General features: G+C 42.0%; 1 long non-coding RNA gene across 1 annotated transcript; it reads left to right on the forward strand.

Moving 5' to 3' along the window:
- Positions 1-6396: 6396 nt before the first annotated feature.
- Positions 6397-58494, forward strand: LOC137646823 (uncharacterized). The gene is made up of 3 exons (XR_011045466.1): positions 6397-6502; positions 29129-29203; positions 58300-58494. It is a non-coding gene; the product is annotated as an uncharacterized lncRNA (long non-coding RNA).
- Positions 58495-72089: the final 13595 nt, after the last annotated feature.

Raw genomic sequence — 72089 nt, forward strand, 5'->3', positions numbered from 1 at the left:
ACGATATTTATCACCATATCAAGACGATGTGGCCCACAGTGTTCGCCAGATTCAGACGTCTGGCACCAGATCATTTGGCAACCGCTAAACAAACGTTCAACGAAATGGAAGAAAGGGGTCTTTGCCAAGGCCTCAAGCCCATGGTCGTCACCCTTACACATTTTCCTGATATAAGATGGCTCCCTCCGTCCGTGTGGGGATTACAGGCGCCTGAACATGCAGACAGAACTAGATCACTAACCCCTCCCAAACATCACTGACGTGACCTCCTACTTGTACAAAGCGAAGGTTTTCTTCACGCTGGGCCTCCTGAAGGGGTATTATCAGGTTCACATTAACCCAGAAGTCATACCCAAGACTGCCATAACCACCCTCCTTCGGTACATACACCTTCAATTACTCCTGTTTTGGTCTTCAAAATGCTAGGGCTACTTTTCAAAGTCTTATGAACAGCCTTCTAGAGGACCTCCCCTTCTGTGCATGTTTCGTGGACGACATACTTGTGTTCTCTTCCTCCAAAGAGGAACACCTCCATCACCTATGCATCGTTCTCGACCGCCTGCAAGAGATTGGCCTTGTAGTCCAGTACAACAAGAGTACCTTTGGCACCAACGAAGTATCGTTCTTAGGGCACCGCATTACTCCTGAAGTATTCCACCCTCTCCTTGAAAAGGTAACAGCTTTTCAGAACTTCCCATGCCCTCGACTGTCAAAGCACTGCAAGAATTCTTGTGCATGATCTACTATTATTACCGTTTCCTGCCAGCCATCGCTACCACTCTTGCCCCCCTCTATGCCTCCCTCAAGGGCAAGCCAAAAGACCTGATGTGGGGTCCCATTTAAGAAGCAGCCTTCTGCAATGCAAAGAATGCCCTATCAACCTCTGCTGCTCTTACTTTTTCCATGCCACAAGCACCTCTCCTTCTCTCCACCGATGTCAGCATTGTCGCTATTGGGGCAGTCCTCGAGCCTGTGGTCAACAGCTTGGCCAGCCTATTTGACTTCTTCAGTAGAAAACTGTCCAAGGCGGAATCCGGCTACTCTACCCTCTACCACGAATTGCTGGCGGTGCACTTGGCTGTCCATCACATTTGCCACTTCTTGGAGGTACGCCATTCGGCATTCGCGCGGACCACATGCCTGTGATATACGCCTTCACTCGACAGTCCGACGCCTGGTCAGACCGTTAATGCCGACATCTCACCACCGTGGCTGAATACAATTGTACCCTTCAGCACGTCCCTGAGAAAATGAATCCCGTTGCCGATGCCCTGTCAAGAAACACATTGACTGCAATTCACCTGGGATTGGATCACAAAGTTTTGGCAGAAGACCAACAAAAAGATCTAGAGTACCAAGCATGTAGGATATCCTGCACATCCCTCCGTTGGGAGGACGTCCCTCTCGACAACTCCTATGCCACCCTTCTCTGTGACGTCAGTACTGGTAGACCTAGACCGTAGATACTTTCTCCCATGCCCTGACAGGTGTTAGATTTCATTCATGGCCTTTCATATCCCTTGTGTCATTCTGTTGCACAGCTACTGAAGACAAAGTTCATTTGGTATGGCATCGCAAGAGATCCTAAGGATTGGGTCCACGCCTGTACTTCATGCCAAACCTCAAAGAAACATCGACACACTAATTCAGGAGTGGGCACCTTTCAAACTCAGCCGTGCTTTACCCATATAAACGTTGCCGTTGTAGATCCCCTACCCACATCACAAGGACATTGTTACCTGTTTACTGCCAATGACTGCTCCATTCATTGGCCTGAAGCTATTCCCATGAAAACTGAATTGTCCGCCTCGTGTACATCTGCCTTACTCTTAGGATGGATAGAGAGATATTGTATCCCTAGGCATATAATTTCCGACAGGGGTACCACTTTCACCTCTCAATTGTGAACATCATTAGCAAATGTCCTGGGTATCACCCTTGATCAGACAACCGTATACAACCCTGCTGCCATCAGTATTGTTGAACATTTTCACAGTACCATCAAAGTAGCTTTGATGTCCCGTTGCAAGGACTCATCTGGTTTACCCAGCTTCCCTGGGTCCTCCTTAGACTAAGGATCACTCTTAAAGATGCCCTGGATGCCTTGGCAGCTGAAATGGTTTATGGCGACCTGTTAGTCATCCCTGCCAAATTTTTTACATGTCTGCAACCTCCTCCGACAATCTCCAGCACCTATGTCACGTTGTGGGAAAGTTTACTCCATGCCATAGAACTTACAAGCCCCCAGCTAAGCAACACATACCGACAGATCTGCACCCGATAACGTACGTTTGACTATGTAATGACACTAGCAAGCCACCATTAACGCCCCCTTACACGGGCCCTTTCCTCGGGATCTGTCGAACGCCAAAAGCGTTCCTCCTCAACATGAGTGGCAAAGAAGACTGGATCTCCATTGATCGCCTAAAATCTGCATATATCCTGCCAGATGACCTGCCTACAGTACACCTCTCAAGAGCAGAGTGCCCTATTTCAAATCTATGTCTTTTTAGGGGGGAGGCATGCACCACACATGTATCACACACTCTACACTGTAACGGTATTTCTGTTTTTTTTATATATTGTCGTTATCGCTCTCCCCTCGCACTGATAGCCTGTTTATGCCTGTATCTTCTTGCATTGATGTTTGAGATTTTTTTCCCTTCTTTCACTGAAACTGTTGTTATAAAAGCTCTCTGTCTGTTGAAATAATGGTAGTTGCATTTACACCATCTCTCTGTTAAAACCTGACACCTCGCCTGTACTTTATTTTGTAGAATGTGATGTGAAGAGGCAAAATTTGATGAATGCGAGCTAGGAGTGTTGGTGAAAATGACAAGAAAAGCTCTTGCTGATTGCAATAATTACATAGGCATCACACCTACGTCAGTTGTCATGAAAATATATAGTATGCTCATTCTAAAGAGACCAGTGAGAAAGATTGATGAAAAGCTGAGAGATGAACAAGCAGGATTTAGAAAAGGTAGAAGTTGTACTGACCAAATTTTAATTCTAAGACGTGGTATAGCAATGTATAGAATATAAAAAATCCACTTTTGATGTCATTTGTGGACTATGAAAAAGACTTTGACAGTGTGCATCGGCCAATTTTGTTGAGAGTCCTGCGTTATTATGGAGTTTCTCTTAAATATGTAAACTTGATTATTAAGTCTGTTTATGAGCATAGCAAGTGTAAAGTTGATGTTAGTGGAGTCCTATCAAATGAATTTTCAGTGAACATTGGTCTACTCCAAGGGAATGTGTTGTCACCTATGTTGTTTATCCTCCTCAGGGAATTTGTAATGCACAGATCAGTTGAGGATGGTGAAGAAGGATTGGACTGGATTGGTAACAAGAAATTATCTGACCTTGAGTATGGTGATGACGTTGTCCTTATTAGCAGAACATCACAAGACATGCAAAGCTTACATTCTAGAATGCATGAAATAGCTCATGAGGTTGGGCTCTAGATAAATAGAAGAAATCCAGAGATGATGAGAATGGAATTTGCAATGGAAGATGAAATATCATTGGAAGGAGAAAGGATTAATGAGTTGGAATCATTTAAATATTCAGTAGGTACGATATCTAATACAGGATCTTTAAAATTAGTTCAATAGACAATTGAAAAAAGCAAATCAGACAATGGCTAGGTTAGGTAAAATTTGGAAATCAAATCGCCTGAAATTACATATAAAAATCAGGCTATATATCAGTTTAGTGAGATCGGTGTTACTGTAAGGACATGAGTCGTGGTGTAACAATGAATCAATATCCAACAGATTTTGCAGATTTGAGAACAAAGCCCTCAGAAAAATATTGGGAGTTAAATGGCAGGACAGGATAGTATATTAAACTATAAGAGATATTACTCGAGTACCATATGTGGATGAGATCACGATGAGGGGTAGATGGAGATGGTTTGGGCATGCTCTTCGCACTCCCCAAGAGAGATTAGTACACCAACTTTTAATTGAGCTCCAAAAGGCACCAGAAGAGTTGGAAGACCCAGTCCTACATGGCTGAGGACTATAAAACGTGAAGTAGGAGAGGTTGACTGAAGAAGTATTGACTTAAAAGGTCAAGATAGAGACGACAGGCGAAATCTAACCGATGCCCTTCGCGTCAATAGACGTGGGAGGAGATGATGATGATATTATTCGGGCACGGCAGTAATGAACATAACAGAAAGTGAAATAAAACGATTACAGCAGATTGAAAAAGGAGTAGGAAGAAAAATTTTGGGAGCACCATCTTATGCAGCAGTAGCAACACTACGGGGAGAGATAGGAATGTCCGAAATGACAACTAGGATAGCAGGAGGAAGGCCAAGGTTTGTGAAAGGGATAGAAGAGGGGAGAAATGATTTGCTGAAGACAATTCTGGAAGAAATGAAAGAAAATGAAAATAACAGGTGGATGAAAGAGACTAAGAAATGGATTAAAGATATGGAAATGAACAATAGAACCTTTAGGAGAATGGGAAGAGAAGAGCTTAAGGCCAAAATTAGAGAAGTAGATGGTAAAAAGTGGAGGGATGAGATAAAAGAGAAAACTAGTTTAGAAATATGCGAACAAGAAAAAGGGCAAATAGGAGAAGAAATGTTTTATGACAACAAACCTAATTCTATTATTATGTATAGAGCTAGGGCCAACTGTTTGAAATTAAACGACAGGAAAAGACATGAAGCGGGAGGTAGGGTAGAATGCAAACTATGTGTGGCAGTTAATGAAGACCTCGCCCACTTCATTCTTGAGTGTCCAGACCTCAGCGACGAAAGAAGAAAAATAGTGGAATTGCAACAGCCGTATGAAGAAGAGAAGAAGAAGATAATAGGAAACGTGCTGTTCAAGAAAGAAGGAATAGAGAAAAGAAAAGAATATATCTATCAAATGTGGAAAAAAGAGAGAAGAAAATAAAAGAATTAGAATAAAGAAGAAACCCAAGGAGGTGCCGATGGAAAGGCGAATCCCTCCGCCCAACAACAAGAACAAGAACAAGCGAGCCCGGTCCCATACACTATTATTCTTTGACCTGGGTAACTATATTTTTTAGTATTCTATATACAGTAATTCCCCTTTTTTTATTTGGCGATTTTCTTCTGAGTAGTTTTTAATTTTGTTATATTCGATAGGGCATTTAAAAAAAAAAAGAAGAAAAAAAAAAAAAAGAGACGACGACTGAATAAACCAAAACTGTAAAATTTGCCCAGAAAAATGCACAGACGAGGATACATTAAATTAATCACGTCTTCGTGTGTGGCATTGCTTACATGTAGCGTATATTATACACTGTTTAGAGGAACTCTATAGTATGATGAGTAGGCGTATGTAGGGAGGAAAATTATCGCTAACCCCATAATCATACATACAAAGTCTATTCAATTAATTTCTACAATAAATACGTTGAAGCCCGTTTTCTTAAAACTAGATTTTATGTAAAATGCATCTACTCTTTACAATCACTGACCAGATTTTGTCTTAAAACATAAACAAAAAAAAAATTTAAATTTGTAGTCTACAATTAAGAAAATCACTTTTCGAAAAGAGACTAAAAGCTTCCATATGAAATATTGTCACATATTAGTGACTTGTATATATTAAGTAAAATTAATGCATGTAAAATACATAAAATAATTAAAATTTCCTATTTCCCAAATTTTTACGTAGAAACTTATCTATTAAATGCCATTCAATGACAGAAATCAGTCGTGAAACAAAAACGTAAGTCGGCCCCCCGCTAATTCCATCAAATTAATTAATTACTGATAAATTAATTTAATACAAATATTACTCTCCAGTCTTCTAGAAAAAAAAAGTAACTGAAAATAAAAATGATAGCCTATAACCAATCTGAATCATTTTACGATTTTTTTTTCATAAGGTAATTCTAACAAACAAATCAGTTACTGGTGACCTCACTTCTAGAAAATTGTCACGAAATAAAAATCATATAACCAAGCTGAATTATAATATGAAATCCCCCCCCCCCTTTTTTTCAAGTAATTTCATCAAATGGATCAGTTGCTGATAATTCTCAAGTTCATAAAAATATTTACATTCAATACACTTCATGAAAAATGGTGGATATTTGCAGTATTTTTACCTTCAATGGGCAGGTAAAAAATTTGTGTGTGTGTGTGAATTCTTTATGGGATTGTCAATACATTTCTTTGTTTCCATAGAAATCCAGAAAGTCTGGTAAAAATAAGAAAAGTAGTTCATAGTATTTTTTCCTCTTATCGTAAAACCAGCCGAGTTAAGTATACATTTAATATAGTATATTTTGCTCTATCCTTATATCATGGTATTCAAAAGAAAGACATGAATGAATAATGATTTATTAAGAAAAATTCCTTCCACGTTCCAATATTCCTGCTAAATGTATTCTTCCGCAGTCGTGTGTGTCATTACACTCTCGGTTATTGTGGAAATAGAGTCTAAGCCCGGAAAACCTCTCCTTGCTTCCGATATTTTCTGCAAGTTTTTAGACTTCCCCAAAGGTTGGTACCGTTAATTTGGATACGAATTCAGGTATATTAAAGTGTCACTGGAGTTATTTTCAAGTAATGAATGATAAATATGTAATGTCAGTCGGCAATCAAAGGTCATGGAATATTACCAATGACAACCACGTGGGTCCAAATACTACTTACTGCCAAGTCAAAGTCTGGTGTGTAATAAATATTGGTTTTATTAGGCTATAGAACTTTAAAACAATGTAGAGGCATCTGATGTAGATAATTGTTCAACAATGTTTTTCCTTTTGTGTGAAATTATATTTTTATAAAGAAATATTAAACAAAATTATAAATGCTTAGATACCAAATTATTGACATTCTCAATTGATTATAATCAATAGGTCATCACACGGCCACATTCTTGTTTGTTAAAATAGTAGAACAACAATGGACAACTTTTTTAATAGGAAAAACAGCGTTTCCTTCATTAAGGCGTGTGCTTTCAATTTGACCATTTCCACTGCAAATAAGCTGTTCTACTGTAATGATCTAACCCGCCTTTCCGATGGACACAGGTGGGAACCTAGAACTTTGGGTGTGCGGAAAAAGGACAAAACATGATTATTTAACTTTCAAGATTTTTAAAAGACCATAGAACCTAACAAACCCACCTAACCTAACCTATTAGTTCTCGGGTAACGGTAATAGTTTACAACACCACGCTCTCAATTTACTCCAAAATAATGCAATCCTGCAGTTTTCATCTTCTTGCACAGTAATTAGGTGGTTATTTAAATTCTGGGAAAGCAATAATTAGCAAGATATGTTGAAGGGGTTATAAAAAGAAAATAGCTCTGTTTCCTCACCAAACGACTTGGAACTGACATGTCAACAAAGTCAACGAAACAGGATTCGTGATGCCAGCGTACATAAACAGAAGTTCGTGATGCCAGCTTACATTTGATATACTGCATATTCAAAATATACTTAATCAAAAATTGAGTGATTACTCAAAAGTGTCACTATTTGTAAATTGCATATTTTATGGACACTTTTGAGTAATTAATCCATTTTTAACTAAGCATATTTTGAATATACAGTATATCAAATGTACGCTGGCATCACGGACTTCTGTTTATGTACGCTGGCATCACAAATAAAGTTTCATTGACTGTGTTGACATGTCAGTTCCGAGTCGTTTAGTGAGGAAACAGAGTTATTTTCTTTTTATAACCCCTTCCCCCTTCCTCAACATATCTTGCTAATTATTGCTTTCCCAGAATTTAAATAACCACCTAATTACTGTGCATGAAGATGAAAACTGCAGGATTGCATTATTTTGGAGTAAATGGAGAGCATGGTGTTGTAAACTATTACCCAGATAACGGACCTAGCCGGGGAGAAAGTCCCCAGACACCCCTTCCTAGGTCATAAACCTTCCCAGATCACAGACCTAGAAGGGGGCACCACACCCCTCAACCCATTCCCAGATCACAGACCTAGGTATTATTACAGTTTCAACCATTATGGGAAATCTATTATATTAATATTTTTCCCGAGTAAAGCAAGTCTTTTGTAGTATTTCTGTATAATATTATCTGTCGCAAATGCCTAGTTCTTTATATATCGACGATCAAACTCACGCTACTCATGTCTTCCTCCCAGATTTTTTCTAAGTCTGTTGTTATTGTTGACTGTGTCTTGTTTTTGCTCAAATGAGCCCTGTAACCACTATAATCTGCAGACAAACTAGTCCACTATGAAGTCTTACACGTTTGGCCAAACACAGCGCCTATCCACTATGACGTCTTACAGGTTTGGCCAATCACAGCGCGACAATACATTATCTTACCCAGGCATTTCATTTTGTTCTTAGCACGTCATCTCGTGTTACACAAGAAGTTGAAATTCCATCTTCTTGTCCTGACAGTTTTCTAACTTATAATGAATTTGTTTTAACTTATTCGGGGAATATTGAAAAACTAGTGGATTTGTGCAAGAGACACAATATAATTTTACAAAATAAAAATTGTCCTGCATGTCAAGGAACCTTCGCAACGGCTTCACGTTTTCCTCAAAGCAGCAGCACATCTTTATGAACCAACAGTTTAAAGTAAGCTTCATTTATTTATAGAGTATATTATAATGGTGATAGTATAACGATGTATACAGCAGTACCATCACTTTGGATTTGGTTTGATGGATGTGTTAGGTAGTGGCCGTAAGGGGGGGGGGGGGTCGCAGGGGCTAGGTCTAGGTAGGGGTACAGGGCCCTAGGTTAGGTGGTTGCCTTAAGGGGGGGTCGCAGGGGGCCAGAGCCCCCCCCCCCCGGTAGGCCTAGGTAGGGGTACAGGGCCCCTAGGCTAGGTTAGGTTGGTTTACTAGGTTCGGTAGTGCCCTGAAAATCACTGTGGCTTTGGGGGGGTCGCAGGGGTCGCAGCCCCCCCCCCGGTAGGGCTAGGTAGGGGTATAGGGGGAGGGGTAGTGGAAGGATAAGTATTCATTTATTGCAAATATCATTTGACCTCCCCCCCGGAAAAAACCCCGGTTCCCACCTGGTGTCCCCCATAATTGTTGGGATGAAGTAGGGTCTTTCTGCATTACAACATATGAAACAAAAACAATAAAAATACGGTTACAAACACTGATTTTTAAATATTAAACTTAGCCGGTGAATATATAATAGCTGACGTCTCGGACGGCTCGACAGAAACACAAAAACTCGCGAGCGATCGCCATGAAGGTTGCGGGTGTGCCCACCAGCGCCGACTATCGGCCAGATACCGCATATACATGTAAACAGCCTCAGTTCTTCTCTGTCGGTCTTGTCGACAAGTTGATTCCGTTACTCGCTGTTGACCTGGAGTTTTTTCGTCATTCTTGGTGAAGTACTTCTTTTTGGTTTTGAGCTTTCGCAGTGCAGGTGTTTTTATCTTCAATTAAAACTCTTGAACCCTTTTTTGTATAGCGTTTATTGTTGATGACTTTGGATTGTTTTTGGATTTTCTTTGACTTTTCAAAATGGCTGACCCTTCTCCGATTCCTAAATTTCGTAAATGTAATGCTAGGGATTGTAACAAACGTCTTCCAAAGGCCTCTCTCGACCCACATACCGTGTGTTCTAATTGCCGGGGTAAAACCTGTCAATAAGGAGATCGGTGTGATGAGTGCGTGGTACTTTCGGAATTCGACTGGCTAGAGTTTGATAAGTATTCTCGTAAGCTTGAGAGAGATAGGGTGAGGAGAAGCTCCTCTAGGTCATTGGATTTTTCCTCCTCCCATGCCCCTGAACCTAATCCTTCCCCTGTAATAGTTGTTCCTGAACCCTCTACTAGCACTCATGAACCATCCATGCGGGATATGTTGCTTGCCATTCAAGCTTTGGGCGAGAGAGTTGAGTCTTTAGCATCGGACCGTAATCAACTCATGGCGGATGTGAATGTGTTAGTGTCAGAGTGCCACATTAGAAAATCGTGGGGATAAAGTGATTAGTGCGCAAAGTGTTTTTAGTGTTGCGACCGAGGGTTCGTCTGTTCGTGCTTGTCGTTCTCCTAGTCCGAGACCTCTTTCAGGCTCCCATGCACCAGGGAGAAGTAATGTCGTAGGACTTATGGGGACGAGAGGCTTTAACCAACGAACAGACGTTCCCTCTATGGTATCGGGCGTGTCTCGTCAAGACCGCCCCTACCATAAGACGAGCGAGGCTGTTTTCTCCTCGTCATCCGAAGGCTTCTCGCGAAAGAAACCGTGGAGCAAAGTTTCTAGACCCTTAAAGCGGAAGTCAGTCCCTTCAGAACAGGTCCAGCGTCCTGGCTGTAGCCATTGGGACAGCTCTGACCCTGTGCAGTCATCGGAAGACTGCTCGCCGCTTAAACGAAAGCGTAACACGGGCTCTGAGAGTCTCAGTAAAGGCAATGTTTTGCCGTCACAGACGTTACCATCGTCTCGGCCCGTACCGACTCCCGTTGATCCTAAATGGGTTGTCCTGCAGGATATGCAGAATAAGCTTGCCTCCCTTATGGAGGAGTATACCGTTGAGCAGGTTCACGATGATCCTCGCCGTTACGCTGATCGAGATCCTGGCCATCAGCCGCCCAAACGAGCCTTTACTCGTCCTGTTGACGTTACGAAACGTGATGTCAGTAGTTTGTCACGTCAGACACGTGACTTGGAGCCTCACTCGATGCAGTCCCGTGTTGACTTTCAGCCGCTGCCGCAGTCTCGTGTTGACGTTCAGCCGCTGCCGCATGCTCGTGTTGACGTTCAGGACGTTCGCCAACCAGCTCAGTTGCCTTGTTTTGACGTTGAGCGTCAAGCACCGCAGTCTAGGGTTGTTTTAACTGCTCAATCTAGGCAGTCAAGGCAGTCTCGACTTGACGTCGAGCGTCCTCCCGCTCCTGTTGTTGTTGCTGGTCAGTCCTTTAAGCAGTTACATGACGTAGCTTCCTTGACTGCTACTGATGCTCCTTTGCGTGTGGACTTTGCTTGTCAAGCATTGCCACCACGGCAGGTCTCTCCCTTGCTTGACTCATCAATTGTCGGACGAGGTTCCTTCAGCTGAGGATGTTGCTGATCCTCCGCCTACTGATAATCCTTTGGATGTTTTATCAGACGTGGAAGAGCCTAAGGCTGCGCAACCTTCTATGGATTTTAAGAAAATCATGGTGATTTTTAAGGATCTTTTCCCAGACCATTTTGTTACTGCTGCTCCTCGTTCGCCTCCGTCTGAGTTTGCGCTAGGCTTAGCTGCTGCCAAGCCTTCTTTTACTAAGCTAGTGCTCTCTCGCTCTTCTAAGAGGGCTTTACGTCTACTAGGCGACTATTTGGTTACCAGGAGGAGTTTGGGGAAGACGGCCTTTGCCTTCCCTCCTTTTAAACTAGCTTCTAGAGCGAGCGTCTGGTATTACACGGGAGAAGTTCTCGGCTTGGTAGTCCCTGCCTCTGCCCAGGGTGACTTCTCAAGCCTCGTAGACTCTCCCCGTCGCCTGGCCATGAGACGCTCTAAAATTTGTTGGTCCTCCCCGGACCTTGACCATCTCCTTAAAGGGGTTTACAGGGCCTTCGAAGTTTTTAACTTTTTAGATTGGTCTCTTGGAGCATTAAGCAGGAAGATCTCGTCTGCCGACCAGGATGTTTCCTTGCTTATTATGTCTTGTATGGACAAAGCCATCCGCGATGGCTCCAATGAGCTCGCCTCCACCTTTACGTCTGGAGTCCTGAAGAAGAGGGAAACCCTTTGCTCTTTCCTTTCAGCAGGAGTTACTCCCTGTCAAAGATCGGAGCTTCTCTTTGCTCCCTTATCGGCTGCCTTGTTTCCTCAACAGCTGATCAAGGACATTGCTGCTTCTCTTGTTCAGAAGGATACACATGACCTGATGGCTTCTTCTGCTCACAAGGGAGCTCCTTCTTCATCCTTTGTTGTGAGACCCAGAATCGAGACTCCTGCGTCTAGGTTTATCCCGCCCTTTCGTGGCAGAGCTCCCAGCAGGGGAGGCGCTCGTGCCGACGGAAAGAGAGGCAAGAGGAGAGGATCCAAGTTCTCCCGTGGCAGAGTCTGACTGCCCACGTCCTCAGACAGCAGTAGGGGCCAGACTGAACAACTTCTGGCAGGCCTGGGAGAAGAGGGGTGCAGACCAAGAGTCTGTGTTGTTGCTCAAGGAGGGGTACAAAATACCTTTTGTACGCAGACCTCCTCTAGTAACAGTTCCTCTAGACCTCTCTCCCAGGTATCGAGAGGAGTCAAAGAAACAAGCTCTACATCACGAAGTGTGTCTGTTGCTAGAGAAGGGAGCGGTGGTGAAAGTCTCAGACCTTCAATCACCGGGATTTTACAACCGTCTCTTCCTAGTCCCAAAGCATACGGGAGGTTGGAGGCCAGTGCTGGACGTCAGTGCTCTCAACGTTTTTGTTACGAAAACAAAATTTACGATAGAGACCACGAAGTCCGTCCTAGCAGCGGTCAGAGAGGGAGACTGGATGGTCTCTCTCGACCTGCAAGATGCGTATTTCCACATTCCTATACATCCGGATTCCCAACCGTTTCTGAGGTTTGTTTACAGGAATGTGGTGTACCAGTTTCGAGCACTGTGCTTCGGCCTCAGCCCTGCTCCTCTCGTGTTTACGAGGCTCATGAGGAATGTGGCAAAATGCCTTCATTTATCGGGAATTCGAGCCTCCCTGTACTTGGACGACTGGCTTCTCAGAGCATCGTCCAGTCATCGCTGTCTGCAGGACCTTTACTGGACGTTGGGTCTGGCAAAGGAGTTGGGACTTTTGGTCAACTTAGAAAAGTCTCAACTGATTCCATCCCAGACGATTCTCTATTTGGGGATGGAGATTCGCAGTCTAGTTTTTCGGGCTTTTCCGTCTGCCACCCGAATAGAACAAGCCCTGCTCAAAGTCCGACTCATGCTGAAAAGAGAACGTTGTTCAGTAAGAAGTTGGATGAGTCTCGTAGGGACTCTGTCATCCCTGGAGCAGTTTGTCTCGCTAGGGAGACTTCACCTTCGCCCTCTCCAGTTCCATCTAGACTCACTGGAACAAGAGCAAGACTTTAGAAGCTGTATCAATCCCGATCTCCGAGCCAGTCAAAGCATGCCTGAACTGGTGGGACAGCAACATAAGTCTGAGAGAGGGTCTGTCCCTGGCAGTCAAGAACCCAAACCACGTGTTGTTCTCAGACGCGTCGGATTTGGGTTGGGGTGCGACTCTGGACGGTCGGGAATGTTCGGGTCTGTGGACGTCGGTCCAGAAGAGCATGCACATCAACGGCAAGGAGCTATTAGCAGTCCACTTGGCCTTGATGAGTTTCGAGAGCATTCTTCGAAACAAAGTGGTAGAGGTCAATTCAGACAACACCACAGCTTTGGCGTACATCTCCAAGCAAGGAGGCACTCACTCCCACACACTGTACGTGATCGCAAGGGACCTCCTCATCTGGTCAAAAAATCGAGGCATCTTCCTGTTGACAAGATTCATCCAGGGGGACTTGAACGTCTTGGCAGACTGTCTCAGTCGGAGAGGTCAGGTGATCCCCATGGAATGGACCCTCCACAAGAACGTGTGCAAGAGTCTTTGGGCGACTTGGGGTCAACCCTCCATAGACCTCTTTGCCACCTCGTTGACCAAAAGGCTCCCGATCTATTGCTCGCCAGTCCCAGATCCAGAGGCGACCCACATAGACGCGTTTCTACTGGACTGGTCTCACCTGGACTTGTACGCATTCCCACCGTTCAAGATAGTCAACAAGGTACTGCAGAAGTTCGCCTCTCACGAAGGGACAAGGTTGACGTTGGTTGCTCCCCTCTGGCCCGCGAGAGAGTGGTTCACAGAGGTACTTCAATGGCTGGTAGACGTTCCAAGGAGTCTTCCTCTAAGGATAGATCTCTTACGGCAGCCCCACGTAAGGGATCTTCATCAAAGCCTCCCCGCGCTTCGTCTGACTGCCTTCAGACTATCGAAAGACTCTCAAGAGCTCGAGGCTTTTCGAAGGAGGCAGCCAGAGCGATTGCGAGAGCTAGGAGAGCTTCTACCATCAAAGTATACCAGTCGAAGTGGGAAGTCTTTCGAGACTGGTGCAAGTCAGCATCTATTTCCTCTTCCAGTACCTCTGTAGCCCAAATCGCAGATTTTCTCTTACATCTGAGAAATGTTCGCTCCCTCTCAGCACCCACTATTAAGGGCTACAGGAGCATGTTGGCGTCTGTCTTTAGACATAGAGGCTTAGATCTTTCCAATAATAAAGATCTCCAAGATCTCCTTAAGTCTTTCGAGACCTCTAAGGAGCGTTGTATGGCAACCCCTGGATGGAACTTAGACGTGGTCCTAAGGTTCCTATCGTATGGCAACCCCTGGATGGAACTTAGACGTGGTCCTAAGGTTCCTAATGTCAGACAGGTTTGAGCCATTACATTCAGCCTCCCTGAAGGATCTCACCCTCAAGACACTTTTCTTAGTGTGCTTGGCTTCGGCTAAAAGGGTCAGTGAGATCCATGCCTTCAGTAGGAACATCGGCTTTTCCACGAATAAAGCCACATGTTCACTTCAGCTTGGTTTCTTGGCCAAAAATGAACTGCCTTCTCGTCCTTGGCCTAAGTCATTTGATATACCTTGCCTGTCAGAGATCGTAGGCAACGAACTTGAAAGAGTACTGTGTCCAGTTAGAGCTCTTAAGTTCTATTTAGCTCGTACCAAATCCTTACGAGGTGGATCTGAGGCCTTGTGGTGCTCAGTTAAGAAGCCATCATTACCTATGTCAAAGAATGCTTTGTCATATTTTATTAGATTTTTAATCCGAGAGTCTCATTCTCACTTGAGTGAAAAAGACCGTTGCTTGCTTAAGGTTAAGACGCACGAAGTAAGAGCTATAGCAACTTCCGTGGCCTTTAAGCAAAATAGATCTCTGCGAAGTATTATGCACGCGACCTTTTGGAGAAGCAAGTCGGTGTTCGCGTCATTTTACTTAAAAGATGTCCAGACTCTTTATGAGGACTGCTACACACTGGGTCCATTCGTTGCAGCGAGTGCAGTAGTGGGTGAGGGTTCTACCACTACATTCCCTTAATTCCAATATCCTTTTAATCTGTCTCTTGAAATGTTTTTAATCTTGTTTTGGGTTGTACGGAAGGCTAAGAAGCCTTTCGCATCCTGGTTGATTTGGCGGGTGGTCAAATGTCATTTCTTGAGAGCGCCCAGATTGAGGGTTTTGATGAGGTCCTGTTGTATGGATTGCCGCCCTGGATACTTCAGCTCCTGGGAGTCTTTCAGCATCCTAAGAGGATGGTTGGGCTTCGTGAGGAAAGCAGACTAACAAGGCAGAGTAATCGTCAGAGTCAGCTTCCTTACCAGGTACCTATATTTATTTGGGTTTTGTTATGATATAACTGTCAAAAACTCTAAGCATATACGCCGTAAACTGCGTTAATACTGGTCTCTACCCACCACCATGGGTGTGAATCAGCTATTATATATTCACCGGCTAAGTTTAATATTTAAAAATGATATTTTGATTATAAAATAAATTTTTGAATATACTTACCCGGTGAATATATAAATTAAAGGCCCCCCCTTCCTCCCCGATAGAGACCCAGCGGGATGAGAAGAACTGGAGCTGTTTACATGTATATGCGGTATCTGGCCGATAGTTGGCGCTGGTGGGCACACCCGCAACCTTCATGGCGATCGCTCGCGAGTTTTTGTGTTTCTGTCGAGCCGTCCGAGACGTCAGCTATTATATATTCACCGGGTAAGTATATTAAAAAATTTATTTTATAATCAAAATATCATATTATAGGCCCTCCCTTCCTCCCCGATAGAGACCCAGCGGAATGAGAAGAACTGAGGCTGTTTACATGTATATGTGGTATCTGGCCGATAGTCGGCGCTGGTGGGCACACCCGCAACCTTAATGGCGATCGCTCGCGAGTTTTTGTGTTTCTGTCGAGCCGTCCGAGACGTCAGCTATTATATATTCACCGGGTAAGTATATTCAAAAATTTATTTTATTATCAAAATATCATTTTTCCGGAAAAACTTGTTGTTTTAACTCCAATTACATAGTAAATCTCTAAGTCGGATGGTTTGCGGTCAAAATAAACGTTAAATCCGTTGGAACTACAATATTTCTGATGCAACAAATATATTTTTATTCCAGTTTCCCCATAATGGTTGAAACTGTAATTGTTCCGTAACGGAAATACAAACCACGCTATTTACATTGGGTTTACCTTTTAGCGCAGCTGAAATGGCGAGCCATTAGAATTTAACAACGAGGGTGTATTACCCCCGCACTAGTTAGCGGGGGGTTAGGGGAGTGGTAGCCAGCTACCCCTCCCCCCCCTCACACACAGGTGAATGCTCACTTTCACTTTTGGCTCGGACTGGGACAGACGTCTCTGTCTTGGTCCTCGCTTGGCAGCCATTGTTTTGTCTTTACTTAATCACTTACTTTTCTTTTACTCAATATATATGTAAACATGTTTTCATGTTTGTATATATACTGTATTTGAGTATAGAAATCAGTAAGTTTATTTTCAGAGTTGTGTGTGTAGTGTACGATATCTCCGTGGAGTCCTCGGCAGTTAGGCCACCACGGCGTAATTTTATGGATTGCGATCGAGTTTGACTTCGGTCTTTCTCTCTCTCTCTCTCTCTCTCTTGAGGTCGTTCACCCTTTTACTATGTTTTACTACGCCCCTTGTAGCTTCCTTCCCGTGTGGGGGGGTTGATACGCCGTACGTTTTGTTTCAATTAGTTTATGAATCTAATTGTAGTTGTTAATTTTTCAGCTTGTAGAAAGATTCCTTTCGGGGTTTTCGTTCTTTCTTTAGTGTTCATTCATTTTTAAATTACATAATTACATAGTTTCATAATTATAATGGTTTTAATTCTGTTTTGGTTACAGCTCCCCTTCCGTGAGTGTAAGTGGTTGTGAGGGCACGTGCCTGTTGTGTAATTCTTGTTTCCTTTCCCTCGGGATTCCTCTTCGGAGCCTTCCCGGGGGAATGAATGTGTACTAATGATTTTTGTTTTATTTTTTTACAGTTACCGATCTAGTTCGTTTCTGTAATATTGCAACGGTGTGAGCTGTCTTGTTGAGGCCTGGGGATTCGGCTGTTGCTGCCTCCCCTTTGGATTTTCGTCAGGGGCGTGTCTCCTTCTACTGGAAGTACTCCCGTGACGATTGACAGCTCTCCAGTTCATTTTAGAACTCTCGGTAGGCTTGCCTCCTTGGGTGGGTAACTTTCCTTCCGAGGGAAGTTTTTCCTGTCCAGGCTTGAGTTTTTCTCCTTTTGGGGGGTTCTTCTCTTTCCTTTTTTTCGTGCGACTATGCTCTTGGTGCTGAGCGGTCACACCTGCAGTTTCGCTCAAGGGGCTGGGCAACTGCAGGAGCCCCTCTTCGGAGGATTGCTCCTTTTGGTCACTGGCTGACCAGTCTCTTCTACGAAGTGTTTCTCTTTCGTTCGTGAGAGAGTACACTCGTAGAGACTCCTCTTCGGAGGATTCTTCTGCTGCTGTTGCTGTCGGCCTCCTTCGTCGTAAGGGCCTCTCATCTCTCTATAAGGGTGCTAAGAGGCGCCTTTTTGAATCTCCGTTTGCAGCCTACAACTCTTCTTCTTGATCTACAGCAGTCTGACCTCGTCTTCCGACGGGCAACGGTCTTCCCGACGGACAACGGTCTTCCCAACGGACAACGGTCTTCCGACGGACATCAGTCTCCCTGCGGACGGGCAACAGTCTTCCGACGGACATCTGTCTCCCAACGGTCAACGATCCCTTCGGGGCAAAGGGTGGCCTTCCACGGGGGTTATTCCCTTGCGTGTCAGGGTTCCCCTGCGGGCCCTTCTGCTGTGTTCTCTCCTGCTCCTGCTCAGTGTTAGCGCACAGGCGCTCTCCTGCTCATCAGCGCTTCCTGATCGCCAGCGCTCTCCTGTTCGCCAGCGCTCTCCTGTTCGTCAGCGCTCTCATGATGATCATCTCTGCTGTTCCTGTTGGTTCCTGTTACGCGCCCTGTGCGCCCACGTTCGCCCTCGCAATCTAGAACTTCGGTTCAGGTCTGGGTCAAGGACTCTTCTTCTATGCGCAGGCTTCCACGCATTGCCTTCTGCTCGTCAGCGATCATCAGCTCGCCAGCGACCTTAGACTCGTCAACGTTCACCTGCTCGCCAGCGATCTCCTACGCGTCAACGATCGCCATCGATCTGCCACGCATGTCAGTTCCCCTGACCTCCATCAGTAGCGATCTAGCGCTCGCCAGCTGTGGACCACGATCTCCGGTAGCTGAGTCTTGCCGTAGATCTTCCTCCTGCTCGCCAGCGCTCACCCTATCTTCTGTCCTTCTGTGCGCCAGCTTTCTTCATTTGCCAGCGCACATCTGCGCGCCCTTCTTTGCCACGCACCAATAGGCGCCAACGGTTTTCTGACCGTCTAGGATCGCCTGATTAACAGCTAGCTTCAGCGCTCACCTTCCTGATGCACCTGCGCGCCTTCTGTTAGCGCGATGCGCGCGAACCATCACTAGTCTCTCTCGCGTTGGCAATCGCCTATGCACCCGTGCGATTCTTCATCTGCTCGCTAGCGTTTTGTTAACGCACCACCGCTCGCCAACGCGCCGATGCTCCGTCACTCTCCTGCGGGCTATCGCCTCGCCAGAACGCGCCATCGCTCGTCAACGCGCCATCGGTCTCCCGACCGCCTGTGCTCACCCGCGCGCCCACGTGCCTGCGCGGCCACACACCCACGTTCCTGCGCGACCGCACGCCCACGTGCCTGCACGTCTACGCTCATGCGCGACCGCGCACATGCTCTCCAATGTTCGCCCGCGCGCGAACCAACGGTATTCCATCGCGCGGACAGGCGGGGTTCCGTCGCGCGGACGGGCGGGGTTCCGTCGCGCGGACGGGCGGGGTTCCGTCGCGCGGACGGGCGGGGTTCCGTCGCGCGGACGGGCGGGGTTCCGTCGCGCGGACGGGCGGGGTTCCGTCGCGCGGACGGGCGGGGTTCCGTCGCGCGGACGGGCGGGGTTCCGTCGCGCGGACGGGCGGGGTTCCGTCGCGCGGACGGGCGGGGTTCCGTCGCGCGGACGGGCGGGGTTCCGTCGCGCGGACGGGCGGGGTTCCGTCGCGCGGACGGGCGGGGTTCCGTCGCGCGAACCTACAGTGTTTCTTCGCACGAACCTCGGCTTAATTCTTGCAGTATCCATTACTCGCCTATGGGTTATCGCTCGCCGACCACCAGCTCTCGCCCTTCCTACCACGCTCGCCCTCCTCCTGCGCTCCTTCGCTCACCTTCGTTTGCGTTCCTGCGTGACCGCGCATGGCCGCTCCCACGTTCGCCCACGCGCAAATCATTGATTACCATCGCGCGAGCTCCAGGGCAATTGCGACCACGATTCCCATTGGGGTTTTCGCAGCATGGCCAGCCTGGCGAGTTCTCCTGGAGCGTATTTCCAGAACACGGCCTCACCCCGTAAACGCAGAGCATGGCACATGCAAGAATAAGAAGAATCTTCAGGGAGGTCTGAGCAACACTCCTCTTTCGGACGCACTTCAAGACATCCATCTAGACGATGACAGGATGTCGAAGGTGTTGGACATCACTGAGAGGACCCTGATGGCCGAGGGTCAAGATGAGGAACCTATGACGGCTCCTGACTCCGAAGAAGAAGGCGCCGCTGCGCCCTCTGTGCCCTCTGTAGCTTCCGTAGTCATATCGGAACCAGTCCCTTCTACATCGTCCACTCCTATGCCCACAAGAACGGACGATCCCATGGACAACTTTCAGGCCATGGTGATCCTCGAGGAGAGGTTTTGCAAGAGGGATGAGGATTTCAAGTAGGAAATCCTTCGCTTGACGAAGCAACGAGAGCCTCAGAGGAGGCTTAACGTCGAGGACCTTCCTACCTGCTGTGATCAACCCGTGGAGGCATGCTGAGCACATGCCCATCACAAGCGGTAGGATTGTCGTCCCCCTTGAAGAGATGGAATTTTGGCCTAGCCTTGAGGCGTACCCAGACTGCTTTATCCACCTCAAGTCAGAACCCGTTTCGAAGGAAGAAACTGAGCCGAAGGAGGTCATCGTGTTTGACCATGCAAAGGCTCAATCCCTGCTAGCCAGTTGTTTGATGGACAAGGGCTACACCAACTCTAAGGTGCCGGCCCTTAGCAAGAAACACCCGTCCTTTCTTGTTCCAAACACCATGGTCTTTCCCTTCGCGAAGAAGTCTCTCCTGGCAGTGCTTAAGGCAGTGGAGAAACCCTGCCCTACATTGGAGGAATGTAGGCCCCTCTCCCTCGCCTTACCCCCCGACGACAAGAACTGGAAGGACATCCAGTTAATTTTCTCCGTGGGAAAGTTGGAGGCCGACATCGCTGGATGACAGTTCAGTGAGAACCTCCCCAAGCTCTCTGAGTATCTCCTTCGCTGGGAGCAGGATACGAAAGAGAGGCTGGCCGCCTCCCTTTCCCTCCAAGTGATACTGGAGACAATGGCTGGGGAACATAGGACCCCAGGCATCTTCATGGTCTTAGCCAAGACCCACCTAGCGACTCTGACGGACTTCTATAGCTTCGTCAGAGCACGGAGTGCCTGCAGAGAATTCGTGTTTGCGTCAGCCACGGTCAAACACGAACCAAGGAAGCTGATTTCCTCCAACATTTGGGGAAAAGATCTCTTCCCCAATGACTTGGTTAAGGAGATTGTTGAGAAGGCAGCCACGGGAAACAGGAACCTTCTCCAAAAGTGGGGCATGTCATCAAAAAGGAAATCTTCTCCGGATGAGGGCCCCCAAACGAAGAAGTCCAAGAGGCCAAGACCACAGCCTCGTCAGGCTAAACACCAGCTTCCTGCGACCGCTGCTCCCCAGTTGGTGGTGACTCAGTCACCAGCCTTCACACCTGCCTACGAGAGGCAGACGACTACCTTTCGTCCCAAAGGTAGAGACACCGGTAGAGACTCCTCTAGACGTCTCTCCAGAGGGAGAGGAGGCAGGGGAGCAGGCGGTCGAGGAGGTAAGCCCTCCGGAAACCAGAAGCAATGAGATGCTTCCGGTGGGAGGAAGACTCCGCCTCTTATAGGATCGTTGGACCTTCGATCCCTGGGCTCACAGCATCATCAAGAACGGACTAGGCTGGAGCTGGAGAACACCGCCAGTTTTCCACTGATTCTTCCAACACTCCACCCCCGTTCTGGAAGAAGACGTCCAAGAACTCTTGAACAAAAAGGTGATCAAGAGGAACTCTTGAACAAAAAGGTGATCAAGAGGGCAAAGTCCATCAGGTTCCAAGGAAGACTATTCTCTGTTCCCAAGAAGGACTCTGACAAACTCAGTGTCATTCTGGACTTGTCCCCTCTCAACAAGTTCATCGTGAATGACAAGTTCAAAATGCTGACTCTTCAGCACATACGAGCCCTACTGCCTCAAAAGGCATATACAGTCTCGATAGACATAGTGGACGCCTACTGGCACATTCCAATGAATCGCTAGACCTCCTCCTACCTAGGATTCAGGCTTCAAAGAAGACAGTACGCCTTCAGAGCCATGCCCTTCGGGCTAAACATAGCCCCAAGGATCTTCATGAAGCTCGCAGAGACAATCGTTCAACAACTATGCCTACAAGGCGTCCAGGTGATGGCTTACCCAGACGATTGGCTGGTGTGGGCAGCATCAGAAGAGGAATGCCTGCAAGCTTCCACGAAGGTGATCCAATTCTTGGAACGTTTGGGCTTCAAGATAAACACCAAAAAGTCTTGACTTTCTCCACCTCAGAAGTTCCAATGTCTATGCATCCATTGGGACCTCCAGTCACACAGTCTTTCCATTCCGCTATAGAAGGGAAAGGAAATAGCGAGGTCTGTCAAGAGACTTCTCAAATCCAAACGGATTTCAAGACGACAACAGGAACGGGTGCTCGGCTCCCTCCAGTTTGCTTCAGTGACAGACCCAGTGCTAAGAGCATAGCTAAAATATGCATCGGGAGTCTGGAGAAGATACACATCAAACGCCCGAAGAGATCTCAAGAGACCTCTACCGACTCGGCTACGATCACTCCTCAAACCATGGTCGGAGGCCAAGAAGCTAAAAAGGTCAGTACCTTTACAACTACCTCCACCCTCGATCGTCATCCATACGGACACATCGCTAGAAGGATGGGGGGGGGGTCACTCCCATCAACATCAAGTTCAAGGAACATGGTCTCCCCTATTCAAGACGTTTCACATCAACATCTTGGAGGCCATGGCAGTCCTTCTCACCCAGAAGAGGCTGTCCTCACGTCCCTCAGACCACATCCGACTGACCTTGGACAGCGACGTAGTGGTCAGATGTCTCAATCGTCAGGGCTCAAGACCGCCCCAACTCAACCAAGTGTTGTTGCCCATCTTCCGCCTGGCGTAGAAGAAAAGATGGCACCTCTCAGCAGTTCACCTACAAGGATTCCGCAACGGGACGGCGGATGCTCTATCCAGGACACCCCCGATAGGGTCCGAATGGTCCCTAGACGCAGACTCATTCTCCTTCATCTCTCAAAAAGTCCCGAAACTGTAGATCGACCTCTTCGCAGCGAGCAACAAGAAGAAACTTCCTTGCTACGTGGCCCCATACGAGGGCACCCGACCGGAAGCGGTGGACACCATGTCCCTGGATTGGAACAGATGGACCAAAATTTACCTGTTCCCTCCACCCAACCTTCTTCTAAAAGTCCTCACCAAGCTGAGATCCTTCCAAGGAATAGCAGCCCTAGTGGCTCCCAAGTGGCCCTGGAGCAACTGGTTCCCATTGATCCTGGAGTTACAACACAAGCTAATTCCCCTGCAGGACCCAGTACTATCCCAACAAGTTCAGAAGTCGACTGTCTTCGCTTCATCACAGAAAACCCGAGACCTTCCTCTCATGATTTTCTCTCCCTAGCCATCAAGAAGAGGTTTAGGATCTCGAAGGAAAGCTTAGATTCTTTAGAGGAATATAAAACAAAATCTACCAGAAGGCAATATGAGTCATCTTGGAAGAAATGGGTGGCCTTTGTCAAGGCAAGAAATCCTAAGGAAATATCAATGGATTTTTGTTTGTCCTTCTTCATTCACCTTCATGGACAAGGCTTGGCAGCCAACACGATTTCCACTTGCAAATTGGCCCTGACAAGACCCTTACTATACGCCTTCCAAATAGACCTGTCCAGCGAAATCTTCAATAAGTTGCCGAAGGCATGCGCTAGACTCAGACCTGCAGCCCCTCCGAGACCCATCTCCTGGTCTCTTGACAAGGTGCTACATTTTGCCTCAGGTTTGGATAATGAGACTTGCCCTCTGAAGGATGTGGCATTATCAAGGGAAGCAGGCCAGATCCAGTTTGCAGAAACAGGCTAATTCACCCTCTTTCCTGACCCAACGTTTCTCGCCAAGAACGAGCTACCCACTAGAGGTGGAGTCCCTGGAGAATTTGCCCTCTGAAGGAAGATATCTTCCTGTGTCCAGTGGAGAGTCTAAAGGTCTATCTTCGAAGAACTAAAGACTTCGGTGGAGGACAGCTCTTTAAAGGAGAAACATCGGGTTCCGACTTGTCACTTAAACAACTAAGGGCGAAGATCACCTACTTCATTCGCAGAGCGGATCCTGCCAGTACACCCGCAGGTTACGATCCCAGGAAAGTCTCCTCTTCCTTGAATTTCAGTTGATGGACTTCGAGAGTCTTCGCTCATTCACGTGATGGAAGTCATCGAGAGAGTTCTTTAAACACTACATGAAGCAGGTGCAAGAAGTTGAACACTTTGTGGTAGCTGCAAGTAGTGTGTTAAAACCTGCTGCTTAGCACTGCGAAGAACAGTGAGTTATGTGGGACTCTAACTCTAAGGGTGTCTGTGTTGAGCCTAGTGCGCAACAGTGAAAATTGTGTCACCGTGGTGACACTACAGACTGTTCTAAATATACTAAGGTGAAGTCACATAGACTAAACACTTGTGCCACGTGTTTTCAAACATGAAGTGTATCTAAGACATTTTCAGAAAGACATTACAACTCCTACGGAATTGACATGTGTGATGGCAAGTTTTCCTTTTCAGATACCACAACCATTTCTTCCAATGTCCCAAGTGTATGTAACTGATTTACATTCTATAACAATTTACATTCAATAATTTTTTTGTATGCTAATTCTCATTTATTGCCAATAAATGAATTTACTGTCTTCGTGCGTCTTATTTCGCCCTAACATTGTAATAAAAAACTGTTCAAGAGTTTTACTATCCATCTATTCTGTATAAGATGATTGAACAATAGAATTCTATCGTTCCTCCGCTTAAACAAACTCACTTAGACCGAGGTAATTTATTCCAACACGTTATACTTGCCTTACCTATTACCTTGCTCTGGGGCCGGCAGGCACTTCTTGATGCTGGGTGAGTTCCATTTATCATGCAACTTTGAGACTTTCCATAAGTCCAATAGGACTCATCCCTGCTGGGGGGCAGGAAGCAGTAGCATAGTACATGCTCAACTGAAGTGACATATACCGGTAATGTCGCAGGTCTCTTGGGTCATTAGACCAAAGGAATATTGTCTAGAAGTCGAAGGCACTACTGAGGGAAAAAAATCCACGATACATAATGCTCTGGTACACTTCCATCAGGACGACATGGCCTGAGCCCAAAAAACGGATTTTGAGCGAAGCGAAGAATCTATTTTTGGGTGAGATAGCCATGTCATCCTGATGGACCCGCCCACTTATTCCCTATTAGGCCTTGCAGGCCCCGCCCGATCTTACTGTATCATGGGGGCTGGTCTTAACACTAAAAGGAATGGAGTTCGCGGGTGGTGATGACGTCAGCCAAGATGGCGTCGCTTATGACGTCATCCGAGTACCCATAACAGTAACAGAGGAGAACTTTGTAACGGCTCCTACCATATCTTGCCACCAACTTCCCCCTCGAAGCATAAACGCTATGTGGGGTGCAGATAGCTATGTTGCATATCAAGAATACATCCCCTGTTATTATGCGATATCCTAAAGGGAAACCTTAAGGGTACTCGCGCCAGAAGTTAGAATTCTGGAAACCTTTAGTTTAATTCTCTGGGAATATCCACTAGTCATATATACCCTTAGGAAGCTACTAAAGGAACCTTCCATCAGGACGAAATGGCTATCTTGCCTGAAAATAGATTTTTCGCTTCGCTCAAAATCCGTTATTTGATCCAAAAATTGAGGTTAACAATGGCTAGGTTAAGTAAAATTTGGAATTCAAATTGCCTGAAATTACATATAAAAATCAGGCTATATTCACTAAAATGTGAATAGTATTACTTTCATTATTATTGGATACAGTTAAGTGAAATGCCAGTTTAATCAGTCCAATTAATTTCAAATAGAGTTGGAAGTTTTTTACCACAGTAAATGGATATACACTGTACAGATAGAGCCAAGACCAGCTAGGTGTAGAGATAGGTAGTGGCGCGCAGCACTCCCAATGTAAAGGAGCGCAGGCTATTTGAAATCACCGTGAAGTGTGAAATTTTATTGAGAATAGCAGATTTTTTTATAGGTATTGCATTCTTATGCAGTAAAAACAGAAATTGCAAAGCAAGAACCCGGGAATAACCAGTGCCAACTGTATACATTTAATTCTAATAGCCGTGCCTTCTCCATCATAAGTCTCAATACTCCACAGCATTCTAGAAGTTCTATTCCAACTTTGACCAAGAGATTGAGTGATCTTTCTTAACGGGTAGATGAATCAGTTCAAAAGTTCAGAATTGCAGTGAATAATATGTTGAACAGGCTGACATTCATTTATGAAAGATCTATTTCATTGTTTTTACTGTTCTTAACCCTGGATAGGTACGGTGGGTCGTTTGCGACCCCGAGCGTCAAAAAAAAAACAGGTTTTTCTCACGTGACTCACCCCTGTGACTGAATTTGTGGGTGATCGACCTGCAGGAGGTGTCTCCCCTACATGCTCTAGTAGTGTCCAGATGTGCATTGCTGTAGCTGTACTCCTTCCCCGATTTCTGAGACGCGTCGGGGTCGTTCGCGTCCGAGTTTACCCTTCTGAGGTAGTTTGCATAATTATCAAAGTTATTACGTATTATGAAATTGTCGTAGAATGGTGCAACTTGTATAGGTTATCAGTTGTGGAAAGTCTTGGTGGATTGTTTGGCTACCATGTGCATGTTTTTTTTTTTAGTTAAAATGTCGTTCATCACCACGAGGACCATTTAACCGCGAGTGCCCCTTTTTCATTTTTTTTCATTTTTTTGCCAAGTCATTTTTCCGTAAGATATTGCCAAATAGTGTCGTAAAACTTTTGCTTGTTTAGTGTTGGAAAGTGTGTCTAGATGATCTGGCTACCCATGCATGACTTTGTTTTTGTCAGATACGACGTAGTTATTGGTATATTGGGTATTTAACTGCGGTTACCAATTTCTGTTTTTTTTTTCAATATTTGTAAAAATTACTACGTAGTAAGGAATTGCCGTATATTATTCATTTTTTTTTCATGTTTATGTGTTAGAAAGTGTGCCTTGATGGTTGGGCTAACACGTGCATGTCTTTTTTTTTATCTGAGATGTCCTATATTAGAATGTCGGGCATTTTACCGCGAGTGTCCCTTTTTAATTTTTTTTAATTTTTTTGCCAAGTCATTTTTCCGTAAGATATTGCGAAATAGTGTCGTAAAACTTTTGCTTTTTTAATGTTGGAAAGTGTGTCTAGATGATCTGGCTACCCATGCGTGATTTTGTTTTTGTCAGATACGACGTAGTTATTGGTATATTGGGTATTTAACTGCGGTTGCCAATTTCTGTTTTTTTTCAATATTTGTAAAAATTTACTACGTAGTAAGGAATTGCCGTATATTATTGATTTTTTTTTCATGTTTATGTGTTAGAAAGTGTGCCTTGATGGTTGGGCTAACACGTGCATGTCTTTTTTTTTTATCTGAGATGCCGTATATTAGAATGTTGGGCATTTTTCCGCGAGTGCCCCTTTTTATTTGTTTTGCATTTTTTTGCTTAGTCATGTTACCGTAAGGAATTGGCAAGTAGTGTCGCAAAACTTATATTTTTATAGTGTTGGAAAGTGTTTCTAGATGATCTGGCTACCCATGCCTATTTTTTTTTTAGCCAGATATGGCGTATATATAAGTATGTGTTCGATTTTCCTGTGATTGCCATTTTTTCGTTTTTTCCCATTTCTTTCAAAATTACTACGTACTAAGGAACTATCACAGAGTAATATTTCATTTATATGTTTATTTGTCGGAAAATATGCCTTGATGGTTTGCCTAGCACGTGGCTGAAATTTTTTTTTTCTGAAATGCCGTATATTAGAATGGCCATTTTTCCACGAGTGCCCCTTTTTATTTGTTTTGCATTTTTTTGCTTAGTCATGTTACCGTAAGGAATTGGCAAGTAGTGTCGCAAAACTTATATTTTTATAGTGTTGGAAAGTGTTTCTAGATGATCTGGCTACCCATGCCTATCTTTTTTTTAGCCAGATATGGCGTATATATAGGTACGTGTTCGATTTTCCGGTGATTGCCATTTTTTCGTTTTTTCCCAATTCTTTCAAAATTACTACGTACTAAGGAACTATCACAGAGTAATGATTCCTCTAGATGTTTATTTGTCGGAAAATTTTGTTTACTTTTTTTTTGATTGAATATCATCAAATTTTTTTAGCTAAAATATTGTTTTACATTTTTTTTTTCGATTTTATTTCCCTTCAAAAAAACTTTTTTGGGTCAGAATTTTAATTTTATAGTCGTAAAATAATCGACAATTATCCAGCAACCCACCATACAATTTTTATGCATATCCAATAAAATTAGATTAGTAAATAACACCTTGAAATTGACATACCCTTCCTACATTTCAAGTGGCAGATTAGGGAGTCTGAGTCAGTGTGGTTGGCGGCCATTTTGTGGACATATCCGAAGCGTAAGCTGCCCTATCTATATATATTCTTGTTCCCTATAGAATTTGTGATTTTGGTATATTTTTACCTGCATAAATATCATATTATATATTAAATATATGTATTTTTTTACGAAATTTCCAAGTACTCAAAAAATTACCTTTAGATATGGCCCCTGATATAAATGTAATTTACAAAATAATGAAGATTTTTTTACATATTTCTATTTTAGGATAACATATGTTTATTCCCTAAAAAAATTAGCCACTTCCTATTTCATTTGGGTACCCAAAAAAATTCATGAAATTTGGACAATTTTTTTTGGCCAAAAAAAGTTACCCTTTTTTTCTCATTTCAGATCTTCACCTCCATGGGTCTGACTTCATCCAAAATACATCAAGATGTGTCCTAAACATTCAAGAATCAATTCCTAAAAGGATTTGTGTATGTATGTATAAACTTTTTTTTTATGAATTTTTATGTCAGGTCTTTTTTTTTTCTACTTAATTTTTTAAAATATTTATAATAAATAGTTTTTCTGCAGATGAGTAGTATTTATCTTTACAGTTGTTTTAAGCATTCATTGAAGTTTTTTTTGGCAAAAGAAAAGAGGAGGTTACTGCAAAAACTGATTTTTCAAGAATTTTTTTTGGCGTCGGGGTCGTTCGCGTCCGAGTATACCCTTAAAGGGGTGTCCGAGGACCGTACCTATCCAGGGTTAAAATACTTAATCGTTCATTACTTCTCGTAGTTTGTTTATTTACTTATTTCCTTTTCTCACTTCTATTTTTCCCATTTGGAGCCCTTGAGGTTATAGCATTCTGCTTTTCCAACAAGGGTTGTAGCTTAACTAATAGTAGTGATGATGATGATGATAAACATGATGTATGCAAGCTTTCACACCGAGCCTTTTCCTATACAGTGGAGTATAATGATTTATACAGAACCCATTACTTTATATAGGCCCTACATTTCAACAGCATATTCTTACGAAGGCATAATTGTGAGTCTCCTATGAAAGGATGAAGGTTTGTATTCGTGTAGGAACAAATTAGAGAGTTTACAAGAAATCTTTATATTTCCTAACTATATACAGTAAACCTGAGTCTAGTTCCTGGGGTCAGTTTTAACTGCGATTTTATGCCAACCTGAATTCTTATGCCTATTGAAGGACTTGGTTTGTATAAGTAAGATACAGAAATACAAATTAATTTTGAAATGTGATTTTTGGAAAGGATTAGATTGCCAATGACAAAATATTTTTTCAGATCAACACATCAACGTAGGACTGGCCGGCTCCCGTATGCATTAGGATTTTTAGTCAGAATTAATTCAAATTACAGGTAATGGATCTAGTTGGGCTTTTATATAATGAAAAAAATTAGAATTTTTATATTTTCAAATCACAATAAACAGCTTGTCAAAAGCTCCATATAAAATAAGATTTGTTCAGACACAAATACAAACCCTAAGCTATTTATAGGGATATACTTTTGGCGAAGCTGAAAGACGAGCCATGATGGTTTTATTGAGGGACAACCACCCCAACCTCTAGTTAGCGGGAGGAGGGTTTGTTAACCCACTGCTCTGCTCACTCACACACCTGGGCTGAGCACCCACTTTTCTTTCTGGCTCAGTAGAGGTCGGTGACTCACTCCATTAAGACTTTCCATTTGATTGTTTAACAGTTAATTCTGTTTGTTCCGTCACAAATACAATCCCTGAAAGACGAACCAAAATCAATTTTTAGAGAATGGTAACCACTCGGCCAGCTAGTTAGCAGGTGCAGGATGGGAGTAGACCGGCTACTCGCTCACTCACACACCAGGGTTGAGTAACTGCTTTTCTTTCTGGCTCTATGGTGATCGGTCATACTGCCGCTCTCCCCCGTTTGACTTGCCATCCTAATACTTTTTCTTTTGCTTTCCAGTGCGTGTGTTTGAGTGATTGCAGTACCACAATGCAAACATGTCCTGGCCTCGGATGTCGCGCATGAGGTACTTTCATGTTCGCCAAAAAGATGGACCCACACTTGCCGTGTCCGACTTGGTGGGGCCTCTGGTGTTCACAATATGACACCTGTCGTGTGTGTACGGAGTGGTCTGCCTCCCTGTGGGAGAGGTTCGGGCGGCAGATAAATATGATTCTTCTCCTCCGGGGTCTTCCTTAAAGTTGAAGAAATCACGGTCTTCTTCTTTTACCCCTAATATCTTCCCGAAGCTGCTCCTCCGTTGGTCCCCTCTGGGGAACGGCTGAGTAACAGCACAGCCCTAGTTACGCCAGGTGATCTCAGATCTCGAGACGGTGCTGACCCTCCTAGTGTCTGCTGTGCCCTGTCCTCCGGGAAACCCGGGCTCTATTACTGATTTCTTCCGTAACTGGAATACAAACCACGGTATTTATTACTGGTATTACTTTCTGCGAAGCTGAAATGACGAGCCATTAAAATTTAGCCAGAATTAACTACCAACACCGCTAGTTAACGGGGGTTAGGAGGGTTAGCTTGCTACCACTCCTACTCACACACCGGTGATTTAGCTCATTTTACTTTTATATGTATATATATATATATATATATATATATATATATATATATATATATATATATATATATATATATATATATATTTGTATATGTATTTTATATATATATATATATATATATATATATATATATTTATTTATATATGTATTTATATATATATATATATATATATATATATATATATATATGTGTGTATTATATATATATATATATATATATATATATATATATATATATATATATATATATATATATATATATATATATATATATATATATATTATATATATGTATATATATATATATATATATATATATATGTATTATATATATATATATATATATATATATATATATACATTTATATATATATATATATATATATATATATATATATATATATATATATATATATATATATATATATATATATATATATATATATATATATATATATATATATATATATATATATATATAAATGTATTATATATATATATATATATATATATATATATATAATGTATTATATATATATATATATATATATATATATATATATATAATGTATTATATATATATATATATATATATATATATATATATATAATGTATTATATATATATATATTATATATATATATATATATATATGTATTATATATATATATATATATATATATATATATATATATATATATGTATTATATATATATATATATATATATATATATATATATATATATACAATGTTGCAAGTTTTCTTTTAAGTGTTAGTGATGTGCTTGTGATACATATATGAAAGGTTGCCAAGACACTTGCGCAAGGCCAGGGAACCTTCCCTTCTAACCTCTCCCCCCCCCCCTTGTCCATCGGTCTTCCCGTCGGCTTATAACTTAACGTTGACTCGGCTGCCGCCACCGCAGGGGAATCATCATCGTTTGGACCCTTCTCGTTCAACTGTTGTCTTCGCCTTTCCCTCTTCCTATGGGAAACAAGGATTACTGAGTGAAGGGAGTGTGGCCTCTCAGAGATTGACTACGGTCTTTCTCTTCTTAAGACTGGTCACCTTTCATGAGGCTCCGACAGTGTACTAATGGGGGAGCACCTTTCCCGTTCGTGGGTTAGGTTGCGCTTCCAATTGTTTTTCTCAATTATTTAAGTGAAATCATAATTGTTTTAATTTTAACTTTTCAGCTTCTTCTACGTGGGGAACACTTCCCTTTGGATGATCAGTGGTTCTTCCTATTAGTGAATATTTTTAGCTGATTTAAATAATTGTAATTTTGGTTTTATTACAGTTACTCTCCACTCCCCTTCTCCCGTCGATGTCAACCGGGGAAGGGAGGCGCAATACTTATTTAATGTTTGTTTCCTCGGTGGTCCCTCTTCCCGTCGGGGACTAGGTGTTCCTCCCGAGGAAATTTTCTGTTTACGATTTATTTTATTTTTCCACAGTTAACGAAGCAGTTTTCTTCCTTCGACCAAGAGTGCCGACGAAGCAGAGCTGTTCTGTTCAGGCCTGGGGAATCTGCTGTCACTGCCGTCCCTCAGAGGACGGCATCATGGGCGTCATCTCTTCTCTTAGAAGTACGCCTGTGGCAACACCTGATCAGCACTTCATCTTTGAGGAATTAGCTCCGGTTACGCTCCTCAGGTAGCGCTCTCGTTAGATCATCCTAGAGTGCTACTAGGAGATTCGCCTCCTGGGGTTGGACTTTCCCTTCCGAGGGAGAGTTTCCTCCCCCTGTATGAGGTTGTTTCTCCCTTCTGAGGGAGAACTTCCTCCATCTTCATCACTTCATCGACTCCGTCTGCTGTTGCTGTCTTCACCTAGACTACACTCCCCCATTGCTGAGTCTCTCTTCCTTCGGGGGCAGAACATAGTCTTAGGTAAGTTTCTCCTGCAAAGTGATCACCTTTGTTCGCGAGAGGGGACACTCATAGAGACTCCTCTTCGGAGGATTGCTGCAGGGCGTCATCTGTTCCTGAACCTTCTCCTGACAATGCAACAGTTGATGTTCGCCCTTCCAAAGGGCACATCCCAGTTCCTGATCGTCCTACCAGCGCAACCTCTCGCTGCAGCTAGTCCTTGGACTTCAGTCCTGGACTCTTCTGTGGATCATTCGCGATCCCAATCGGTGGATGTTCGCCCTTCCAAAGGGCACATCTCAGTTCCTGATCGTTCTACCAGCTGACCTGCCCACCGACCAGAGCAACCTCGCCACAGAGAGCAACATTTCCCAGCGTACCAACTAACCTACGATCTCCGGCGCAACACAACTTCAGTCTCCTGCGCGGCAGCATTCTCCTGCGCTCCATCACGCTCCCATGCGCTTGCGCCATCGTTGTCCTGCATGCCAGCACTCTCCTGCACACCAGCGTTCACCTGCGCGCCAGCTTTCTCCTGCGCGCCAGCTTTCTCCTGCGCGCCAGCAGTCTTCCGAGCGTGCACACCATCGTTGTCCTACACGCCAGCGCTCTCCTGTGTGGCAACAATCTCTGGGTACCAGTGTTCGCCTGCGTGCCAGTGCTTTCGCACGAGCGCTGGCACTTCACGCGCGCGCGCAGGCCAGCAGTCTTCTGCACGCGCACGCCAGCTGTCTTCCGCGCGCGCACGCCAGCTGTCTTCCGCGCGCGCACGCCAGCTGTCTTCCGCGCGCGCACGCCAGCTGTCTTCCGCGCGCGCACGCCAGCTGTCTTCCGCGCGCTCGCCACTGCTCTCTTATGCGGGAGTTCTCACCCACAATTGCGCGCCCAGGTACCCACTCTTGCACGATCAGTCTCGCGCTTCTGCTCATTCTAGGGAGACTGCATAAATCCCTACGTAGTGCCTGGGCGCTCTCAGATCCAGCACTCTCCTGCTCACTTGCGCTCTCAGATCCAGCGCTCACCAGTGCGCCAGCTCTTCACAAAGAGCCAGCGCTCTTCTGCGCTCTCAGATCCAGTGCTCTCCTGCTCAGTTGCGGTCTTAGATCCAATGCACCAGCTCTTACCAAAGAGCCAGTGCTCGCAGATCCAATGCTTGCCAATGCACCAGCTCTTGCCAAAGAGCCAGCGCTTGCCTGCTCTCCAGCGCTCTTCTGCGCATTCACCGAAAACTGCGCTTTACCAGAAACTGAGCACCAGCATCATCCTGTGTGCCATCGCTCCACTACTTTTCTGCACACTCGCGCAATACGCAAAAAGAATAAAAACTTTTTGACAGGTCACCATTGCCCCATTCCTCTCCCCGCAAACTCATAACAGCATTGCCGCCGGGTAAAGAAGTAAGAAATTTATATCAATAGACGTATATATGTTGATATGGAACATGGTAGATGTATTAATAATTTTTTATATATAGACCTTCCACAGATGGTATCAGTGTGTTTAAATAAAAACATTATTTGTTCCGTAACTGGAATACAAACCATGCTATTTAATAGGGGTATTACTTTCGGCGTAGCTGAAATGACGATCCATTAATTTTTAACGAGGGTTTACTACCCACACCGCTAGTTAGCGGGGGTAGGGGAGGGTAGCTTGCTACCCCGCCCCCTCACACACCTGTGCTTGAGCTCACTTTGCTCTCGGCTCGGATGGTAGTCGGACGTGTCCGCTTTCATCCTCACCATCATTTAGCAGCTATTTAATGCTTTTGTCTTTTTCTTTTTCTAGTTCTGTTTGTGAAGTTGGCCTCTGCGATTATGCGCACCTGCCCTGGGTTTTCCGACCGCCCCTGTGGAACATTCATGTCGAGACCGATCCTCACGCCCTTTGTCCTTCTTGTAGGGGCCAACGGTGTGATAGCAATAACAGGTGTAGGGAGTGGTCTACCTCCCAGTGGGAGAGGTTTTTGCGACGACGGAAGAAGTCCAAACGGGATATTACTCCTTCGAAGGTTTCTTTGAAAGGAGAAAAACCCAAGGCCTCTTCTTCCATTGCCCAAACCTCCTCCAAAGCTCCCTCTTAATGAGAGAATGCCTTGATGAAGTCATTAAGCTTCAGCACGGCATTTAATTCCCGTGCTGAAACTTGGTGACGGGCAAGAGGGCTCTCGAACTTGGGGAAATTGCTCCCCCAGTTCGAATCTAAATTTCTCTCTTTTACCTTTTTCTTTTTCTCAATACTACTTCAACCTTATCCTAATTTCACAAACTTTCTTTAGTCTTGCTTTCCAAACTCTATGAGAAAAATTTCCCTCATTATATGTGTGTATATATTATGTACATATATATTTATTTATTTATTTTTTTTCTTTTCTCCTATGGCTTGGATGTTTTCACATCCATTGTAGCCCCGGCGGGGATGTTCATACATCCTTTATTGCTGCCTGCTTTGATGAGTGGGAGGAGGTATCGCGGTTGGGAGGTGTTTGCATTCAAAGCTATATATGAGAGTATTGGATGATTTCAGCCATCCCGAAGATGGTTTGGACCTTTTTGGCGGAACTATTCTCAAGTGTTGGGTCTTCGGAATCCAGGGGGATCCAATGTTTGGGGTAGGACTCTCGGCTTTTGGCCGGAAGCCCGTCATTATAGATATGGGGAGGATGATTCCATAATTTCTTGGTTTCAGTCCTAACAGGCGGGTTCAGCTTACACCTGTGCCTCTATATCTGTTTTGATGCTATCCTTCGGGTAGGGTATGGAGTGGACCATCTGGGAAGTATACTCTCATTGTGCCGATAGTAGAGAGTGCAAATTTCCTTTCCGACGCGTGATGGCCTAACATTCTCGAGCAGGTACATCAAACTAACTCTTTTCCCTCTCTTTACTATTATGGATTCTTTAAGGAACGAACCCCCATCCCCTGGATACGCTGACTCTCCCCCGGCACTGTTGACGACCTCTGCTAATGTGATAAGGGATAGCTCTGTTGATGACCTCGGAACGGGAAAGGACCATTCTACTGATATTTCTAAATCGAGTAATTTGGGTAACACGAGGAAACTTCGAATCCTCCATGTTACACAAATTTCAATAGAAACAAATTATGATGATCTATGTAAAGCATTTGAATGCTATGGATGCATAAAAGAAATAAGGATGAAACTTGAAGCTGAAACTTGGGATTCATGGATATCTTATAGTAGTTATGACGAAGCATTTAGTGCAATAAGTAATTTGAATAATATTAAAATTAATAACTTGAATGTCGCGGCTGCTCTCTGCGATAAGGTACCAAAAGATTTAGATGTGTACAGGCCTGCCGATTGGTTGGAAAAAGGCACAGATTTAGTCATGCCCTCCCAGAGAAATCCAAAACCACCGATGTGGCTTATAGCTGAATCAAAGGGGGTTACAGGGAATTATTTTAAAATATGCAAATTGATTCAGAAAAAAGTAGGAACTATTGCACCAGGCGATATATCTCGTTTCGGAAAAAATAGTTTCCTTATCCATGCCAAATCCAGTACACAGTCGGTAATATTGTCCAATATGAAAATAAATAATGATGACATTAAGTTAGATGTCAAACCCCACCTAAATTTTAGCTACGGAAGGGGCGTAGTTTTTAACAGAGACCTATATGATTTTACAGAGGAGGAGATACTGGCCATGTGTCCATTAAATGTTTGGAAAGTTCATAAAGTCCCAGGTACATCAATGATAATCCTTACGTTCCAGGATGCTGATGTACCTTTTCATATTATTATCGAGAACGAAAGGATTAAAGTAAGACCCTTCAAGCAGAAGCCATTGCAATGCTTTAATTGTTTTAAATTTGGGCACCCGTCCAAAGTTTGCAAAAATGAGAAGATGTGTGGTATTTGCTCCAAATCTTACCATGGAGAGTGTGCACTTGGAGCCAGGTGTTTAAATTGCAGCTCGAATCACAAATCCACAGACAAGATTTGCGAGCTATATAAGTTGGAGGAAGCTGCCCTCAACAAATCAAACTTAGAACACATAAGTGTGACCCATGCCAAAAGACTATTAAATAAATCAAATACATATGCTAAGGCATTAAAATCAAACCAACCTAGCACTGCCAATAGCTCAAAAAAAAGTATACTATCTGACAAAATGTCAAATAACGAGGTAACCTTATCACCTCCTGAGGCTTTACCACGGTGTATTAACACTAGGTCATTGCCCATTGCTGTACAGCCTTCAGCCACCATTACAAAAAGTAATACAAACCTCTCTCAGGCCATGTCCTTGCCTGATCTGATGGAGGTTCCACTTAAGACTAACTTACCTGATGCACCTGTTGTGGGAAAGGTGCAAAAACCTCGAATCCCACCATCTATTAATCGCAAAAGAGAGAGACCTCCATCTCTCTCTCCACCCTCCATTAGAAACGTTAAGGTTATGACATCAAATAAATTTGATGTTTTGTCTGTTGATGTTTCTAATGAACCAGAAGATGGACTGAATAAATCAGAAATTCAAGTTGAGGTCCACCATCCACCTCAACAAATAGATAAAAAGAATACAAAGAAAAACACCAACGTTAAACCCAACATAACAAGACCACCTCTGAAGAAACATACTGGTAATAATGTTACATTAAAAACTGCTAATGGGAAGACCTCATCCAAGATGTCTTCCAGAAATAATCCATAGTTTTCTCCTCCATTTTGCAATGGAACTGTCAGGGTTTGAGGGCGAAATATGAAGAACTTAAGCTCCTAATTCATGAGCATTCCCCCATAATTGTATGTCTACAGGAAAGTATGCTTGATTCTAACACTCCTAGTCCTCGAGAGTATGTTAGCTATAGAACACTTTATAATCAACAAGCAGGGAGCCATGGCGGAAGTCTCATGTACATTCGTCGAGATGTTCCCCAAATACCCATGTCTATACGTACAACCCTGCAGGCAGTTGTTGTACAAATTGATATAGGGAGAAAATATACAATATGCTCTCTGTACTTACCTCCAAATGATAATATTTTATATGATGATTTAGCAGAGGTCATTCAACAACTCCCTCAACCTTTTCTCTTACTGGGAGATATGAATGGTAGACATCCTTTATGGGGTGATGTTTTGGCCAACACAAGGGGCAATATTATCTCATCAATTGTGGAGAATGAGGATGTGGGGCTCCTTAATACAGGAGAGCCCACACACTTTCATGTTCAGACAGGTACTTTGTCATGCATTGACCTTTCAATTGCAAGCTCTAACTGCCTTCTTGATTTTGATTGGAGGACATTAGATGATTGGCATACTAGTGATCATGCACCAATCATTATAAACACCAACAAGGGTCCGCCTTTGCAAAGATCGCCACGTTGGAATCTAGACAAGGCAGACTGGGTTAAATTTTGTGAGCTAAGTGAAATCGAAGGGAGAGCAGAACAGTTTGAAAGTGTTGATGATGCCATAGACCTACTGAATGGAACTCTTCATACAGCAGGAGTCAATTCAATTCCCAAAACAACAGGGTTATTCAAACGACGACCAGTCCCGTGGTGGTCTTCAGAACTAACTGCACTCCACAGAGCCACAAGAAGATCTCTAACACGATTGCGTAGACGCAGAACTGATGAGAATTTAATAATGTACAAGAAATGTAGAGCACAGTTCCGTCGTGCCATGAAAGAAGCAAGGCGCCAGTCATGGATGTCTTTTGTTTCCTCTATTAACAGTAGAACACCACCATCTTCTGTGTGGAGGAAAGTAAAAAAGATAGCTGGCAAATTCACCCCCAACCCACCACCAGTGTTGAAGGTGAATGGCGAGTATGTAACTGAAGCAAATGAAGTTAGCAATGCCCTGGCTAATCATTTTTCAAATGTATCCAGCAAGTGTGAAGGAGCCCCTGGTCACCAGTATAGGAGCACTGAAGAAAAGAAAATTTTAAATTTTGCAACAAGAAGGGAAGAGTCGTATAATTCTCCTTTCACTGAAAGAGAATTTGATTCCGCACTTGCTCATTGCAACGATACAGCCCCTGGACCCGATGGAATTCCATATGCAATGATTAAACATGTACATTTTAATACAAAGCTATTTATTTTAAGCATTATTAATAGAATATGGCATGATCATAGCTACCCAAGTGTTTGGGAACTAGCCATTATTTTAGCCTTTTTAAAACCCGGTAAAGACAAGTTTTTAGCAGCAAACTATCGTCCTATTGCATTGACATCTTGTTTATGTAAAATCATGGAGAAGATGGTCAATGCAAGGCTGATATGGTACCTTGAAAAGAAAGGTATTTTATCACCGATTCAATGTGGATTCCGAAAAATGCACTCAACGACTGATGTGTTGATACGACTTGAGTCATCTATTTGTGAAGCCTTTGCTTCCAAACAGCACCATGTTACAGTATTTTTTGACCTTGAAAAGGCATATGATACCACATGGAGATATGGTATTCTTAAAACCATTCATGAATTGGGATTGAGAGGAGAGCTGCCACTATTTATTCAGGCATTTCTTTCACGTAGAGTTTTTCAAGTGAGAGTGGGGGAAACTCTATCAGAGAGTAAGTGCCAGGAAGAAGGAGTTCCTCAGGGTAGTGTGCTGAGTGTAACCCTTTTTGCACTAGCAATTAATGGGATATCCTCAGCCATTCCCCAGGATGTTCTCTCAACACTATTTGTGGATGATCTCTCAATATCATTTGCTGGCACTAGAATGGCAATGGTTGAGAGAAAAATCCAACTCTCTATTGATAAAATTATCCAGTGGGCTGACATGAATGGATTTAAGTTCTCGACAAGTAAAACTACCATTGTCCATTTTTGTCGTATCCGGGGAGTACATCCAGACCCGGATATATACATTAAAGGTCAACGGATACCATGTGTATCGGAAACCAAATTTTTAGGTTTGATATTTGACTGTAGACTTACATGGGTTTCTCACCTAAAAGCGCTAAAAGCTAAATGTGTTGAAGCTCTGAATATCTTAAAAGTATTGTCCCATACATCATGGGGGGCAGACCGCAATACTATTTTAAAATTATACAAGGCCTTGATTTTTTCCAAAATTAGTTATGGTTGTGAGGTATATTCTTCAGCCACCCCAAGCCGGTTAAAAATATTAGACTCGATACATCATGCAGGTATTAGATTATCTACTGGAGCTTTTAAAACCTCGCCTATCCCAAGTCTCCTTGTTGATGCTGGAGAGTTACCTCTAGACCTTTACCGAATGTCTTCCATTCTTCGGTATTGGTTTAGATTGCAAAGACTCCCTAGCTCTCTAGCCTTTCAGACTGCAAGCCTTGTAAGACACGCATCATACTTTGAGTTGCACCCAAAATCTCCTTAACCTTATGGCTTTCGGGTGAAACGATTTTTAAATAGTCTGGATATAATTAGAAATAAGGTACTTCCATTCAAGGTATCATCAACGCCTCCATGGAAATTACCTGACATATCTTTTTGTAAATACTTTATTGGAGTTAAGAAGAATATGACTGACTTAGAATCCAGGTCTCTTTTTATGGAACATGTCGAAGAACATAGGGGATCGACTTTTATATATACTGATGGCTCCAAATCTGATGCTGGCGTTGGATTTGGAGTACATAGTAATGATTTTAATTGTAGAGGTGCACTTCCTCTAACAGCTTCCATATTTACTGCCGAACTGTATGGCATATTAACCGCTATTGAGAAAATAGCTTTGGAAAAGGAGGGTAATTTTACAATTTTTAGTGATGCAAGGAGTGTTCTTCAAGCTTTAGAAGTTTTTAATTCTAGTAACCCTCTAGTTTTAAAGATTTTAGAATGGCTTTTTATTATTGGACGGAAAGGTATAACTGTTCGATTTTGTTGGGTTCCAGCACATGTAGGTGTGTCTGGGAATGAGAAGGCAGATTTACTGGCGAAGAATGCGGCATCCGAGTTGCTACCAAGGAGGTATCCCATTCCATGTAACGATCTCCTACCTTACATCAAGAAATTGGTTTGTGATAAATGGCAACAGCACTGGGACAGTCAAGACGGCAATAAAATGAGGGAAGTAACAAATATCATATCACCTTGGAGGTATAACATGATTCCCCGAAAATGGGAGACGACTCTTTGTCGTCTCCGTATTGGTCACACACGGTTGACACACGAGTTTCTGCTGAAGGGCCAACACCAACCGTATTGCGAGGACTGCTTAGTACCTTTAACAGTGAGGCATTTGTTGACCGAATGCCCTAATTTTACTAACTTAAGAAATAGATATCTGTTTGAGGCTCGAGGTGAGGATGGCAGGTTTATCCTTGCCAAGATTCTTGGACATGATGTGTCTTACTATGCGAGCGGAATTTTTAGATTTATTTCAGAAGCAGGTCTTCTGAAAACTATTTAACTATTTTAATGACTTCTTAATTTTTATGGTTTTAATCGAATTCTCTTTTAATTTTCATATACAGTAAATGGTATCGGCGTCAATGACCTTAGATGTCAGGATGCCAGAAAACTTTCAATCAATCCTCCAAAGCTACCACTCGGTCGGTCTCTTTCGAGAGACCGTCGAGTGGTAGCGTAGACCGATGTATTGTTTACCAAACTCGGGGCTCGAGAGATGATGTTGCTTCCCCTAGCGAAGCAGCTCCACCTCTCCCCCCGGGGGAGGATACGTCACTAACCCCCTTTTTCAGCTTTGGTCCTCCTTGGGGCTTACGGGTTAGCCCTCCAATGAGGTTTTACTTGACTACATCCGATGAGGTGCCGCTGTCAAGCAATCGCCGTTACCGACAGAGGTTGATCCTCTGTCTCTTGTCAACATTGTGGTGTCAGTGGTATCCAATGGGGTATCACCCATCACCTCTGCCTCTTCAAACCCTATGGTAGCTGAAGGCTTAGTTTCTCCCATTCCTGTTCAACCAGCGAGGGAGAAAGTCTCTCCTGCTAGTGTTTCTTTCCCCTCGGGGGAGTTCACTTACAGACACACCTTCGGAGGACTGCAGAAGGTCAGTTTGCTGACCCTATGGCCCCCAGAGGGCGCATTCGCCGCAAGGCTCGCCTTCCTCTTCGCCAGAGAGGCCTGCCTTCACCTGCGGTGAGGAGGCGTCTCTTCGGTTCAACATCTTCGATGCAGTCCCCCACAAAGGAGCCTCAACAACAATCACCGATCACTGTTCCTGCATTGGTCCTGGACCTTTCTGCAGATCGTTCACGATCTCCTTTGGTGGAAGGTCGTCCTTTTAAAGGACACGTCGACCTTCCACCCTACAGACCTGCCGACCTGCCATCACCCTTCCTGTAAAAACCTAGCAAGGTTTCATCTGAGCGTGCTAAGGCGCGCCACCCAGATACGCGCTATGCACCAACGAAACCTGACGAACACGCTCTAGTAGCTCGTCAGGCCCCATCAACAAACCCTAACACAGGGCATCAAGGGCGTATGCGCCAACACGCACATGCGTCCCAACAGGAGCACAGCTCCACTACGAGCTATTCACGCACTCACGTGAACCACGTTCTCCTGCGCGCCAGGCCTTGCCTAAGCCTACGCGCCCACGCCCAGCTGCGTGCCAACTCTCACCTGCACACCGTCAACCTCCTGTGCTCCAGTGCTCTCCTACGCGCCAGCGCTCTCCTGCTCGCCAGCAATCTCCTGCGCACCAGCGCTCACGCCCAGCAATTAACTCCTGCGCACCAACGATCGACTGATCTGGGCGCTACTGGGAAGTCAACTAGATTGACTTCTCCCACATGCCAGCACTCGCCATCGCGCCAGCACTCGCCATCGCGCCAGCACTCGCCATCGCGCCACCACTCGCCATCGCGCCAGCACTCGCCTTCGCGCCAGCGCTCGCCAACGCTCGCCTTCGCGGCAGCGCTCGCCAACGCTCGCCTTCGCGGCAGCGCTCGCCAACGCTCGCCATCGCGCCAGCACTCGCCATCGCCCGCACGCATCCGCTAGGATACGCGCACGCCTATCCTCTCCTACGGATTCGCGCCCACCTTCTGTCGCGCGCCCACGAGCAGCACAAGCTTCAACTGCGCGCCCGCGCGCTAGCGGGTCTTTCTCCTGCGCGAGCGCCCTACGCGCGAACTCTCGCCCGCGCGCCCGCGCACTCAACGCCTCGATCCTGCGTGTCCGCGCACTCAACGCCTTGATCCTGCGCATCCGCGCACTCAACGCCTTGATCCTGCGCGTCTGCGTGCGCGAATACTCCCCCGCGTTTGTGCGCCAACAGTCTCCCGCACGCGCTCCTGTGCGCCCACAGTCTCCTGCTTGCGCTCCCGCGCCTGCCCGCAGTCTCCTGCTTGCGCTCCCGCGCCTGCCCGCAGTCTCCTGCTTGCGCTCCCGCGCCCGCCCGCAGTCTCCCGCGCGCGTGTACCAGCAGTGTCCCGCGTGCAATTCCCGGTATTCTCCCTCACGCGAGCACCATTACTCTCCCTCGTGCGAGCATCAATATCCTCCCGCGCGCGAGACTGCTGAACTACGCACGGCAAGGTCGCCATCGCATCATTCCCCTTCCCGTAAGCGCATACCAGCGCGCATTGTGGGAGAAGGGAAACATCTAGAGGGGTCCAGGATCCGAAAGCCTTTTCAGGCGAACCTACCAATGATGAGAACTCCTCCCAGGGATCCTTCAATTCCTGTCCCTTCAAGGGGTATGTTTGACAGCGCGTCTGTCAGCCAACAGCCCTGGTTCGGTGCACTGATCAGAGCCGTAATGCAGGCGTTCAAGCCTGTCTTCTCTGAATTGGGTCACAGATCCATGGCTGCTTCTTTGAAGAGAAAAAGAGGAGTTTGCAGACGTGGTAACTTCTCCAAGGGCAAAACTGACTCCACACAAGCCTTCGAGGCAGGTTCCTTCTTTCCCCCAGACTGTCTCTCCTTCCCTTTCGGACAAAGATTTCCCGTCCTCGGGAATCACGCGAGGAGAGACTTTCCCCCATCGCACCAATGAGGGAAACCTCTCCTCGCGCAGAGATGTCTTCTCAGGCGGGGACTGAAAGGAACATACCGTCCTCGTCAATGTTGGAGTCCTACATCCTTCCCAGGAAGGAATCTAAGGACTCTAAAACATTGCCGAAGTCCTCGACTAGGATGGAGCCAGCTAGCCACTCGGAGAACGTCCGCGACTCTCCCCAAGAAGAGCCTTTGGGGACAGGAGACTTCGCTGCAAGTCCTACATTAGGAGGAGACTAGCAAGAGTCAGAACATGCGTTTTGGCAAGTTCTGACTCTAATGAGGGCTCTCAACGGGTTTTCCGACCCAGAGATCCCTCTTCGAGAGGGCAAGGACACTGTCCAAGACCCTCTCTTTGGTACTCAGAAACCCTCCAAGACCAGTGCAGCACTGCCCTGGTTGCAAGGGGTTAAGAGTACCAGGGACAAGATCTCTCTACAGCTCTCCGAGATGCTCTCATCCAACCGGTCCAGTGCCACCAACAAGCTCCTCCCACCTCCTCGCGTACAGCAGAGGAGGTACTTCGAGATCCTTAAGGAGCTTTGTTTAGCTCTTCCTCTTAACCACTCGTTGGAAGAGCTTACCAGGAGAGTCCCTCTTGAGAGAGACTCCAACCGGCAGGTCTCATTCTCGGCAACCGGGATCCTTAACCTGGAGAAAGTTGCGAAGTGTGCTATGCAAGCCACTTCGTGGCTCGATATCTGGTTGGGGACCTTAGGTATCCTGATACGTTCTGAGGATTTCTCCAAAGAACGTGCTAGGAAAGTTATGGAGACCTTTCTTCTCTCCGGTACTCACACGATCGAGTTTCTGGCCCACCAAGTCTCGAACTTGTGGCCAAATACCATTCTGAAACGTCCGGATGCAGTAGCTGAGAGATTCCATCAGAAGGTCCCTAGCACCGAGATCAATAGGCTCAGACATTCCTCTCTAGAGTGATCCATCTTCTTTGAGCCTAAGGATGTGGAACATGCCGCTGAGAGGTGGAGGAAGTCTCATCAAGACTCCCTTATTCATAGGGCTTTAACATCTAACCCCTATAAGCCTCCAGCACCACAGCAGTCCCGTCCAGTCAAGACCGCTAAAAAGATGACAGCAGCGAAGACTGTGGTGTCTAAGCCCTTTCTTGTCAAAGAAAGGAAAGGCAAAAAGTCCTCCAGGGGAGGCAAGAATCCTAGAGGGAGCAGCCGAGGCCACAAACACTAGTGGGGGGATGCCTACAAAGTTGCTCAAACAGGTGGAAGCAACTCGGGGCCAATTCCTGGACAATCTCCGTGATCAGTCTGGATATCGCGTCCCGTTCATAACATCTCCCCTCTCCTGACGACGAATCCAGTGTCATTGAGCTCCCTTGCCATATGATCGGCAAGGGGGCAAGCCCTTCGAGCAGAAGTCCAGACCCTGTTGAAGAAGGGCGCTCTCCAAGAGGTCCTCGACGAATCTCTAGGCTTCTTCAGTTGACTCTTTCTTGTAACGAAGGCGTCTGGAGGCTGGAGACCAATCATCGACCTCTCAGCTCTGAACAAGTTTGTCAAACAAACTCCATTCAGCATGGAAACGGCGGACACGGTCAGACTAGCAGTAAGACCGCAAGACTTCATGTGCACACTGGACCTAAAGGACGCGTACTTCCAGATCCCAGTCCATCCGTCTTCAAGGAAGTACTTAAGATTCAGCCTAGACAACAAAGTACCAGTTCAAGTTGCTGTGCTTCGGTCTCTCCACAGTACCACAAGTCTTCACCCGAGTGTCCACCCTAGTATCATCTTGGGCACACAGGGTTGGCATCCGTCTCCTCCGTTATCTGGATGACTGGTTAATCCTAGCAGACACTGTCATCCCATCTTCAACACCGAGACAAACTTCTGAGACTTTGCCAAGATCTGGGGATCATGGTATATCTAGAGTAGTCCTCACTGCTTCCCACTCAAAGACTGGTATACCAAGGCATGATTATAGACACCAATCGCCACAAAGCCTTCCCATCAGACGACAGGATAGCAAGGCTGAGGAAGGTCGCAAGGCCTTTTCTCAGACTAGAAGAACTTCCAGCCCAATCGTGGTTACGTCTCCTCAGTCACCTTTCATCGCTGGCTCGTCTAGTTCCCAACGGTCGCCTCAGGATGAGATCCCTCCAGTGGCGACTCCAGTCGCGGTGGAATCAAGCGTACGATTCCCCAGACATCCAGATCCCCATGGGACTTGCAGAACTGACAGATCTCCAGTGGTGGGTGGCAGACAAGAACCTATGAAAAGGAGTGGATCTTCTCGTCCTCCCCCCGGATTTGATGCTGTTTTTGGACGCTTCAAAAAAAAGGGTGGGGGGCCCACGTGCTGCACCACACGACCTCAGGCCTCTGGTCAGAGTCAGAAAAGTACCTCCATATAAATCTCCTAGAGGTGAAGGCCGTATTTCTGGCCCTTCAACAGTTCCAACAGTACCTGGCAAGTCACTCTGTGGTGGTAGTGAGCGACAACACCACAGTAGTGGCCTACATCAACAAACAAGGAGGTACTTTTTCGCAGCTACTATCCCATCTAGCAGTAGAGATACTGAGATGGGCCGAAGTCCACTCGATACCGCTATCGACACGCTTCCTTCCGGGCAAAAGGAATGTGCTCGCCGACAATCTGAGAAGAGCATCTCATATAGTGAGTACCAAGTGGTCTTTGGATCATCTAGTAGCCAACAATGTCCTAACTTTGTGGAGTTCTCCGACTGTGGATCTTTCGCAACGGCCCTGAACTTCAGGCTCCCACTGTACTGCTCCCCAGTCCCAGACCCCAAGGCTCTCTGGCAAAATGCTTAACAACAATGGTGGGACAACATCAACGTTTACGCCTTTCCCCCGTTCTGTCTGATGAGGGTACTCAACAAGACTAGAACATCGGTCAATCTTTCAATGACCCTCATAGCTCCGCTATGGCATCACGAGGAATGGTTCCCGGACTTTCTGCAACTCCTAACGGACTTACCAAGAGAACTCCCTCCACGACACAATCTACTCAAACAACCACATGCCAACATCTTCCACAAAGCCGTAGGTTCACTACGACTTCATGTCTGGAGACTATCCAGCTTCTCCTCTCTGGGAGAGGATTTTCGCAACAAGTTGCTGTCAGGATGTCTGGACACCTGCGGAAGTCATCAGAAGCAGTCTACCAGGCAAAGTGGAAAGTCTTCTGTGGTTGGTGTCGTGGAAGGGGTATCTCTCCACTCGATGCCACTATTCCAGCAATAGCGGAGTTCCTCGTGTATTAGCATGAAAAAATGCGCCTATCAGTCTTGGCAGTGAAAGGCTATCGCTCAGCTTTAAGCCTCGCCTTCAGGCTGAAAGGAATGGATATTTTTTCATCGCTAGAACTTTCTCTACTCATACGGAGTTATGAACTTACCTGCCCTCAGTTGGAAGTGAGACCTTCCCCATGGAATGTGGTTCGAGTTCTAAGGTCTCTTAAGAGACCTCCCTATGAACCATTACGCCAGGCATTAGATCGCCACTTAACCTGGAGGACTGTATTCCTGCTAGCTTTGGCCTCGGCCAAGCGAGTCAGCGAACTTCATGGTCTCTCGTATGACAATGCCCATTCAAGGGGAATGGGGGTAGGTAACGTTCAGCTTTGTCCCTGAGTTTATTGCCAAGACTCAGAATCGTGGAGTGGGGGATCCTCAATTCAACTCCCGGATTTCTAGTCTCCGTATTGTTAACAGATGACCCAGACCCAGACCTCAAAAGAACAGCTGCAGCCGTCCTCATGTGCCAGAACTATTCGTCAGCACAGGAAGGACTAAGAGGAGGGTCACCAAGAACACCATCTCTGCATGGATTCGTAGGGTCTTTGACCTGGCCTTGAATCCAGACCCTCCTCCGTCACGTCGCCCTAGAGCGCACAATGTCGGGTATAGCTACGTCCCTGGCCTTCAAAAGAAATTTTTCAGTGACGCAGGTTCTTTAAGCTGGGGTGTGGAAATGTCAAACAACATTCACATCCCACTACCTGCAAGACGTGACCCACAGGAGACTCGATACGTTCGCCATCGGCCCTGTGGTGGCTGCACAACAGCTGTTTTATAACCTCAAACTCCTTATTGGACAAGTAGCAGAAGGTTGAGGACATTGTTACCTGGTTTTAGTCTGCATGAATGAAAAGGTTTGACTGGCCCTTATTCTTTTCTTCATCATCCCCTCTCTTGGGGAAAGCAGCATCCTGGGTTCTATGCATAGCTGACCTCAAACCACTGCAGGTAAACCATGCTCCTTTGTGTTCCTAGCATTAAGATTAATACTGTTACGTCTCCCATACCCTGACGAGGTGGTATTGGGAAAGTCCTAGTCTACAAGTTTCCATCTAAAGAACTTCAGAACAACTTCCTAGGACGAGTCACACTTCTTCATACCTTCACACACAGCTTGTGTAGGCCGCAGTCCTTGCGTAGCAAGGTTCTAGCGAGGTGCAGGGACTCATTTCTTGGGTGCTTACACACTCAAGTAACGAGCCCCCGGGCAAAGCCAAAAGCCAGACTGGCTGGGACGTCCACCCTTCCTAATGGGTGAGTCACCCCTATTAAATAGCGTAGTTTGTATTCCAGTTATGGAACAAAGGACAAATTCATAGATAATTTGTATTTTTCCTAACTGTACAAACCTTAGTTATTTAACCAAACTTGCCCGCCACCCCTATCCCCCTTGAAGTCCTACCTCCAAGCAAAGTGAGCTCAAGCACAGGTGTGTGAGAGGGGGGGGGGGTGTGTAGCAAGCTACCTTCCCCTACCCCCGCTAACTAGCGGTGTGGGTAGCAAACCCTCGTTAAAAATTAATGGCTCGTCATTTCAGCTACGCCGAAAGTAATACCCATATTAAATAGCTAAGGTTTGTATAGTTAGGAAAGATAAAAATTATCTACGAATTTGTCATATCAGTGATGAGTAGTTTTGGATAAGAGACTACCGGACAGGATAAATCAAGTTGTGACTATTACAAATTGATCACATTATCAATCGTTTGAAAATATTTTTCAATGTAAAAAACTACTTCAGGATTTTTTTCATCTTCTCAGTAACACATGAATATTCCATTAGTTATTTTGTATGTAATTTGTTTTAGACATACAGTATATCGATTTGAATAGGAATACTGTTTGTATTTGGTCTAGTTTTATATACACATTGACTTTTTTTAGACTATTAAAAAAGAAAAACACAGGAAATGTTTTGATGCATCATACTGTGTGCCATCGCTCCAGTACTCTCCTGCACACTCGCGCAATAAGCAAAAAGAATGAAAACTTTTTGACTGGTCACCATTGCCTCAATTCTCTCCCTGCAAATGCATAACAGCATGGCCGCCGGGAAAAGAGAGAAGAGGCTTCACAGAAGGGTTCAAGATCCCGAAGATTCCATCTTCAAGGAAAATCAAACGCATCTACCATCGGTCGAGACTCCTCACAGGGAAGCCTTGGTCCCTTTCTCTTCTGGAGTTTTTTCTTGACAGTACCACCGTCAGCAAACAAGAAATCATTAACCGACTGATTGCTAGATCACTGTTTGCTGATTGCTAACTAGCCAATTGCTAGCTCATCTCTCTCTGATCATTGACTTCTAGTCTCTCCAATTGCTAACGATCTCCGATTGCTAGCGTGCCAAACTCCGGTTGCTAGTCAATAACCAGTCATCAGCTTGCTGATCACTAGATCGCCGATGGGCACCTCATCTTTCTTCGATCATTAACCTCACCTCACTGATCTCTGACCAGCCAATTGTCAGCTTGCTGATCTCTGACCAGCCAATCATGAGCTTGCCGATCTTTAGCTCACCGATCACCGGTCCTTGATCAATCACTGATCTTCAATGGCTCACCATCACCAACTGACTATCATTAAATCATTCTGCTGTCTCTCTGGGCTCTCCAGGCAGATTACCAACTCATTAATCGCGAACCTTCCTTGGCTGACTGACCAGACAGCCTTCATCTGCCTGTCAGTTACCATCTTCGGCTCACAGATCGCCGATTCATCGATCATCAGCAATTTGCCGTTCACCAGCTGTTTATGACTCTTGACTTAATAGTCAATTTCTGCCCGTGGTTCCTTAGATCAGAAGGCATACAACACACCTCTCGCTACTCACCGTTCACCCTCACATCAATCCACTAAAGTGATCGGCAAACGATTGACAACCCTCATCAGCGGCTTGTCGGCAGGTGACTACTTACAAGCCCTCTCCAACTGCACAGTAACCACGATACTGCTCTAAGGAATAGCATCAATCCCATCAGTGCGCATGGTAGGGTTAAGCGTTGCCTTACTTCTATCAGTTGATGGAGTTCCCTCCAGGGAAGAATCCTTACACAGGTTATCGTGGCCCATCCTTTACACCACGAGTCAAGAACCCAGCATCAACAATCTCCCATGCAAAAGGATCCGCAAGGACCTGTTCCTTTGGATCAATGTCCACACCATGTTGGAGTTTGGACAAGGGCTAAAACCACAGGTCTTCATTTGCACGCTGGACCCAAAGGACACATGCTTCCAGGCTCAAACCATCCATCTGCTAGGAAGGATTGAAGATTCAGTCTAGACAAACAAACACCTGTTCAGGGCACTGTGCTTTGGTCTTTCCACAGCACCCATCCTGGTCTCACAGGATCGGCTTCCGTCTCCTCCATTTCTGGACAACTGACTGACCTTAGCAGACTCATTGGCAACTTTGCACTAGCACCGGAACTTCTGAAATCTTTTTACAAAGATCCGGTAATCAAGGTAAACCTGTGGAAGTCTTCCCTACTTCCATCTCAGAAGACTGGTGTATCTGGGAATGATTCTAGACACCAATCTCCACAAAACCTTCTCATCAAAGACAGGCTAGAAAAGTCACAAGACCCTTCCTCAAAACGAGAACAACTCTTAGCCCTGGGTGACTTGAGACCAATTGAAACCAGGCCTTCGATTCCCCAGACATTCTGGCCTCCATGGGACCAGAAGTTTGGACGAACCTCAAGGGATGGGTGTCAGTCGAGATTTTACGGAGTGGTATAACCTTCTCATCCTTCCCCACCCCTCGGACTTGATGCTGTGCTTAGATACATCAAAAGAAGGGAGGAGGGATCATAGTCCTGCACCACACGACCTCAGGCCTCTGGACAGAGTCCGAAAGTACCTTCTCTTAAATCTCTTAAGAGATGAAGGCCAACTTTCCGGTTCTTCAACAGCCTCATCAGTTCCTAATGGGCCCCTCAGCTCAGTGATGTGATGAGCGACAACACAACACACCACATAGAGGCTCACATCAACAAACAAGAAGGAACCTGCTTGCAGCCTCTTCCCATCTAACAGTATGAATACTAAGATGGGCCAAAGTCCCTTCGGTACCACTATCAGCTCGCTTCATTCTAGACTAGATGAATGTGCTTGTCAACAATCTGTGCACAGCCTCACAGATAGGGTATACCAAATGGTCTTTGGATCACCTAGCAGCCGACAAAGTCCCGACTTTACGGGGTTCTCCAACTAGGGATCTGTTCGCAACGCCCCTGAACCTCAGGCTTCCACTGCTCCCCAGTCCTAGACCCCAAGGCTCTCTGGCAAGAAGTATGCCATCAATGGTGGATACAACAATGACGTTTACATCTCGTCCCTGTTTTGTCTGGAGAAGGGCACTCAAGAAGGCTAGAACGTCGGTCAGCCTCTCAAGGGCTCTCATAGCTCCGCTATGGCATTACGCAGAACGGTTTCCAAACCTTCTGCAGCTCCTGATAGAGCCTCCAAGAGAACCCTCTCCACATCACAGACAACCACACTTCGACATCTACCACAAGCTATAGCTTTGCTATGATTGTGCACCTGGAGACTATCCAGTACCCCCTCTCTCACAAGAGGCTTTTCGCAATAAGTTGCAAAGAGGTTAACTAGATATCTGAGGAATTCCTGAGCATCAGTCTACCAGGCAAAGTATAACATCTTCTGTGGTTGGTGTCATGGGAAAGCGTATCTTTCCACTCGATACCTCTATTCCAGCAATAGTGGAATCCTCAAGTATATTTCAACAGGTAAAGACGATCACTCGGCCTTGAGCCTCGCCTTCAAACTGAGAAGAAGGGACATCCTCTCATCGCTAGATCTTTCCTAACCCATGCGGACTTGCAACTTGCCTTTTCCCAGTCGGAATTGAGACCTCCCTCTTGGAACATGGTTCAAGTTCTACGGTCTCTAAGGAGACCTCCTGACGTTCCACTTCACCAGGCAACAAATTTTCACCTGGTTTAGAAGACTGTTCCTACACACTTTGACAGCGGCCAAACGAGTCAAGGAACTTCATGGTCTCTTTCAACATCGCCCGTTAATGAGAAGGGTGAAAGGCAATGTTCAGTTTCGTCCCCGAATCTGTTGCCAGACACTCGCTCGAGAGATGACGTATCCTACACAAGTCTCCACTCAGTAACTGACGATCCAGGTCATCTGTTTCTGTACCCTGGGTAAGGTATGAGGCTCTACCTCAAGAGAACGGCAACAGCCCACTCGGGTCCCTTCTCTTGTCATCAGCACTGGGAGAGACAAAAGGAGGATCACCAAAACAACATCTCTGCTGGATTCACAGGGTCATCAATTACGCCCTGAATCCAGATCCTCCTCCAACATCTCGACTCACAATGTCAGGAGCATAGCTACGCCCTTGGCCCCTCTAGCAGATTACTCTCAGATGCAGATTTTACAGACAAGGGTGTGAATACTCCAGGTGACTTACACAACCTTTCTCCTGCAAGACATGACCACAGGAACTCTATATAATCTCTGGTTGTATACCTCAAGCTCCTTATTGGACAAGTAGCAGAAAGTTGAGGCCACTGTTACCCGGTTTTAGTCTGCGTGAATGAAAAGATTTGACTGGCTCTTATTCTTTTCTTCATCCTCCCTTCTCTTAGGGAAAGCAGCATCCTGGGTTCTCTGCATAAGCTAACCTCAAACCACTGCAGGTAAATCATGCTCCCTTGTGTACCTAGTATTAAGCTAATACTATTGCATCCCCATACCCTGTCAAGGTGGTATTGGGAAAGTCTTGGTTACAACAGTTTTTCCTATAAAAAGACTCGGAATAACTTTACCTTGACAGTCACACTTCTAAATATCTCATCACACAGCTTGCCTAGGCTGCGGACCTTGCGTAGCAAGGTTTTAGCGAGACACAGGGACTCCTTATATTGAGTACTAACGTACTCAGATAAGGAGCCCGTACTCAGATAAGGAGCCCACGGGTAAAGCCAAAAGCCAGATTGGTAGGGACGTCCACCCTTACTAATGGGTGAGTCACCCCTAAATGAATAGCGTAGGTTTGTATTGCAGTTACAGAACAAATGACAAATTCATAGATAATTTGTATTTTTCATAACGATACAAACCTTAGCTATTTATACAAACTTGCCCAGTACACCTATATCCCTTGAAGTCCTACCTCCAAGCAAAGTGAGCTAAATCACCGGTGTGTGAGTGGGAGTGGTGGCCCCTTACCCCCCCCCCTACCCCCCCCCCACTAACTAGCGGTGTGCGTAGTTAACCCTCGTTAAATTTTAATGGCTCGTGATTTCAGCTTCGCAGAAAGTAATACCCCTAAATAGATAGCTAAGGTTTGTATCGTTAGGAAAAATACAAATTGTCTACGAATTTGTCATGTTGAGGAAAATTACCAATAAAAGCTCATACTCATGCATACTAAAGTGTATTCAGCTGAAAGCTACAAGCAAAAAAAAAAAGGAAGCCAGTATTTCTTTTGCTTGTTTATGTAATTAAGATTTTTAATTATTTATGCTGAAAAATGTATGCACTCCAGAGACGACGGCTAAATAATCCTGAAGAGTAAAGTTTCCCCAAACAGTCGGTACACAAGAATATATTATGCTAGCAATGTCTTACTCGTGTAGGCATTTGGTATATGTAGCGTATATATTTCTGGATTTGAGGGGTCGCGCTCACCATTGCTTGATCAATAACCCAAAAAATAATCGTTATGTCCACGTTATCCGTAGTGGTAAGGTATAATTAACCCCAAAAATTATAATTAGCCCTCAAACCCCAAACTAACCCCTAATAAAGTCAATTGGACAATTTCTATGAAAAAAAAAAAATAATGGACGATATCAAAATTCGAATTTTCCAGGGAAAAATCAGAACTACTTTTTTGTTTATGAATGAATATTTGCCATTTATTATGAAAAGATAGAAAATTTTATCAAATTTTCTAAGAAGGGATTTGCAAAATTATCAAAACTTATAAATGAAAAATTGCAAGCTTTACAAACTTTGCCAATAATGTTTTAAAAAATATATATATAAAACATGAGGACTATTAACATCTGTACTATCAAAAATTCAAATATTAAATTTCTTTAAAATGCTATTAAAATGATGAAAATAGGTTGAGAAACTAAAAAGTAGATAGTTTGAAATGACCCCAAAATAACATAGTTTCCAAGGGGCAGACTCGCTACCCTTAAGGGTCTTTGCTATGTCCCCCTTGATATTAGCTGTGCTTACTGTATATCCGTCTATACGTCTATTATCGCTCCTTACCTCTGTTATTCCTTCCTTTCCTACACCATGCTGTTCGCCCTCTTCTAACCTCTTAACTGTAGGGTTTTCCTCCTATGATCACTTTGGTCTTTGAAGGCCTCACAGACCCCATCGATGGGCTATATAGCCCAAATTCATTAATCCAATCTATGGTGCACATCAAGATTGAAAAGAAAGTACTGAAGGGTAATCTCCAGGCATTGTAGTTGTTACAGTTTGTCAAAACAAGTAAGTGCATAAAGGGGCAAAGTGTAAGCACAGTTACCTAGAACTAAAAGGGGAAGCTTTACAAAGATTGTAATACACTGTAATATTGCTAGGAATCAAACTTTACCTAAGTTTTATGATCTTTAGAGATAAAACCATTTATAAATGGAAAGATTTATGATGGACAAACTAAAATATTAGCACCCACGTGTTGTTTGGTAAACGTGTTACTTTACTTCAGAATCTAAGAGTAGCTGTTCTCTGCCTGAACTATGAACACTCAACTATGGTAGTAAAGCCTTTTTCCTGTGATGCTTTTGCTTTTGACATCATTGGCACTCATAGTGTTCTGGTAACGATGGTTGTCTGTCATTCACTGCCCAGTCATATAGATGCAGATTTAATGTTTGTTCTTACAGGAATACAAACCTCTTCCTTTAATATGAGTATGCTTTTAACAAAGCTAGAGACAACTGTTAAAACTTTTAACTAGGTGGTGGTGATACTGCGAGGGGACATGCAAGCCCCTCCTACCTGACAGGTCACTGAGCTCACATTTTTTTTTGGGCCAGCAGAAAGAGTGGATGTACTTCCAGTGCCCTTATGGGGATGTTTTAATTTTTTGCTTTTCTTTAATATGCAGTAATTTTTTGACATCACCGTGTGCAAGGTATTTTAAGGAAGACAAAGATTTTGCAATTGTTAGTAGGGGTGCCAAGGCACCAGCCACCCATTGAGATACTACTGTTAGAGAGTTAGGCTCCTTTGACAGTTAACATCGTTTCCAAGGGGCAGACTCGCTACCCTTAAGGGTCTTTGCTATGCCCCCCCTTGCTCTTAGCTGTGCTTACTGTATATCCGTCTCTTACGTCTATTATCGCTCCTTACCTCTGTTATTGCTTCCTTTCCTACACCATGCTGTCCGCCCTCTTCTAACCTCTTAACTGTAGGGTTTTCCTACTATGATCACTTTGGCCTTTAAAGGCCTCACAGACCCCATCGATGGGCTATATAGCCCAAATTCATAAATCCAATCTATGGTGCACATCAAGATTAAAAAGAAAGTACTGAAAGGTAAAATCCAGTCATTGTAGTTGTTACAGTTAAGAGTAGCTGTTCTCTGCCTGAACTATGAACACTCAACTATGGTAGCTGATGCTTTTGACATCATTGGCGCACTCAGTGTTCTGGTAACGATGGTTGTCTGTCATTCACTGCCCAGTCATATAGATGCAGATTTAATGTTTGTTCTTACAGGAATACAAACCTCTTCCTTTAATATGAGTATGCTTTTAACAAAGCTAGAGACAACTGTTAAAACTTTTAACTAGGTGGTGGTGATACTGCGAATACTGCGAGGGGACATGCAAGCCCCTCCTACCTGACAGGTCAATGAGCTCACACTTTTTTTGGCCAGCAGAAAGAGTGGATGTACTTCCAGTGTCCTTATGGGGATGTTTTAATTTTTTGCTTTTTCTTTAATATGCAGTAATTTTTTGACAGATCACCGTGTGCAAGGTATTTTAAGGAAGACAAAGATTTTGCAATTGTTAGTAGGGTTGCCAAGGCACCAGCCACCCATTGAGATACTACTGTTAGAGAGTTAGGCTCCTTTGACAGTTCACATAGTACCACATTGAGTCCTCTCTGGTTACAGCTCATTTGATCTTAGCCTACATATACACTGAATAGTCCAGCATATTCTTTACATATTCTTATCCTTACCCATAAACCTGACACTAAGGTAATCGAAAAGTTGTTCTTCACCCCTGTGGTTATTCACTGCACTGTAATTGTTTAGTGGCTGCTGCCCACTTGATAGAGGTAGAATAGAGACTTTAGCTATAGAAAGCAGCTATTCTAGGAGAAAGACACTGCAATATCAAACCATTGTGTTCTGGTTATTTCCTTTCCTCACTGGGATAGTTCCTTGTTTAAGCCCTTGGGCTTATGGTATCCTATTTTTCAATTAGGGTGGTAGCTTAGTAATAATGATATATGTGGCTGTGGGATTGCAAGCTGGGTATCCTTTTGACTCCTTATTTGTGTTGGACATCATGACTGTTTTCTGTCTCCCTCGCTCTTATGGCTTTATGATGACAACGGGAACGAATCATCAGGAAGGGGTCTACCCTTAGGCTTCAATCCAATATACAGTACTAATCTTGAAAGAAGCCTCTGCAGAATGTGTTGGGAAAGGTTGCTGCCATTCCCCTTCTTTCAATGTCTTCATGCTACTGGAAAGACCCCAAGGACGGACGCGTGGTTCTACACCTCTCCTGCTAGTGTCGCCATCAGGCTGTGCGACCCTGTGACCTGTGAAGGCAAACTCAAGTTCTATCCTCCTCTACCTCCTTAATGATGGAGCCTTCGATGCTATTTCCAGCAGGAAAACAACAAAGACGTTCAAGGAGTCCAGAAAGTTCAAGTGATAGGAACGTGACTCTATTGTCCCTCTCTTCATGGGAGAGTGCGCGGTACTGTCCTCTTGCAAGTGCCATTAGTAGTCTTTTAGGAAAGAAACATGTGCGAGTATATATATGAGGCACCAGGGTACTCTATATGGGTGTTCTCTCGCCTATTGGTAGTGTTCAGTTTTGTATCTGGAGTATTGGTGCTAGGTTCCCATGCGCTGAATCCCTATGAGCTACGTCTCCACTCGCTGAATCTCCAAGTTAACGAGGAATTCAGATTTTGAGGAAAGAAACTGATAAGTTAGTCTCTCTGACCTTTAAACAGTCATGTTCACTTGTCAATAATTAGAAAAATCTGTAGTTACATAAATTTTTTTCTGACCATTGCAATATTCACTGATATTAGTTCCATGTCTTTAAAAATTATAGGTTAATTGTGATATAATAACTGTAATAGGTGCTCTAGGTAATTCATTATTTAGTCTAGTTGCTTACCCAGGCAACATCACATACTTCATTAAATGCTTTATAATACATTTGGTTTTATAAGAAAAAAAAAATCATTTTACATTCGTTCGCCCTAATATTAATAAAGAAATTTGAGAGATGTAGTTCCAGTTCACTAATAGGAATACCGTGAAAGACTAACACGTGATTCCTGTAATGAGATTTCTATCAATTCTTAAGGTTGTAGAGTAGATGGGCTTAACCTAATCCACTGTATGTTATTTGATTACAGTATTAGACAGTTCATAACCTGTAGCGTAGAATTATATAAAACACAATACTAGGAGCTTATAATTGTGACAACGGACAAAGACAAGATAGGGCAGCCAATGTTGAATAAAGACTGGATTATATAATAAATGGATAAGGTTGGATAGACTTTGCATCAATTTAAGGTAACATTGGTTAATTATGAGCAAAAAGACAAATTAATGTTCTGTGTTTATGAACAGAAAAGATGCGACTCCAGGAAGACCAGATTGTTAGTTTAATAGCGTTCGATAGGTTAGTCCATGGAGGAAGTATACCCAGTAACTCGAGAACAATAATGTTAAATAAGCTCATTAATGAGCTCTTCAACGCTAAGTTATCGAGTCGGAGAAAGTGTGATAGGCTTCCTATAGTTCAAGGCAAGATAAGAAAGATGGGTAGAACAAGTTCGTTCATTTGTTGAAGATTAACCAGAAAATCCACTTAGATAAATTAATTGATGTAATAGGAAAGCTGGAGTTAGTATATGGAGAATCCATACAACTTACCATTTCAATTATGATATATTTTCTGGATAAATTTATGAATTAGCAGTTTTTTTAAGGAGTGAAAACAACTCAATTATTCATTTGCACAGCACTACAGTGTACTCTTGTACACTAAATAATATTTCACTCCTGAAACTGTTACCGTGTTGGTAAATCCTTTTTTTCCTCAGAATTTATACATAGCTTTTTCATGAATATTTAATGAGTATTGTGTGTTTTTGACTAGGTATTCTTTGGTGTAAGGTTAAAATTTTTTTGTTTGGGAAGCTATGGTTTATTGAATATCTCTTGAAGAAAATTGAAGGATTAGGGGAGCCCCTGGTATTCCGTGGATTACCAGAGGCCAGTTTTCATTTGATTATTGTAATAAATAATTAACTTGTTACATTTTAGGAAGCTGATACTTTTCCACTTTACAAGATAATACTTTCAGTAGTAGTATTTGTAATTATAAATGTCATGGACATAGCCTATCTAGTTTGTCCTTATATCCACTATTTTATACTCTTTAAAGCTTATCATACAGAATATTTTGCTAAAAATAGTCTTGATTTTGAGGTGCTCAGTAAAACATTTGAATAAGACTAGTATATCTGTACAGTTAACATTTTTTCAATATATTTATTTTTCAGACTAGAATCGTCAATTGAGAGGAAAATTATTTATTCATTAAGTATAGTGAGGCATCCTAATGACATCAAGATGAAAATCGTCAGCAAATAATCTGGGATTTATTACAGAAAAAAGGACAACAAAATACCGTAATTTATTTGATTAATTTCCGATTACAAAAAGGAACACCGACGAATGATCTCGACTGTAGTGACCAGTCTATCATCAAACCTTTCTGGAGTGTTGAAATACCCTTATGAGAAATACAGTACTGTAAATATCCATAAATGCTCAATTGACCAGTGTACTCAGATTTCAGGGTTTATGTATTACAGTGGTCACTCCATTTATCTCATAGGTTCAATAGCAAACTAACTGAAGATGGGGAAAAAAAAAAGTTATTACAGTAAATAAGTATTATAAGTTTTTACAACAATATTACCAGATTATTTCAAGTTTGTCAAAGTGTGTTTATTTCTGGAAGCCTGTAATTTGATTAGCATAGAAATTAATTTTTACTGTAATAACAAGTATTTGATTATCTTAAATTTTTCAATGTCGGTTCTCATAAAGCTGATTTAGTAAATTCTAAACACCAAAAATTTAACTTTATAATTAGGTTCAGATCTACATTTATGAAATTTTTTACTTCATTTAAATTTAATTGCAATTTCGTAATTTTAATTTGATATTAAACAGCCCAAACATTCATTTAGTTGCCTGCAAACTAGTTGGTGAATACAAATATACTGAATGTTAATGGATTCCTATTACCTCTTAAAGTAATTAGGCAGAATTATTATAGGTAATGTTAAATGGATTAGTTATATATCATATATTATTGTAAATGATTTTGAGAAAAGAGGAAAATTAACATAACAGGTAACAACCAATCAAAACTAACACATGTAAATGAGGAAGATTTTTTTTTTCTTAGAAATTTGCTGCTAATTTTTAAAGTTTTCATCAATTAGCTGTTAAATTAAATGTTAATTTCTTCTAGGCCTCTTAACATAATTCTTGATCATATAATTTTTAGAATTGTATAAAGTGCTGTAAACAAGACTGAAGGGAAATTGATATCAATCACCTTTTTAGTAATTGATTAAATTCATTCTACAATCTGTAGAATGACATGTGAATATAACCTACAACTAAAGTGTTTTAACTATGAATATCATTTCATCTTTGTCTCACATTTCATCTCTGTCTTTCGAGAGACTTCTAATTATTAGCAACTGTCATTAAATTTTCTTTTACAAAAATTTGAATGTATAGTAGGGGGTGGCTCTTATAATATGTATAAGCAGATAATTGCAAGTTAATAGCTATTGGAGTTAAAGTAGAAAAGTCAGGCTCCCTAATTAGCTACATCTTCCCGTTGCTGTTTAGTCACTTTTTTTCCTTGGTGGGGAGGGGAAGAAATAATAACATTCTAGTAATCAACATGTATAAGATCATCTGTATTACAAATAATCGAAGTAAAAAAAAAAATACTAAATGTTGATTTTTCCTTTTATGCTTTAAAACAAGAATCAGGTTTACTGTACTTCCCTCTTGTAATAATGAGAGATATACTGCTCAAATGAAAATGTCATAGAAATCCCCAGTACTAGAGATTTTGTATTTAAATTGAAGGAAGAGAAAGTATGCTCTTTAAAGATTAATCTATTTATTGAACAGATTTACATATTGTACGAGCAACTAACCCACTTGTCTCTTGTAACAGGGAGCTAAGAAAAGCCACGAATAGAATATTGAATATTTGTGAAGGGATCGCTTTCATTTAAGGTCTTTAATAGTATTGCTAAGCATTTGAAGGCTAATAAAATTTTCTCTCTCTCTCTCTCTCTCTCTCTCTCTCTCGAGGTTATATCCACAATAAATATATAGTTTTCAAAATAAGTTTAGATTATTTTGAAACTTTTCCCCCATGGTGTTTATAAGCTTAATCTCAAAATTTAATATCAAATATATTAGTAAGTCTTGTTAATTTTAGAATGTTCTCAAAATATCAAAATTTTAAATATTCTGGTTATGTATAACATTCCAAATGCTTGTTTATAGAAAAAAACTTCTATTTATTTTTCGTCAGTCTATTGATCGGGAATTTCAATTTGTTTCAAAACATTAGAATGACAAAATTGCTATTAGAAGGGTAAAATCTCTTGCCAACTGGTTTTAAGCTTTGTATATTCTTTATACAAAAGATACAATTGTACTCTAGTCTAGAATATAGCTTATATATTTAATGACGGTTGTTTTTTTTTTTTTTGGGGGGGGGGCATTTTACAAATTGAATTTATATTAAAAGGTTCTTCGAAAGCAATGGTAATTAGATTTTAGTGATGATAGTCTTAAGAGAAGGAAATCATCCGTGAATTAATTTTAAATCGACATTCACCTAATATTGTGCTAAGAGTTGTTTTAATGTAAACCTTCAATATTTCTGAAAGGCTTAAAGGAGTAGTTATATCTAATGAAAGGGTTGAAATTAATAGTTGTTTTTTTTTTTTTTAAGAGAATGCTCAAACACAGCTGGTTTTTTTATACTTATGCCAAACTTAAATGTGTTAGGGAATTACACCAAAGGCACTGTTTATGAGGGGGAAAATGGGTCATGGTCAATTATTTAGGACAAATCCAGGAATAGTTACCTATAGGGAAACTCAAAAAAAGTGGAGGGTATTGTAGTTGAAATAAATTGTAATAGTAATGTAGATTGTCTCTTAAACCAGTCAAAGGTGTTTTTATAAGTAAAATTGATTGGCAAGTCTAAAAAGTAGCTTCATATAGTGATTAATCAGATATCAAATGCTTAAAACCATGGATTTTTTATATACAATAAAATACTGTTTTCCCATTTACAATTTTATTAGATTAAATGGAAACTTGAGATGCTTGAGCAACTCAAATGTACACTAGTTAGAATGGTTATTTCCAATGTTTTGTTGAAAATAATAGGCACTACTCAATAATGTCAAATACGGAAGAAAAATGGGTATGGAAAAAATACTAGAAGGGTCCTGAATAATGAATTATGGCAATTCAAGTGACATACCCGTGCTAATGGTATAACTACCGTACATATAGGTAAAGTTAAATGATAGATGGCCCAGACATTAGTAGTTAGTAATATAACCATTACAGATTAATTTAGTCATCTAGTTTCATTATAAATTTAGTCAGAGCTGGAAATGATTCATTCATGATATTGAGTATGAGATATTTGAACTAATTAGAATCAACTTCTTTATTCATAACAGAAATGGGATGTTTAAAGTTGAGCAATCCTGTGGTTTAGCAAGGGGGTTTGTTAATGCTTGATAACCGCCCCCCAACTCTGCTACTGTAAATCCCAGGATTGCTCAATTTGAGACGTTCCATTTATGTTACGTATAAAGAAGTTGATTGTAATTAGCTATTCAAATATATTTCTCAATACCATGAATGAACCATTCACAACTATAATGAACCTAGGATATTAGTAAAGTATCCCATATAACTGACGTCAATATAAGCCATTATACAATTAGCACTGATGTGTCACTCTTTTGCCATAAATTATCATGCAGGACTCTAGCTCTTGTGTCTTCAAGTATTTTTTGTCTTTACAAATTATTCTTCTTGGGCAATAAAACCTCGAGTAGCATTTATTGTTTACAACCAAATATTTCAAATAATTGTAACTGGGCTTCCCATGATAAAGGAAATGTCTTTATTGCTTCGTTAACTATATGAATTTGCTTTATGTAACTACTTCTAAATAATTATTATATTTCTGTATACCATGAAAAATATTAAACTGATTAAGTAAGATATATTTATCATACTCTTCTATCTTAGTAAAAAATTGAAGAATTTCGAGATAAAATACATATGAAAAATATTACAATTTTAGTTTAATTTCCTTTTTACGTGAAAGAAACTGGAATGGAAAGAAGCTGGAATGGAAAAGAAAGCATACATTGAAAAAAAAAAAAACGAAAATGCAACAGCCTTGGATATTCTCCTTATATAAAGACTCATATGACAAGAGTGTTCTCCTCAAACGGCCCCCTGCCCCTTCTAGTACCAGCAAATTCCGTATTCCCCATGAAAAATTGGCTTAAAACTTCATGAGGTAGTCCTTTCTCCTAAATAGTCGCTTGTCCATTTGGACTGCTACTTAACCCCCACATAGAGAATTTGTCCACCACCACTGGGGGATGAGAGCAGCACTACCAGTGTTTTATGATATATTCAAAGTCAAGATGGCCGAACGGCGAGTACTTCATTTTGGACTAAGTTCACTTCTCAATCCAACTCTGCCAAATAAGTTTTTTTCCTGACTACAATCATGGTTAAAAATGTCCCTTGTTATTTTCCATTAATCAATATTCCTCAAAAGCCTCTTAATCAATGATAAAGATATTAATTCGATATTTTAGCTAAAAGGCGATACCTAAATATGCACTTTAAGGCTTCCAATTAACACGATATGGCTGAAGAAAAACTGAAGTTCATTAAAGACTTTTATTGCAGAAGATTGAATGCCAAACATGTGACAGGTTTCAGTAATGGAAATGACGTCAATGACTTATGTGTATCAGATTCATGAATCCTCTTTTCCTGAAATCTTTAAACGCCATAAATTCAAACAAAACTTAACGTTTGTCATGCATTGGGCTCACGATTCGACAAAGAGGGGCTCTTAGAAAAGCCACCCTTCATCAAATATGATGAACTTGACAAAACGTTCCGTTTTCTTTGTTTTGGGTCAGTTTCCGTTTTCTCTGTTTTGGCAACTGTTGGTGCATTTGAAGCTCAGCATTTGAGGATACATAAATTATTTTTTGATTGTGTAAGTAAGTAGTGCTTTCTCTAATTAAGATAAACTTAGTAATAAAAAAAAATAGGAAAAGGAAAGCCCACCAAGGCCATCCCCTGTCCCACCTAGTAACCAGAAACGTATGGCAAAGTTTTCTTCTGAAGAAGCAATGTTACTAGGCCCTTGAATGCTTTCCTTATCCTTCCTTTTTTTCGAATATTTTATTGATAATTTTACAAAGTGATATCTGGGTTGCAATTTAAAGACTTCAGGAATAGTTTGTAGCTCTCTTGAAGTTAATTGGTAAAACATTTGTCATTATTTACCTAATAAAAGGCCGATTCCAATTATTTCAGTTATGTAATTCTTTAATGTAATATGAAATTATCCACTTGTACTAGAAAAAAAAGAATCTTTATTATATAAAATAGAAAACAAATTAAGAATCTAAAATGGGTGATAGTAATTTTCAAGCCTTGTGCCATTTCAGAACGATCCATTATTACAGACACCCGAAGCTCGATGAAAAGCAGACAAGATTCACAAATGCCAAGTTGCCTCCCTGTCTCGCCCCATCTTATACACACGATTAAGTCAGGTAAAAGAGAAGAGACGTGCAAGACTACTGCCCTGACCATCCTTGCTACTTCCCCCAGCAGACCGTCAGATCGGACCGAAGTACGCATTCATCTTACACGTGGACACCTAAATCACTTTAGCTGTGTAATAAAGTTTTCGAATGGAAACTCTTAAAAAAAAAAAAAAAAAAAAAAAAAAAACATCGCTGCCTGGAAAGCGAGTTTAACCTGAAACACTTTATAAAGCTAACTACACAATTTTTGAAAAAAAATAAAACCTTGTGAAAAAGCCTTTCCTTTTACATGCAAATCTAGTTATGAAACTTATGATTCTAATTGAATATTCTCCTACAGTTTGAGGCAGATTAAGTTTTAATTCAACGTTCAATTAACTCCTAATAACAAACCTAGGCCTACAACCAATGCCCCAAAATATACTATAATAGAAATATGAGTGTCTTATATATCTTTAAAATTAAATAGTCAATCCAGGTAAATACAGTATTATCCTCGGCTTATGATTCCTTACTAAAGTATACCCATCTTATAATACTATCCTCATATAATCTTTTACTGTACTAACACGAACATATATTCCGTGACTATGGTATCCTCAGCCAATAATAGAAGATGATTCTTTATTCATTACATATTTCAAATGGGTCGTGTGACCTGTGTAACTCAATATATCACTAAAAGTTACGGTCAAAATAGTCATGATTAAGTTATTTCTAGTTATTGAAATAAATTCATATTATTTGAATTTTTATCCTTGACAAATTCTAGATTAATCCAACCTGGAATTAAGTTTAAAATGCCTTTTTAAAGTTACGCGAATGAGCTCTGACACGAGATACGGTCAGACGGAAATACGTTCACTAAGTACAATATTCTCTAGTGAAAATCGGCACAAGATGAACATATATTAAAAAGCAGACATGAATTTAGTATAGTTCGGAACATGAACGTCTCTGAGCCCCTAAATACCTTTCAATGTAATGTAATTGAGATAAATATATTTCTAGATTATTAAATACTTCCTTATCTATAATACCCAGCAGTTCACCAAGATGATAACATTTAATGATAAATTTATTACAGGTTTTAATTCAGAACAGAAAAAAAAAACTAGAATCGTTTTCGTAATAGTGAAACACATGGACCGCCAATTATAACTCCCATACACATTAATTATTGATAGGAAAATATATACTAATAACGAGCGAAGCATGATACTCTAATCTCTCTAAACAAAAAGACAAATTATAATCTATCATTAATTTCTCCGTGACTTTAAGAAGGCTTAAATTTTCTCCGTAGATAGTTCAGAAAATTACATTATTAATATCTCACAACTAAAATCGAGAAGAGAATGTTTATTATTATTATTATTTTTTTTTTTTGAAGATTCTTTTCCTTATGTAAATTCGTATAAAAACTAAACTAAACTACCTAGTTAAGTACATCGCTATGTCATAAAATCTATAATATTTACGTATATAACAAAAGGTTCAAGTGATTTTTTGCTCTAATACATTTGTAAAATTATAACAGTGGATATTTCAAGACCTAAAAATAACAAATTCTTTTATGTGCTCTGCTTACTGAAGCTGTGGATTCGACACTCTTGGAAAATACATTTTTGAAGAAATTCGACTCTGAAGCTAGACAATGGACTATTTGACAGGGTGTCGCACTTGCTATATTCATAGAGGATATTTTTCCCCTTCTCGCATAGTTGAACGAAATTCGTCAGAACCTATGCTACGTAAATTAAAATGCAAAACCCACCCCAGCTCTACATGAAAAACCTTCAATCCTAATCCGTACCCATCTTCATAACCAAAATCCTTACAACCTGATTTCTTTAAGGAAACACTGACAAAAACTCCACCTTAGGACATGATCTGTTGAAGGAAAATAGGCAAAAGAACGACCTAACTTCTCTATAAGAATCTCACAACAATCATTCAATATCAGGATAGCAATCCCTCATCCCTTGAAGAGGAATTCATAACACCTTCAAAGCACAAAATTCCAACATTCTACATTTGCAAAGTCTCATCGCAGTTAATCCTTTTGTTTTACCATTGTAAGATGAATAATTATTTAGAAAATATAACTGGATTAAAAACAATTGATTTCGTTACCATTAATAATATATATATATATATATATATATATATATATATATATATATATATATATATATATATATATATATATATATATATATATATTGGACGGGGAATCCTAGGATTAGCGTTTTTAAGAGGGAGATAGTATTGAATTAAGGAATATAGCCCAGCGTTTGGACCCGTGACTGAAGAATGCAGAAGGAAAAGAGGTGTAGTTAAAGGCTATAAAGCTATTGCAGCTACAGTAAGCTTGAAGAAACGCTGCCAAGACCGGTGTTTGAGAGATAAAGAGAGGGAGAGGTGTGAGTTACCCTATTTCAATACATTGTGGAACAAAAAATATCACTAAGGTAGCTTGATTATGCAATATCCAATTTTCCATGTTTTATTTTCATTACTTTTGGAACTCGATCAGTAACTTTTTATTCAACCTTATAGTTTTCAATTTAATATTAAAACTACTCTAGCTTGAGGAAGCTTTTAAGATCCCTTCATTGCAAACACCTTAACCAATGGTATCCTCGATGAGAGTGGGGACAGAAATAATTACTTAGGAGGTGAATAGTGGGTACTTTGTTTTTGGCAAGTTTAAGACCTCATGAGAAATCGAAAGACGTAACCTTTAATATTGTACTGTAACATTTTAAATTGTACCCTGTTTCAGTATGGCAGTTTGTAAATCAAGGTTTGTTATTACTTTAATAACTATTCATATTCTGAGTGTAAAGTATTTAAATCATTACAATTCCTATCAAAGTTCATACTACAGTAGTTTACAGCAAGATAAAATGATACCAGCTGTCTAAGGAATTAAGAGAAAAACTGGCCAAAAAGGCCAAGCAATCTAAAAAAAAAAAAAAAAAAAAAAAAAAAAGTATGAAATTACCCTGTGTATTACCTAATAATTTTACAAATTCTATACAATGTCGAGATACCATATAGTTAAGGGATTTAAAAAGGGAGTAATTATTGTGAATTTTGCAGGTGTAAAAAAATTAATACATCTCTTACAATATTACAAAATTTCCATAAGGATGGATACTGTTTAAAGACGGGACAATTTCTGCACATCAGTATTATATTAACCAAAAATGCTACTAGGAAATCAAGGCATCTTTAAAATAACAGTTCATGAGGCTACGCAAACAAAGAAATTTTATGGAAATGGAATTTTCATACCTTGACCAGTGTAAGGAAATAAAAAAAAATGCCACAATGCCAGGAAATTTCCCACTTACAACACACAAACCTGGCGAAATTCTTTGTATGCCACTTATAAACCTATTCTTCACACCAAATCAACTTTCACTCCTTTTAAACCGCATGTGCACACACACACACACACACACACACACACACACACACACACATACTATCTGAACGGTTTTATCGTCAATGAAAAGATATTCGAAAACTTATTACACAATTTATCTAAAAATTATTAAAGTGTTATTTATCCCTCCTTTATGTCATGGGCACAAATGGGACGAGACAAGAAACAAAATGGAATTTTTGAATCGAGCTGTGCACCTTTTCAGAGAGGCCAGGTATCTCGACATAATAGAAAGCACCGAAACGCGAGACTTGAAAATGATCCTCTTACCCAATTCCTTAAAACACTTACATTAGGTACACTTACCTTTAATCTTTAAAATTTTTATTATTCTAGATCTTGAAGTTTTTATGAAAAAATTGGAAATAACAGTTATCATCTATTACTCATTAACTCCAAAAGAGCAAAAACATGTCTGCAGCGCATTGAATCAAAATCCTTTTACATTAGAGATTTTCCACTACTTACATTACACAGTTCATAAAAAATTTATGTTTTTATCATTGACACAAGTGTATACAACTTTTCTAGAAAGAAAATGACATTACCAAAACCTGTATATTAGACATTATAACCTCCTATAATGCAAGCCATCTTAATATTCTGAATTATTTGATTTAAATAAGTTATTTAAGCAAAATTCTAAAATCTGATAAACAATTGCAAACTTAAATGATTTGAGGTTTTTGAGTAAGTTAATAATGGCCTATCACAGACAATTTTTCATGACTTAGCTGTCAGGATAAAACGTTCACTGACAAGACCGCTGGATTAACAAGCACACCTGAGTCCAACATGTTTACCAGTACAAGCTATCGGCCTTTGACAAGAACAATATATTCAAGCTAAAACACTGAGCTACAGCTCTCAAGACCCCAGTAAAAGAATGAACAAGTTTTGCACATGGGGGTTAAAATAACAGTCTAAAAGGACAAGTGATTACTCTAGTTAAGATCAGAATCTACCTCATGGACTATTGAGCCCTTTTTGTGGTGAGGAAGGACATGGCAATTGCTGAAGCTCAAAGAGGAGGGGGCAAGTGGGAGACTCGTTTGCCATATGAGGCGAGTAATTTTTTTTTTTATATCATTTCAAAATTTGGGACAAGGAAGGATCAAGGATGGGGAGTGAGATATCTGAAATTGGAGGTGAGCATCAGATTGAAATAAAAGAGAATTTCTTCATAATTAAACTATTGGAAAATATGTATAAAATCTCCCTTTACTTTTAACAATTAACATCATATTCTTCAAGGCATGTTTATGTAATCCCGAGAGAGAGAGAGAGAGAGAGAGAGAGAGAGAGAGAGAGAGAGAGAGAGAGAGAGAGAGAGAGAGAAGGAGAGAGATATTATTAGATTACTTGATGTACCTGGATATTAGAGGAGCTTCCTTATATTTGAGTGGCTATTAAAATGTATCCAATTTATATCCCATCTATTTCATATATAATCCCAAATCTAATGTAGTTACACAATTATATGATTTTAAAGTCTTCTACCTCTCTTTAGTTAAACAGAAACACTTTAAACTAAGATTTTATTGACCCAAGAAATTAAAATTTTCATCCAACTATGCAATTCACTAGACTTTTTCAATGAGGTCCCCTTCTAAAACTCAAAATTAACGAAAGAGTTTTTGTAGTATCCATTAACGGTCACACCGTTTAAATTATTTCATTTCATGTAATTGGTCTACAATTAGTGATTCATAAACAAACAATTGATGTCTTAGGAGTTGACCTTCCATTGCTTAATTCTATTTACCAAACCATTAAGAACATTTTATGAAAAATACTCGTTTCTGTATACATTTAGGCTTAGGTTGGACTTAGAGATATTGGCAATAAACTTCAGCGATGGGACCTGTGGGGCCATTCTGTTCCCAACAGCAACTGGGGGATACCCCTGCAGTTACACTCTGGTAAGAGATGAGTGACTGAACAGAAAAATGGAAGCGGGAACGGAGTTCAAGTAGAAGGATATACAGCAAGTGCAGGTAGGAACTTGGAATTGCAGGTAAGATCAGTAGGAATGTGGAATTGTAGGTAAGATCAGTAGAAACGTGGAATTGTCGGTAAGATCAGAAGGAACGTGCAAGTGCAGGTAGGGTCAGGAGGAACATGCAAGTGCAGGTAGGGTCAGAACGAGCGTCCAAGTGTAGGTAAGGTCAGAGGGAATGTACAATTGCAGGTACGGTAAGGGGGGACGTGTAAATGCAGGTAGGGTCAGAAGGGACGTGCCATTGCAGGTAGGGTCGGAAAGAACGGACAAGTACAACTAAGGGCAGAAGGAACATGCAAGTGCAAGTAGGGTCAGAAGGAACGTGCAAGTGCAACTGGGGTCAGAGGGAACGTGCAAGTGTAACTAGGGTCAGAAGGATCGTGCAAATATAACTAGGTGTCAGAAGGAACGTGCAAGTTCAGGCAGGTCAGAAGGAACATTGCAAAGACAATTTAGCAATGCCTACAATGGACCACCGGAGTTACTTTTTCATTTCAAACTAGGCTTTCAATAAATATAATCTTATGAACTACAGTTCCAACCAATGTTTCATAATCTTCTTGTTCAATGGACGTCCATTGACCTATATTTCATAATTTTCTTTACCACTTAATCTCTTAAGTATCATTAGCTATCATTTCCATTACTTCTCACTCGCTTTCAAGTTTCTCAATTTCTCGCAAAAGGAGCATAGCGCGAGAGAGAGAGAGAGAGAGAGAGAGAGAGAGAGAGAGAGAGAGAGAGAGAGAGAGAGAGAGAGAGAAAAGCCAACTGTTGCAAATCAATAGAAAAGGTCAGGGGGAGGATGGGTATTGGGACGAAATTTGACTAATGTTCAAGAATGATTCACACATTAAAAAATAAGAAATGCAAGATACTATACTATTCTTTAGCTTTAACATATAAATCAAAAGATATATTCTAGTTTGTTTTCATTCATAGAAAACAGAATTATAAAAGGGGAATACACTATTTTTTAAAAGGAAAGTAAATAATTATTGTACAAAATTTTCCATTAGCAACATACAAGAAACTTACAAAAGTTTATGTTTTCAATGTTTTCATATTTAGGAAATAAGAGGGGGATGAAGCAAATTTCTTGCTAGTTTTATGATCGTTTGGCAAATAGCATAGGAAGAAAAACTTAAGGTGATACATGTGAGCAACATACCTTGAATTCCATTGATAAAGAAATTCTCTTTTTGAATATCATGTAAAAATTAAAGCAAAATTATTAGAAATGTATGTAAATCTTAAATTCACCAATTTACAAAGATATTGTCAATCAGATCTTAATTCATAGAACACTGCTGCATAACTCTGGAGCCTAAAGATTAACAAGAAAACTGGAACTCTTGAAAACAAGATTGATTGAAAACAAAATGCAACAAGCAATTACTTGAATAGAAACAAGAAAACAATGAGTGACATGAAATAATCTATACAATGAGAGCGCAAAATATCTCCTTAGAGCAAGTGTGTGGCGGATAACTCCAAACACAAGGGATTGCTCTAAATAATTCTATAGGCAATATAGTGCTCCAAATAACTTAAAAAGATAATTTCATTATCCAATGAGTGCCAAAGAAAAATAAGTGTTCTAAATAACACAAAAGACAAAAGTATACAGAATAATTTCCCTGGACCAAAAAGGGTCATGAATAATTGAATGGAAAAAGAAATAGGCTCAAATAACTCCATAGACAAGGTGATGTCCTGAATAAACCACCGAGTGCTACAAATATTTCTGCAAACGAGAGAATACTGAAAACTGGTAAATGAAATTAGTGTCCCAGATGGCTTATTGAATCAAGAAACACCTCGAATGACTCCATTAATAAAGGATTCCAAAATTACTGCAATGATTGATCAGAATCCCAAGAAACCTAAAAAACCATGTAGATCCTAATCCAATCCATTGATAAGGATTTCCTCAAATTACTCCATAGACCAAGGAGTATTACAAAAGAAGTTTTAAGTGAATCTGAACTGACAACTATAATCACGAAAGATTGGTAAATCAGGGCATTACCCAATAGCCAATCTTTGCACAGAGAAAATTCATAGAAAAAGGAGAACTCTGCAAAATATTTTTTTAAACGGAAATTGCCCATAAAAGCCTGAAAATTAAAGAAAGCCATTTATACCCCAAAATTACCGAAAATATATCTTTAAAACAGAATTATCTAAAAGAAGGCAATAAAACAAGGATTACTCACAATACTCTATAGAGCAAGGAATGCCAAAAGTAACTCAACAGACCCAAGAACAAAAACACTGAAGAACAAAATTTACTCTAAGGAGATACTTTAAACAAGCCGTATTAACCCCTAACAAAAAATAAATCGAGGAAGAATTAAAAATCGCTTGACACCAAACTGGCCTTTTCAAAACTGTCATCTAGATTAGCCTAAAAATTTCCTTAGGGCAAGCATAATTCTCAAACTTGAAAATGACTTGCAAAATTTTGCAAATCTAAATATGAAGGAAAATATCTTGAACTGATATGGGAAGATCATACCAGTTTACATCATTTCCTTTTAAAAAATTTTTACAACTAATAATATGAGTACCAAAGAAGAAAAGCATACATATACTGGTGTCTTTAGGGTGAATATTCCTGGAAACCAGCATGAGAAATTATTACCATTATTCACAAATAGTTATTAGTTGCCTATTGATTTTATCAAACCATTTAATTCTCCAAATATCTAAACATTTTCTAAATTCAAATTCAATTTCAAATTCAAATTCAGTAACCATTGGAGCGAAATTAATATAACTGGTCCCTAAAGAGGAAACAAACAGTAAGTCTTCAGAAAAACTGTGAAAAGCTGTGAAATCATCATTACATCTACAAATTAAATCCGTATTTGCCACATAAATAAAACAATAAACCTATCATGAACAGCGAAATAAATTTTAAGGAAGACTAAATTATCATGTTTC

The sequence above is a fragment of the Palaemon carinicauda genome, chromosome 9 (genome assembly GCF_036898095.1).
Source record: "Palaemon carinicauda isolate YSFRI2023 chromosome 9, ASM3689809v2, whole genome shotgun sequence".
NCBI classification, from domain to species: Eukaryota; Metazoa; Arthropoda; class Malacostraca; order Decapoda; family Palaemonidae; genus Palaemon; species Palaemon carinicauda.